The sequence below is a fragment of the Eutrema salsugineum genome, unplaced genomic scaffold (genome assembly GCF_000478725.1).
Source record: "Eutrema salsugineum unplaced genomic scaffold, Eutsalg1_0 scaffold_7, whole genome shotgun sequence".
NCBI lineage: Eukaryota > Viridiplantae > Streptophyta > Magnoliopsida > Brassicales > Brassicaceae > Eutrema > Eutrema salsugineum.
In genome coordinates this window covers 6,642,265-6,702,663 of record NW_006256486.1, presented here as the reverse complement: position 1 = coordinate 6,702,663, position 60,399 = coordinate 6,642,265, and the positions used below count along the sequence as shown (strand labels likewise).

The window sequence follows — 60,399 nt, the reverse complement described above, 5'->3', positions numbered from 1 at the left end:
TTCTCTAACCTTGGCTTTCTTCATTTCTGAAATTTCTTGGTCCACAACTACTTTCTTGTTCAAAGAGGCTCCATGAATCAACATGAACTCTGATATTTTGTTAGACTTCTCAAGATAACAGAAGATCATTTTCAAGCAATTTGTATTTCTTTTGTATTTCTTTTGTTTGAAAGTAATTTGAGTTTTTAGAAAAATTAACAACATCAAACTTGATTTATTTTACCATGTTCTTGCCAACGTTTTTTCTTACATCTTTATAGAGAAAGTGGTGCAACTACTCTTCGATTGTACTAATTCCTACAGCAACAAACACTAGCCTTAGCTCTAGTTTTACAAACTACTAACAATCACTTCTTCACTGTTACAACAACTCCATTTGATAAAGGCAATAGTTTAGTTTTATAGATTTCTTTAGTTTGGTTTGAGAACCAAAATAGGTATTACTCAACACAAACAATCCATGGTATTTCGATATAAATAAAAAAAAAAAAAAAGCAAGAATTCATTGCAGGAAAAAGACTAGTACATTGGCAAATATGTACGAAGACATTAGGTATTATTGAATTTGAAAAGAATCACAGATTGAGAATCCTCAAATGCTAAAAATTTTGGGGGTATTATGGTAAAGTACTAAAAATTCAGGTGTTTTTGCAAATACTAACATAAGTATCTCTTTTTTTTTTGGACTGCAACATTCCTAAGTATCTCTATTTGCAAATACTAACATATATTCCTAGGGTAACTCTATAATTAACATGAATATTTGGGTGTATCTGTACAAAAATTTATTGAGTGTTCCGATAAATAGCGAAGATTATGGGTCTTTTTGATAATACCTAACGCGACGAGTATTTCATTAGAAATATCGTAGATCTTAGTTACTCGATCCAACCAAAGAAAAACAAGGTCAAAAACAAGAGGCTTCTTGAAAAACTTGCCTACGTGAGATTCATACCCTTTTTTTTTTTTTTTTGCCTGCTTTATCTCCCTGTAAAAATAAAGTACAAACAAAAATTTAAACCAATTTCTAATGACTTGAAACTACAGAGCAAGGATGCACACAGAAAGAACAAGTCATTAGATTATATGAAGGCTTTCATTAAAAACTAGCTAAGAAGACACATTGATAAACGGAAAAAAATTGACTGCTCTATTCTTTTCCCACAACTTCTGCCATAATATTTTAATTTCAAATGCTCATCAATTAACACAAACAAGCTTCATTCATGATATAGGAATTCTATGTTACCTTGGAACATTTTACTACATATTAGAAATTTGAAAGATTTTGATTCTTGAATAGTCTAAATATTTATTACAGCTTTTATTAAATTAATACGACAATTGTTTTTGTTTAATTGACTATAAACCCCAAAAACCTAATTAAGAACTACAAAGGAAATTAAAACCCCAACTAAAACTAAACCTCATTCCCAACAATACCATTACTTAACCAAATAAGACTTGGCAATTTCTCCATCAGCTCCTTTAGGATAAAATCCACCGGGAACACTTTCATTTCCACTTCCATACACAATCCGTAGAATCTCCTCCGGAGTTCGATCAAAAGCAAGCGACAACTTATCACCAACCAATACATTCCCGGCCACTTGTCCTTCCGCACCCATGGCTCTAGGCACGACCAACCCTTCATCTTTCACACCTGCTTTCCCCAACTTGTTCCTTAGATCTGAGATCCTATCTGTGAAAGCCGCAACTGTGACACCATAAGGATGGACTATGTGTGTTGCTCTCGCATATAGCATTGTTCTTATCACCGCGTCCTGACCCGATTCTACTCCCAAAAGTCCTGCTACTAACTGGAGAACGTTTGCGTAAGTTAACATCATGTATGCATGATGTGGAAATTTACAAAATCTCATTTCATAACCTATGTATAGTTATATTTACTCCGTTTTGTTCAATAGAAGATTCTGAATATATCAAAGATTTCTTTGTCCTTTGACGAAACTTTAGACATAGTTCGAAAAGAAAAATATCAAATTTTATGATATTCATTTATCTCAAAATCAATAAAATTTCATCAAAAAAACAAAAAAAAAAACGTATTGATGTGATGAAACGTATATTCTTGATTTTATAAAAGCTTAATGACACTATATTTTTTCGATATGGATTTCTTATAATATAAAATACGTAGAGCCTAGGTTTCTAGTTATAAAATGAGATTATATACCAAATCGAAGGCAAGAGAGCATTTTAGATTTGTTACCTTCCTTGATTCGGGACACTGGAGTTTAGGGTTAGCGCCAACGTAGCCGGTAAGACCAACATAAGGGACCAAGTATGAAGCAATGAGGTAATTGAAAGAATTGGCATATGGGTTAAACGGAGGTACAAATTTTCTTCCAAATGCATCATCCATCACTTTCGCAAATGCTTTTTTACTCAAATCAAGTTGTGGCCTTGCAAATCCTTTCACCGTTTTCTTGATTGCCCTGTGATTATAACGTCAATTATGCGATTTGGCAGCAAGGAATCACAAAAATACTAAATTGAAAGCGGTAACTGAGGTATCAATACCATTGAATAGCGATCTACTTAAGGAACAAATCATAGATGGTTTACCTATAAAACATTTTCTAGATTCACACACACATCAAATAGATCATTCACTTATTGTTCTTTTATTGGGTTTATGAAAATTCAAAATTTCCACAATCCGTGACAAATTTCCTTAAAGTTTTGCGGTTATAAAAATGTGTTAGGATATTTTTAAAACATGAATATATTCTAGTAAAAATTAAAAACAAAAAAAAAATAAAAAAGAATAAATTCTAGTAAAAATTACTTCTTCAAGCCAACCATAAAAGCAATTCCCCTAGTCTAGTTATATAAATAAGGAGATAAAGAATTGCGTAAAATTTTAATATAAAATAATAAGTCCCTGACTCTCTAGACAGATAAAACTAGGAATTAAAAACAAAAAACAATTTTACCTTAAGTGGCCAACCTCTTGCCAAGCAAATTGCAAAACAATATCTCTTGTCAAAGGATCAAGTTTAGCTTTCTGAGCTCCAATAGGACTTGGCCCTCCCATTGTTAAATTTGGTTCGACTTTATCAAGACCAAACCCTAATGCTCCAAACAAGAAAAACTCAGCTTCAAGATACTCCAAATTCAATGGAAACTCCAATAGTTTCCTGTCTTGATCCGTGCAGTTCGACGCCGTTGGCTCGGGGCAACTCATAACCTGACGAAGATGGTGGATGTTGAAGAAGAACAACATCATCACTGTCGAGACCAACAAGCTTCTTTTCTCTCTGGAGATTCCCATTTCTGAAAAAAAATGTTTTTGTTAATTTCTTTATTTGTTTCTGATTTTATTTGATTTTGGGTTTGATTGGTGATTTATTTATATAGGGTTTTAGGACTTGAGTGAAGAAGAGCAGAAGAAGTCTCCGGATTATTTACTCCGGAGAGGATTTCGCGGATACTGCCACGTGGATTTTAACTGCTGGAAGAGTTCCACGTGGATATTTGACATTTTCAGTTTCTATATTTAGGACACATCTTTGGACTTTGAGAAATGTACGGAGAAGTCTTTTTGTCGTTTTGAGTTTAGTTGATAAGGGTTAGGTTGAATTTTGTTTTTAGTTGGAAGAGATATGTTGATCCCTTGTCGCAACATGTAAAAGAACATGAGCTTTTTGCTCTTTTTTTCGATTTTTCATTCGGTAGTTTCTTATTAGATCAAGGTTTTTACGCAACTGGAAATTACTGTTAACCATTTATCTTTTAATTCTTAATTCTCTTAATATTATGTCCAAATGATAAAATCTTGTAGAATGTAAATCAAATTTAAAAAATGAAAAATACTGTACACTCTTTTGATTTTACCTAAAAATTATTTATCAACCTATTTTTGGTGAAACATGTACCATAAATTTGATACATTTCGTTTTTTGTTTTGAATATTCTCTTAATTAGCAGCGCGCAAAAATAAAGCAATAGCTGTTTTTAATTGATAAAACTGAGAAACCCCTAAAAACAGCAACAACGATCGATCAAGGAGGAGAACTATATACTTAAAACACCTAAATGGTTTTATCCTATTGTTTCTTTTGGGGGTTTCTTTTGTCCAAAGAGTTTTGAGATTTTAATTTTGAATGGATATAAAACCTTTGTAAAAATTAATAAAATAACCATATTTGTTTAATTGATCCAAATATATTTGCTTAAAATGATGAGATTAAAATTGAATGATTGCAGATCTGCAAGAAAATAAATCTTAACAAATAAGTATTCATTAACTAGCTGGTAAGTAAAACTTGTTAAAATGTTGCAAAATGCAATAATTAAAACCAATCTAAAAATTTAAATTAATATTCTCCTGTTTTTTTCTTTAATGAGGAAGCAATCTTTATCTGATGTAGAGGATTTCTCAAATGGCAAATTTGGGTTTCTTTGCGTGTTTCATTATCTAGTTGCATTGGCCGTAAATATCTGTTCCATGCGATCCATTCTCGCTCTTTTTATTCACATGACCATTATTTGGATTCATAGGACTTCGGCTAGGTAGAGTAGTCTCGGAAATTTATGAATGGGCTAATAATGGGCCTGATAAACACTTTCGGTTTTAAGGGCACATTGTATTCACCAGCCCAATAATTCAAAATCAACTCTGGAAGCCACACTTCTTTCTCTAAATCACTTACAAATTCATTTGGTGTGAATCAAGCTAAAAAAAGCAATTATTTAAAAAAAAAGAAAATCGCAAATTGAAGTAAACATCCGTTTAGAATTTTCTTATTATTTGTGTGAATAAAATAATTACAAATTCTAAGCCTTGTATTTATAGCCTCTAAAATCCGACTCTCAAACTTACTAGATGAAGGAAAACCTAAATCTATCCCAATAAAGAAATCGTACCTTTCGCCTCCAACACCCTTCAAGTGAATCCGTGTTTTCCTTTGACCCAATGAAGCCCACTCTAGCAGAACCTCTTTAAAATACTTTGTCACTTAGAAACAACATCACTAAATAGTAAATTGTACTTTCGATGATCTATTGACCATGCCCAAAACTAAACTCCCATTTCTTTTCCAATGAAATCGATTCCCCGACCAGACATTGTCATTTTTTAAATTTGAGCATGAGATAATCTTCGGGAAAAAGAAACATATCTTGTATTCTTGTACTTAAACTATTTTAGGTGTTTAAGTACATTACTCTTAATTTGGACACTATTGTGAGTTGGTGTTGTTTTTGCCCTGGTCTACTATGGTATAATGCATGAGACAACACTAACTGCAATGGGTTCCGATTTCGGATCATCCGATTATAAAGAAGACATGCTGATTATTTACTTTATTTTAAACTATATAAATAATTTAATTGTTACGGTCTTTGTAATGATTGACTCGATTCTTCTCTTGTTTTCATTCCAATTATACCCTATTGGAATTATATAATAGTTCTTGGTAGTTTGTATAGATGTTTCAATGTAAAATAATTAAATTAATAGCTTTTGTTACTGCATAAACCAATTTTGATATTCAAGATTTGTGGGATTATCAAAATAAACGGTCGATGTCTTGATAAGCATTGCTTCTAGGTAGGTGCGCCATATTTTTTAAAGAGATCATCCATCACCACGTAGTTGTTAGTTGTTCTGATTATTGTAACTTATGCTATATCATAGTAAAATATGGCTAAAGTAAATACTTTCAACCCCCTCCTTAATTTTATTCTTCCTAAGTAAGACCCCTATGTGATAAGGTAATGACTGTTAATTTTTATTTAACCCATAAAGCTGTTTACAGTTATGATACAATCAACTATTCAGTTTCTTTGACTGGTCAAAATCTCATTTTTACTACAAATATACTATTGCAACTCCATCTGCAACTACCACGTGTGACGTCTCTACATGTTCTTCTGTAAATGATTTGTGGATTTGACGTGAGAGTGATTCGCATTATTGTAGGGAAAGTGAAGTGTAATTGTGATTACAACACCTAATATCTTGACCTATGCCCTAAAGAGACTCTCAGGCTTCATTCTTTGTTTATAAGCATTTTCCTTTTGTAGTATAGATATTTAGGTGCTCCTAATTATATATTTATAATAATTTGCTTAACTTTTGGTACAAATGTTCTAGAAACCCTATAATTTAGTATACAGATGCATAAATATGGGAGGTTCTCAATTTTATTATTATTATAAGCTATGAGCCTACGAATCAACTGGCTCAGTCCTCTGACTTACAACACATTCAATATCTACATTCATAGAATTTGAACAAAATAAAAAGGTAGGATTATTGGATACATTTTTGCAGGATCGATCTACAATCCGTCTATATGTTAACTGTAGTCACGTGCAATATTTAAATTCGGATCCTCATGATATTCTGCTTTTTGGGATGGATGATTAAATTGCAATTACCGACTGAAATTTGATATCCTCAAAATAATATTTACATTAGTATCATATTGAATATTTTCTATAAAAAAAAAGAAAATTAAATGGTTTCCACTGTGTTATTTTGAATTTACACCATTTAGTGTGTTTGCTTTCTACTTATATATTTTCTGTTAAAACGTTTTAGTTTCAACTGTTTTTATTTTATGATATCATAAATAAATAAATAAATGAATTATTCTTCTAAATTAGGCTTCTTAAATTTAATTATTAACGGATGACACTTCAACAATTAAATAAACCTTCTTTTGATCAAAAGTTGGAATATCAGTGAAAACATTTTTAACAACAAAAATTAATATCAATAAAATCGTAGTATATATATAGTTTAGAAAATATGACCAAAAAATATATAACATTTAATGATCGAACCATCTAATATATACAGAATAAGGTTAATGTCCCACATATATTGATTTCCTTCCTTTTTCTTCGAGAAACTCCCTTTTCTTTTTTCTTCCTTCCTTTTTTCTTCATCATATATCTATATGGAGCTTCCAGAAGAAAAAAGTAAAAGAAAAAAAAAATCACTCTTCTATTTAATTTTATTTCAAAACTTTAAACCATCTCCAATACATATGTTTACTTTTTCCTCTAAAATAAAAAAAACTCTGAAATAAAAGTGTATTTATCTCTAATGCTTACTTTTATTTTTTCTTCTAAAAATAAATATTTTCAATATATTCTTTTTATTATTTATTTTTAACATTTTTAATTTATAAAATTCATAAATTAACTCCACTAATTTTATATTTTACAAAACATTTTATAAATTTATATACTTATTTTTGTAGTGAAAAACTGATGTGTTGGCTGCACATTCACAGAACTTTGATTACGTGTCAGTTCTACAATAATTTTTGGCTGCAAAAAATCATTATTACTTAATTTTTTTAATTAAGTATAATTTTTTATTGATTCTTAATTGATGATGTGTACATTCCACTTAAAACATACTGCTGCAGAAAATATCAAAAACCAATTCTATTAATTTTGATTTTAGATGATTTATAATATAATAAATCGATAGAGTTTTTAATAAATTATCTAAACACCTATTAAAACATTATCGTATTTTTTTAGGGTATAAAATTCACAATCGCCCAAACATGTAAGTTAGATAGTGCAGCAACGATGAACTATTTTCCATAATTAACTTCAAAAAATTTGTTAAACATATCAAAACTCTAGCATAGACGTAGACATTAATATATATATACCCCCTCTTATAACTATTGTTCTGTTTCAGTTTTCTCTAGCTTTAGAACTATCTCCTTTTAAATTTTCTTTTTTGTTATTTGTTCATAGATTTGTGTATCATTTGGCACTAGCGTTTGTGCATCTCCATGAAAATCTATGGTTTATGACTATATATAAACACACCATAACGAATGCCTTCAGTATATACTATTTGGAATTATACAAAAAAATCATTCATTCAACATTGTTTATTGTAGGAGTTATGTCAAGAAACGATAATTGGTAAAAAAATTATTGTGTCTCATAATGTAAAGGCTTTAGCCTTATATACAAAGTGTCAAATATTAACCTAATACATATCGGTATTTACAAACTAAACAGATGTAATTACTTGATTACATATCAGTACATATTTATTCTAATACCTCCCTCTCTCCCCCTCAAGTTGGAGTATAGAGGTCACAAATATCTGCCATCACTCTATATTCAGCCTCAGTGAACGACCGCGAGACCACTTTCTGTTTACGTGACTTCCATGAGATTGGAGAGCCACCAAACTGGATGAACCACCCCATTAAAGATCGACGAGTCAGAGGGCAACCAGCATAATCATCATCACACCAGGCAATCAAACTCAGATCAGACTCGGCCTTTTACAAAATGCATTGGCCAGGATTACCTTTTAAATACCGCACCACCCTAAGCGCTGCTGCCAAATGTTCGGTCATTGGTTCATGCATAAACTGAGACAGCACATGAGTCGGATACGCAAGATCCGGTGGAGTCACACCAAGATAGATAAGACGATCAAGTAACTGACGATATCATGTAGGATCGACGAGTTTATCACCAGTTACCGTCGCCGACGTGTGGTTCTGCTCGATCGGATGAGTAGATGGTTTTTCACCAAGAAGACCTGTGTCAGAGATAATATTAAGACAACACTTCTTTTGACACAAATACATATCCGACGGTCTATGCGCCACTTCGATGCCCAAAAAAACTTGAGAGGGCCAAGATCCTTCATGTGAAAACATGAGCTCAGATATGTATTAAACTCGTGAAGAATCTCATAAGAACTCCCGAAAACAATGAGATCGTCAACGTAGACCAAGACGTTAAGTGACGTAGCACCATCGTGAAGAGTAAACAAGGAATAATCGGTAACATTTTTTGTAAATCCATATTTTGTTTAGAGCATTAGTCAACTTGGCAAACCAACACCTCAGAGCTTGATTTAGACCATATAGAGATTTATGTAAGTGATATACTCGAGATTTATCACCCGTCTGAAACCCCGGAGGCAAACACATAAAAACCTCTTCATCCAAATCACCATGGAGAAAGGCATTGTGAACGTCCATATGATGAACATCCCAATTCCGAGACACAGCAACTTCTAAGAATGAGCGAACACTGACCATTTTACAAACCGGAGAAAATGTTTCCTTATAATACAATTCCTTGGTTTGGTGATTCCCAATAACCACTAGTCTTGCCTTGTATCGCTCAATTGTGCCATCAGATTGATATTTGATTGTAAACACTCATTTACAACCAAGAGCTTTTTTGTCCAGCGGTAATGTCTCCACTGTCTAAGTGCAGTTCTCGTCAAGAGCCCCCATTTCACCACGAACAGCATCAAACCAAGAGCTTTTTTGGCTTGAAATTCTCACGGCATCCCCTACCCATGGAAATTTACTAAATAGGTGAATCTGGAGATTCAGAGGAGGATGACGATGGTGACACAACAAGTGTCTCGGTCGGAGTTGGTTACACAAGAGATGGAGACAAGGGTGATGGTGGAGGAACAGGCGTAGATATAGATTCTTCCAACAATGGTATATGGTCCAAAACAGGTGGAGATAGCTCTACTGGTGTAAACGAATCGGATACTGGAGTTAGAAGTTCCGGAATCTGATCCAAGGAACTGTCATCCTCATCAAGTATTGGTGAGGATCCGAACCTCTGCTGCAATGGTAGGGAAGTTTACGACGAAGCAGATGCAAATGAAAATTCATGTTCACAGAAAAGAACATCACGAAAGACTGAAATAATGCCAGTATCAAGGTTATAGACCTTCCAATCCTTCTTGCCAAAAAGGTAGCCTACAAAAACAGAGCAATTACTTCACAATGCAAATTTGTCACCACCATATATCTGATTGTGGACATAGCATAGAGAACTAAAGATATGCAAGTGATTCATCGGAGGAGGTCGCTTGTAAAGATATTCAAATGGAGATTTCCCATTAAAAAACGCTGTTGGTGTTCGATTTATTAAATACCCAGCTGTGAGGACACAAAAACTCCAAAACTCCTCCGGAAGATGTGACTGAAATCGAAATGGTCTTGCCACGTTGAGTATGTGTCGATGCTTACACTCGACCCGGCCGTTATGTTACAGCGCTCCTACACAAGAAGTCTCATGTACTATTCTCTTCTCGCGAAAAAATTCAGTAAGACACATAAATTCAGACCCGTTATCACTGTGAATGGTCCAAACTTTTGTATCAAACTGACGCTCAACGATGCTATGTAATTTCAAAGTGTAGAGGCTGTTTCTACTTTACTTGGCAATAAGTAAATCTACAAAGCTCGTGAATAATCATCCAGAATTGTCAATAAATAACGAGAGCCACAAATCGATGTTGTTCGATAAAGACCCCATAAATCACAATGTATAAGCTCTTAAACCTCAGAACTTTTAATAATGCTTAATGGAAATGAATCTCTTTTCTGCTTAGAACGAATACAAACGTCACATGACTGAAAATCAAACTGATCACTACTCCTACTAAAACTAGATAGCTTCAACATCTCTATCACTTTAGAGGCAGGTTGGCCCAAACGCCTGTGCCAAAGGTCCGGTGTATGGGTCTTCATAGCATGTATTGTGACAGCAACATCGACTCATCTAAAGAAATAGATACCATTGAGTTATTCACCTGCTTCAATCACCTTCTGTGTGACTCAGTCCTGGACAACACAAAGTTTTTCAGATATCTGAAAGATGCATCCTCCCTAGTCAAATTGCAATCCATCAACGAATAACACATTACGTAACCGAAGCTGAGTTCCTAAACAAATTGCTCCTTGTTTCGTTGACGTTGTTAACCGACCATCTGGTAGTTTAATAAACACAGGAGACATATCACAAACATCAACAAGAAACTCACTACTACCAGTCATGTGATTCGAGGCCCCTGTATCAATGATCCAAGAGAAAAAACATACCAGAAAGATTATGCTGAGCACTTGAGTTAAGCTAATTGAGCATACGAACCATGGTCTCCCACTGTTGATCATTGAGCCCGCTGAAACCAACTCGATTTGAGTCTGTTATAGCTGAATTTGCTGTGTAAACTGGTGCTGAAGAAATAACCTGATTCACGCGAGCAGCTTCAACACGACGTGGTGGTACAGACGAAACTGGAGCAACCTGTGATGGATTTTGAACCTTGGACCGTGGTCGCTCTCCCCACCACGGAAGATAACCTATTGTCCTGAAGCAGTTCGCTGCTAGATGTCCCGTTTCCACCACAAAATGTGCATACAGCAGTAGGATCCTTCAGCGGTGGTGTTTGTTGCTTGGTACGAGACACAGCTTGTACTTCAAAGCTCATATGAGTAACCTTTTTTTATTCCTTATCTTGATTAACCACTTGATATGCCTCATCGAGCGATGGAAAAGGATCTCAGGACAACAGCGATGACTTTACCGCCCCAAAAACAGATTCATCAAGTCCCATCAAGAATTGATGGAGCTTATCTTCCTCTCGCTCTTTTGCAATTTCTGCAGCCATTTTGGCTCGTTGAAAATCGGCTAAGCTTGTCCACAGCTTTGTCAATTTTCCGTAATATACTTCTACAGTTGTACCTCGTTGCATACAATTCGCCAACTCTGTTTTGAGTCGTTGAGCTCTCTGCCCATTCTCCACGGAGGACTTTTATATATGCGTCCATAACTCATGAGCAATCTCATGGTGAGATAACGAGCTGCTCAGATCAGGTGCGATGGTGACCTTAATCCAAGACACCACCATAGCATTATTTGCCCACCAATCTTCAATATCGGCATGATCATCAGGAAGACGAAGGATCGACCCATCAACGAAACCAAACTTTTTACGTGCACGCAAAGCAAGCCTGAGATTCAGCGACCAATCATCGTAGTTAGGACCTCAAAGTTGCGGCTGAGAAATGATCGATCCAGGGTTGTCACCTGATGACAGATCATAAGGATCGATTCTTTGACATGTTGTATCTGGTTTGTCCTTTTGTACTATTTCTAGAGCCGATGTAGAGTTGTCGCTAGCCATTAAAAGAGTGTTTCAATAAAGTAAACGAAAACACTAAGGTCAAAAATAGATTAAAATCGAAAACAGAGTTTAACAGAGAGGAGGCAGAGATCGATACTCTAAAATTTTAGGTTTTGCTCTGATACCATGTCAAGAAACGATAATTGGTAAAAAGGGTTTTTGTGTTTCATTATGTGAAGGCTTAAGCCTTATATACAAAGTGTCAAATATTAACCTAATACCTATCGGTATTTAAAAACTAAGCATATGTAATTACTTAATTACATATCAGTACATATTTATCCCAATAAGTTAATACATACAAAAGCAAAATCTATAAAAATATTATATATGCCTTACATATCATATTGTATATTTTTATTTTATTTTTATTTTTAACTAATGCCTTTAAGTTAGCTGCAAAACCGTTTAACCTTAAAACAGGGGATAACTACATTTCAGGCTTGGTTATCCTGATTGGATTCCCTATGAATGTACATCAATTGGAACATTCTAGATCGAGATTATATATGTCACACCATACAAATATAAGACATTAAAAGTTTTGTCATCTTTCAAGACATTGGACCATACAAGAAGCACTACAAGAAAAACATCATTTTACAACGGCCGAAATGGTCGTTAATTCGTCGTAATAGGGCCATTACGACGGACTACCGACGATTTTGAAATCGTCGTAAAGTCATCGTCGTAATAGACAAATCGTCGTAAAATCGTCGTATAATATATGACGGTTTTGTTTCGTCGTAACGTCGAGGGAAACAAAATCGTCGTAAATGCGTCGTACAATTTACGACGAGTTTACATTGAATTGCGTCGACTTGGTCTTCGCCTAGACCGTCGTTAAGTGGTCGTTAATGGTCGACGTAAGATCGTCGTAAATCAATCGTAAAGTATTTCTTTATTTTGTCGTAAAATCGTTGTAACTCTCGGACGTATAATCGTCGTATTTGTCGTCGTACATTGTAGTCATAAATTCGTCGTAATATTTACGACGAATGTACGACGGTTTGAATAAATTTATTACGACGATTATACGACGTTTAATATAATTGAAAATTAAAAAAAAAATAATTCGAATTAAAATTTAAATAAAAAAAATAATTTACAATTTAAAATTTATGAAAATTTGAAATTAAAATTAATTGTAATTTACAAAAAAACCCTACAGATCTAAATCTAAATCTAAATCTAAATCGATCTCGTCGATCCCGTCACCGGCCTCCTCCACATCGTCCTGGACGTGTTCCTTGCCGGGTCTTCGGTTTGATGCTTCCGCCGGCGCCTGATCTCCGGCTCTAGGAGGCTCAACCCCGAGATATCGGAACATCTCCTCGTCCGTCTGCACCGGCGGTTGCGTCCTAGTGGATGACCCGGCGGCAGACGATCCGACAACCCCATCAGCCCGCAGCTTGTCCAACTGCGCCATGAGTACCGGGTTGTCGGCTCCCATGATCTCGAATAGACCGTAGAGCTGGTCGATCCTCGTCTCGTACCGGGTCCGCATCTGATCGATCTCCTGGCGGATAACCGGATCTGGGACCCGGACGTGACCAGTCGCCGTAGCTCTCGGGGTATCACGGATGGACCCCATCCCTAATACCCGCCCCTTTTTCTTTGGGGCAACCTACAAATATTTAAAAACATTATGGTTAGAAATATAATTTAAAACTAAAGTTACATTAATTAAAAATAGTAATTAAAATTACCTCTTCGAAGATCTGGTCCATCTCCGCCACTGTCAGCGCCAGGGTCGATTGGACCGAGCTACCTCTGGGAGACGTTTGACGCGCCTGCTGAGTCAGCTGCGTCTGTTGCTCCTCGATCGCCGCACAGGCGGCGTTGTAGATCTCCTCCGCCCGAGGATCCGTGAATTCGCCGTTACGCTTTTTTTGCGTCTCGGCGAAAATCTTCGTCATCGAAGGAAGTTCTCCTCCGTTATCTTCGACCTACAAAATCAAAATGAAAAAATTAATTAGTATCAAGAAATAAGAGTTAATTATTTGAAAACAAAAAAAATTAATGATTTTAATTTACTTACCATCATGAGCCGTCTTCCGGCAAAAGGAATCTGGCCAGAAGTGTGCGGGACGTTCTTCCGATTTCCTGCATCGTCAGTAGCGTTCCTGAAAAATATTTTGATTAGAATCTATTATAAGAAAAAAAATAATGTAAATATTATTGAAATTAACTACGACTTACCTAGATCCGGAACACTTGGCGGCCGTAATCTGGTTGTGCGGATCCAACCAGTACTGGACAAGGCCCCGCCAGACGGTATTGGACATAGGTGCCGGCTTGGCCTTGTCGCCGTCGACCTCCCACTTCCGTTTCCAGTCGGAAACGGTGTTGTTGAGGCGGAATTTGACCTTCTCCTTGAAGGCCGTCTCCACACGTCCGTGTGCGGATGTTTCCCAATGCCAGTTTTACTAGGAAAAAAAAAAAGAAGTTAGTAATTATTGTAAAAAGTTAAAATCTAAAATTAAAATTAAAGGAAATGGTTAATTACTTACCGCAAAACACTTGAACCAAGTGTCAAGTGTGGCCTGATCCAGCTTCTTCCAGCTGGTATGGGGTTGTACGAAAAACCCCTTGATGATATCCGCAACGTTACGACCGACTGCATTGTCGGTCGTAAACCTAGTCAAATGGAAAGAGCAAAAGTTAATTAATATCAAATATATAAGAATAAATATTAATTAATTTAAAAATATTATAGGCAAAAAATAACGTACCAAAAGATGTCGGGGGCTCGATCCGGGTCGAGTTTGTTCATGGTCTCACGACCTGGTTGCACCAGAAGATCCTGTACCGTAAACTGGGCATACGGTACAGGCGGGATCGGATCAGCCTCAGGCTCGGCCTGTGCAGGAGCCGCTGGTTCGGCTGGTGGTGGTGAAGGCGGTGCCGGCTGCGGAACAACGACCGGTTGGGAAACCGTCCGTTGTGTTCCCGAGGACTCCGGGATGGCTGATCCGGTCGCCAAGGTAGACGGGGCCGTACCATCAGAATCGACGAGCTGTTGGTAGTGAAATCTCTTAGCCCGAGGAGCCATCGAGACAGAATCTACAAAATTTTAAAAAATTTGTTACTAATTTTTCAAATATTTATTAAAATTTACAAAATTCGGGCCTATCTAAATTCCGAAACCTAAATTTAAATTCCGAACCTAAATCTAAATTCCGAACCTAAATCTAAAATAATATGTAATGAAATTATTTTAAAAAAAAAACTTACAATTAATTGGTCGGGAGAATAGGGAGTGAGGGAGAGATTTAGTTTTTTAGAGAGAGAGAGATTTATAGAGAGAGAGGGGGAAGAGAGGAATGAGCGACGAAAGGGAAAAACTCGCGTCCCTTATATAGATTTTGTGATCGTCGTAAAATCGTCGTAACTTTACGACGGTTTTACGACGATTTGGTTGTATAACAGTCGGTCCACTGCATGACACGACACGTGTCGTGATGTGATCGTCGTAAAATCGTCGTAACTTTACGACGGTTTTACGACGATTAAACCCAAAACCGTCGTAAAATCGTCGTAACGTCTAAACATTTATAACCTCGTACCTCGGATCAAGAGCCTATCCGGTGCAAACGGTACGATGGTTTTACGACGGTTTTGGGTATAATCGTCGTAAAACCATCGTAAATTTACGATTATATTACGACGGTTTTACAATGTTTTTTAAAAAAGTGAGTAAACCCTAAATCTTATAAATGGGGTATTGCATAAATAACAATGCAAAGGTTATTGTATCCTAACATATAATAAAAGGTTTACAACTTTGCATGTATGATGGATTTATGACATGAGATAGTAAAAATGAAATTCCGTAATCTAATATATAACCTTTCACTTAACATTTTCGAAAACATGCATGAACTTGTAAATATGTATGTTTTTTTTCAAATTTTTGATTTTGATCAAATTGATAGCATTTTATATAAAATAAGATAACCAATCAAAAACAATTGTGAAATACCTTACAACCAATAAGATATAAAAGATTCAAATTCTTGGATTTCAACATTACGACGCTTTTACGACGAAATAGTGTATTCGTCGTAAAACCGTCGTAACTTTACGACGATTTTACGATGGTTCGTCGTAAAGACGTCGTAATGTTGAAACCCTATTCATTCAGGGCTAAAAACCTAGACTTAGGGTTTAGGGTTTAGAAAAACCATCGTAAAACCGTCGTAAAATCGAATTTTATGGTTTTTAAAAAATTTAAACAATCAAAATTACAAATTACATAATAACAAACATTCACTAAATACAATGCATGAAACTCAATCAGATTCATCTTCCTCTATTACTTCATCACCATCGCCGTCTTCTTCCGCCAAATCATCATCATCGGTTTCAGCAAACTCATCATCACCTTCTTCTTCTGTATCATCGAGAAGATCTTCAAGTTGCCTGTTCCGAGGGTCTATTAAGAAAATCTCCTCATCAACATCTGGTTCAGACAGATCTACGCAAGTGTCCTGTTGAAGTGGAACATCCTCAACCCCTACAATCTTGCCCCTCGGAGCCACTTTAACTACAGCTAACCATGAAATTCCTGTTGATCGAACTCGAGGGTATGGCAGAAACGTTACCTGTTCTGCTTGAGAAGCTAATATAAATGGCTCAAACCTGTTGTACCGTCGTGATTTGTTCACGTCAACAACTCCAAACTTGTTTAGACGTACCCCTCGTCCAACAGTTGGATCAAACCAATCACATTTGAAGAGAACAGTTTTCAGCCTTAACAATCCAGGATACTCTACTTCAATTATTTCTTGCACAACTCCATAAAAATCGATTTCACCCCTCACACAAACTCCATAGTTTGTTGTCGCCCGCTTTGCACCGTGACGGTATGTGTGAAAAACATAGCCCCGAGTGAAATACATTGAGGCTGTAGTTATTTTGCCATCGGACCTAGTAGTAACTCATGGAACCATGTTGGAAATTCATCCGGATCATTCGGGTCCACCTAATAAGAAAAAAATTCCGCTTTGATTTCTTGATTTCGATATATAGCAAATTAAAGTAGTACTCTTTTAATTAAAATTTTATACGTACTTGTCCTTTTAACCACTGGGCATAGTGTTGATCTTTACGATCATTGATTTCAGTTTCAGAAACCCCAGATATGCATTCTTTAACCTCATCAACAAATGTGCTGAGAAAAACAACAAATAGTTATTAATACTGACAACTCATATAAAGATATTATTAATTAAAAAGGTACATTTCATACGATGACAACTCTTCACAATTTAACAGGATATACGTATGTGCACTGTGATAATTTTTTTCATTGGACCACCAAACATCTTTTAGTTTTCCACTAAGACGTCCGATCGGCGAGAATATGTCAGGTACACCTTCAACGGCATAAGTATGGCCAACTCCTCCATCATCATATCGACGAGTAGCTCTTTTGCGTGTTCGTACTTTCGGTGCAAAATAGTATGAAGTGAAGTGTGAAGTCTCTTGCGTTAAGCTTCCCGCCACAATTGAGCCTTCCACTTTAGCTAGGTTTTTGGCTTTACCATTAAGATGCTTCATGAAACGCTCGAACGGATACATCCACCTGTACTGAACGAGTCCACCAAGCTCTGCTTCGTATGGGAGATGAGGAAGATGTTCCATAACATCAAAAAATGATGGTGGGAAGATCTTTTCCAAATTGCACAACAAGATTGGAATATTCAATGCCAGTTGTGATATTACATCAACTGATAATGTTCGTGTACTAAGATCCCGAAAAAAGCACCAATGCCTCCAATAGCTTCATGGACGTTTTTGGGCAAGAGTTCAACAAATGCAAATGGAAATAATCGTTGCATAAAGACATGGCAGTCATGGCTTTTCATCCCAGCAAACTTTACCCCCTTCTCAACAGATTTGGAAAGATTAGAGACATACCCATCAGGAAATTTAACGTCAGAAGAAACCCATTTGAACAATGCTGACTTTTGATCTGCACTCAACCGAAATACAGGAACTGGTGCTTTCCCGTTTCTCAGTAGATGCAACTCACTTCTGTTGCATAAATCAGGCAAGTCCAATCTTGATTTACCATTGTCTTTTGTTCTTCCCACTACGTTCATAACTGTATGCATGATGTTATCAAAAAAGTTTTTTTCAATGTGCATGACATCAAGATTGTGTCTGAGCAGATGATCTTTCCAATAAGGTAGTTGCCAGAAGATACTTTTCTTGTGCCAATTATGATGAACTCCATAACCTTCAGGCATATTTGCAGGAGTGTGCCAGTTTCCCCCACGAGTTACTGTTTCTTCTGCCCTCCAATGATCTATTTGCGCCTGTATATCAGCTCCTGTTAAATTAACGGGTGGAGGGACACGTACAGTTTTGTTCTTCAAAAATAACCTCTTGTTCCTCCGATATGGATGGTTATCCGGTAAAAACCTCCGGTGACAATCAAACCAACAAGTTTTTCTACCATGTTTTAGCTGAAACGCATCAGTTCGATGAAGACAATAAGGACAAGATAGCCTCCCATGTGTAGTCCATCCTGATAGCATACCGTAAGCGGGGAAATCGCTTATTGTCCACATAAGCACAGCCCACATAGTAAAATTTTTCCTCGTAGAACAGTCATATGTACGAACGCCAGTATACCATAACTGATTCAACTCATGTATGAGTGGCTGAAGAAATACATCGAGAGCTCGCTTCGGATGATTTGGACCTGGAACCAAAATACTTAGGAAAAGAAATTCCCTTTGCATGCACAAATCTGGAGGAAGGTTATAAGGAGTTAGGATTACTGGCCATAATGAATATTGTCTACCAGACATACCAAATGGACTAAAACCATCAGTGCACACACCAAGATAGACATTCCGTTTGAACTTAGCAAAATCTGGGTATACCATATTGAAGTGTTTCCATGCCTTTGCATCTGATGGATGAACAACTTCTCCATCTACTTGTGTATGTTCTGCATGCCATCTCATTGATGCAGCTGTCCTTTCAGATTGATAAAGCCGTTTTACCCTATCAGTTATAGGGAGATACCACATACGTTGGTACGGTATCCTTTTATGCCCACCAGTTTGAGGCCTGTATCTTGGTTTATGGCAAAATCGACATTCCTCCAGCGGATCATCGTCTTTCCAAAAAATCATACAATTGTCAACACATACATCTATCATCTCAGAAGGTAGACCAAGACTAAAAATCAACTTCTGAATTTCGTAGTATGTTCCCGCTGCCAAGTTATCCTCCGGTAGATACTCCTTCAGAAGATCAGCCCAATCATCCATGCAAACCTCAGCCAGGTTATGATATGTTTTAATTGACATCATCCTAGCTGCCAACGATAATTTAGACAAGCCTTCTCTACATCCTTCGTAGATTGGCTGATTAGCATTGTCTAACAAATCATAAAATCGTTTGGCATCTACATTAGGTTCCTCAACAGCATTACCCGTATGCGTTTCATGAAATGCATCAGTCACCATTTCGTGCATCCTATCATGATCTACACTTTGGTCATACTGATACTGATTAGGCTGATGACCATAATTTGATTCATCAATATCAACATGACTTTGATAATTACTACTACTACCAGCATTCCCATGAGTATTACTGCCATATCCTTCTCCATGTAGATACCAAACAAAATATTGCGGCATAAACCCTCTATTTAATAAATGCGTCCACACGGTTTTGGTTAGTGTATACCTCGTATTCTTGCATTTCAAACAAGGACAAAACATCTTCCCACTATCTTTCGTTCTCTCCATATTTGTAGCCTGATACATAAATATTTCTAACCCGTTCTTGAACTCTTCTGTCAACGCCCCATCTGAATCTTTACGCATATACATCCAACTTCTTAGCTCGTATATAGACATCTTGAAAATAAACTCAAAATACTATCTCTTTTATTGATTAGACAATAAAGGAGGTGGTCTCTTGTGTCACGTCTAGCCACGTGAATGAAGTAAATTAACCTTATAATATTATTACTTCTTTGATTCAAAGTAATATAACTCTTAATTCGGGTTTTCAGCAATGGACAACCCAATATATAAGGATTTACAACACTATACTAAAATTTAAGAGACCTACAATGGGTCTCCAAGATGAAGATGCTCTTATGTTTGAATGATGATGTGTTGTGATTGAATGAAGGAATGAAGATCTATTTATAGGAAAATTTCGGGCTTTACAACGCTTTTACGACGACTTTTTACGACGGTTCTACATTTAACAATAATATTACGACGAGTTTACGACGATTTTGCGATAAAATTTTTCATCTACAATTGTTAGGTAAACATGTTTTAAATGTTTTTCACCTAACTCCTTTTTCGACGTACAATCGTCGTAATATGTACATCGAAATGTAGTCGTCGTATATTCATCGTAATTTTGCTACGAATTTACGACGATTTTACATTTACTAGCAAATCTCTCGTTATCGATGTATAATCGTCGTAATTCGTCGCAAATTGTACGTCGAGTTTACGACAATTTTTATATACGACGGTTTTTAAATTAGACGTAAGATCGTCGTAAAGTCGTTGTAAATTTGCGACGATTTAAAAACCGTCGTAATGGACCGTTGGAAAACGATTGTTTTCTTGTAGTGAAGGGATGCATCGATACCATAGGTTTGAATTCGAGACTGCGAGATTTAACCTAGAACGATTTCTTTATAAAAACATAATCCTTAACATGAGAATGAACTACGTTACGTTCTGTTGTGGTTTGCTTTGATGGTTATGGCGAGAACCCTGTCTTCAAAATGTTGTTGTTTGATGGTTCTCACTAGAACTCTTTATTCAAAATATCGTCTTTAATGATTTTGGAGTGTAATAGATCAATTTTCTTGATAGATTCTCTCTATTTGCCTCTCAAATGATTTACAAGCATAAGTTTGGGAGGTTTTCTTTGTCAACTATGTTCTCTATAATCTGATATTACGTATATATGAATATTTTTCCTTTTTATATCTTTCTAGGATGCAAGGTCACTCATTGTATATTGAGGGATATGCAGTAGCGTTTATAGTCATGGGAGATGTGGCGTCAAGTGATAAGTCTTCCAAGAGAATAAAAAGAAGAAGTCAAAGCTAAATGATTCTGCCAATCGATCCATGATGATTTTATCAAAAAAATATGTAGAAGAAGTCATTGGCTCATTGGAGAAACGACATAAATCCACTTCACACCGTTGAAAGAAACACAAAAGTTACAGTGACAATGATGATTCATGTAGTAAGGAAACTAAAGGAAATGATAGATTGGATGCCTTCCAAAGATTCAGGTCAAGAAGAAACACTTGTAATAGTCTTACTAACATAAATAAAATTACAACAACTTTATTTTAGAATAAAAATCTTTAAAAAAAACATACCTTCATTCTTAAAAAACGTAAAAATACATCAACTTTATACTAACAACAACAAATAATCGAAAGACAAATATAAAAAAACATACAATAACATACACAACCATATTAATTAATATGTAATAAAATGCAATAAATATCCAAAAAAATAAATGTAATACATAAAACAAATGGTGCACAAAGATAAATGCAAATGTTTGTAAGAATTACATAGTGAAACGTCCGTAATCCGTATCAGGACCAGACAAGTTCACTAGTTATAATTATTAATATAAATATTTTGTGATTCTTTTTTTCTAAATCAATTTACAGTGCTCGAGAAGTTTCATATTTGATAATATTATATGTTTCTAAAATTTTTCCAAACTATAATCAAAGTTTACAAACTTATATTCAATTTATTTTTCATAATTATTGCATAAATAAAAAATATAAACTTAAAAGATTACTTTACAAATAGAAAAAAATCATTTCTGTTATAGAGGAAAAAAAAACCTTCTATATTTGAAATAAATAATAACAATCTCTTATTTAGAGGTGAAAATAGAGGTGAGTTGGAGCATATTTTTCTCTAAACTCTATTTTCACCTCTAAAATAGAGGTGGATTGGAGATGTCCTTATCAATAATCTCAAATTAAACACTAATTTATAAATTTTGAACAATAGTACCTAAAACTGAACACTAAACCCTGAAAACTAAACTCCATATTCAAAATCTTAATCCATAAAAATCATTTTATACATCCTGAAAGATAAACTGTAAATCCAAAATACAGTAAAACTTCTATAAATTAGTAATGTTGGGATAATAAAAATTTATTAATTTATCGTGATATTAAGTTATCTATAAATTAATAATTATTAATTATTGAGATAATCTGGTTTTCGTATATAATCTGGTTTTTGTAAACATTGACGTGTAAGAAAACCAATTATTACATCAAAAAAATTTCATAAATTTGAATGTATATCAAAAAACAACAATAAGAGATAGAGATGTAATAAGTAAAAATATGAACACCAATAAAATTTCAACTTTAAGTAAAAACAAACTAGAGGTTGATACATATGCTATATATATATATATATATATATATATATAATAATTTAATTTGTAGTGAAGATTGTGTTATTGATTTCTTTGGAGAAAACAGTGAACATTTTTTAAACTATAGAATCAATTTATTCTCAATTTAATGTTGATATTAAAGTAGAAAAATGACAAAAACTCCATTAATTTATTTGGTATGAATAAAGAAAAAAAGAGTCAATAGAGTTAAAGTTGTTGGATCCATTTCTTTTGTTTTAACTGATATTTGAGATAAGAGTAGATACACAGTATTAACAATTTACACACTAGTTAATTTGTTCACGCCTCGCGTGGGCTATATATGTCTACCAAGTGTAATTTTATAAATAAATTATTTTAAGAATATTAAATTTTTTATCTCTGTTCTAAGTTAGACGAATCCGAAACTCACAAGTAAGCTTTTTATTTTAACAAAAGGGTTAAAAAATCTTTCTAAAGTATATAGATAAGAAATCGAAAATCTTATTCTAGATATCATAATTATCGACATTTCATTAGACATATAGATTTCATTTATTGTTTTTTATTATTTTTTCTTAGATTTTTACTAAATTTTAGTTTTATAAAATTATAGAAATCGAAAACCCTATAAACATAAGAAATCGTAAACACTATAATAATTATAAAATTCTAGCATAAATATCGTTTTTTGTTTTAAAACGACATCCTAAATTTTATTCCAATTTTTGTTTCTTTTAACAATGTTATTTAGATTTTTTTTTTAATTTCGGAAACATAGAAAATGGTAAATTTCTAGGTTTTTGTGTTTTTTTTTAAAACGTTTTTGTCTAATTTTTTTCTAAATTTTGGTTTAATAGAAATTTAAAAACAATTTGATTGACTATGAAATTAAGCATTAACCCATTAATAATTTAGACCGGTTTGTTTTAAGTTTTTTTACACATTATCAGATAAGAACCAATAAAAAATGACATATAATTGTAAAATAGGGCTAAATGGTCTTTTTGCAGCCGAAACTCATTCTGGAGTTGACACGTAAGCAAAAAAACTGTGAAACTCGCTGTGAACACGACACATCAGCAAATCACTACACAAATAAGTATGTAGATACATTAATCATATTTTAGTATAGTATATTACATATATTTGCATAAATTTATGCAATTATTTATGTTTTCGTTGGGACCATATATTTATATAAGAGTTTCAAAAAAATTATTATATTATAATCTTATCAAATTTGATGGATTTTTACATTGGCCCGACTTGGTACTGGCGAAATTTATTATTTCATAGTGATTATTAATTTATAGAATATTAATTTATAAATGTTTTACTGTACTAGAAGTAGTTTATTATATGTATTATATGTATAATAATTAAAATGTTCTATTGGCCAATAGAACAACAATAACGTTCTGTGTATTTATGGTGTATAACTAATTTTGTGGGTGATAGTTTATGGTTTCAGGTTTAGAGTTTAGTTTTTTATTTTTTGGATTTAGAGTTCAAATGGTAGGGGCTAGAGTTCATATAATATACAAATTTTTAAGTTAAAGAAATCTTATTAGTAAATAAAACAAGTAGCATACTTCTATTGTGAATAGAATGATATTATGTCATTTTAAATCATATTTCTATTATACAAATAAATTGTGTTCGTTTTTGAAAATTCAGTTATGGCATATGGGAAATTGATTATATTTTTTCTAGTATGATTGCAAAATGGCAGTGAAAAAAATGTTCATTTTGATGGAGTGTTCTCTGTCCGAATAGGCAAGAAAAAAAAATGTTTGAGAAAGAATAGAAGTTAGTTAATTTCGTTCATTTTTTGCATTAATGGTCATTACAGTTGTGTTAATTTTTTAATTTGTTAATTATATACATGTGTTAATTTGTTAATATTAACCTTCACAATATCACCACACAAATTAACACTACAATTTAGTGCGTTGTTTTCTTAGGAAAAAAAAATTGGAGAGCAAAGTGTCATTAAAAAGGAGCGTGAACATGTAGGGCCGTAAGGATGATATATGAAAGCTTGGATTCTGATTGAAGAGAGATAGAGATATTACGCAGGATTTTAATGATATTGGTGTTCCTTTTGTTTTTACTTTCTTCTGAATGATATCGGTGTTCCTCGAACGACATTGCTATATATGTAAGCAATTAGTATTTTTAAGATTACTATTTTTTTTCTTCTTAGGTAAAAGAAAGATTTTTTTTATATTCTAATTGAAGAGAGATACAAATATCACGCAGGATGTGAATGATATTGGTATTCCTTTTGTTTTCACTTTATATAACCAAGAATGTTGAATTGATTGTTGGAATTGTAAGAAACCAATGATCAAGATTCAAAACTAGGTATTCATTTCTATGATAATTTTTGTTTTTGTTTTTATTTATCATTCTATAGTTTGATTGATTTAACCAAATATCGATCACATTATCTCATCGTTAAATTCATAACATACATTCGAACTATATATATGTAACAAGTGGGCTATATATCGGAATTAATATAATACGAGTCAGTGAAGCTATCCATAAAAGTCTGGCTACAAAGCTGAACCAATATATAAATATAAATGTGGCAGTTGGTGATCAATAAATTTGAATAAATATAAGAACCTTGTTCCATATATGATATATGTGAAGGTACCACTGGTTCCCATTAACTTGATCCGACCAAATTCAAACCCAACTATTTTTTATCTGATTTATCTTTGACTTTTGAAAGTTCTGGATTCTTGAAAGACAGAAAGAGTAACCAAGATCTTTGTAGTTTCAAGAACCCCACATAATATAAAAATTATCAATCGAATAAACTTTTTATGATATCACCGCCAATGTTCACTTTTTTAAGTTGTAAATCATTCAAGTATTTTGTTGGGAATTTTGTAGAGAATATTAAACAGGTCGGTTATTAGATTATCTCCAATCGGTTATCTGTTATCTATTCAACTAAAGGAAAGTAATATTCCGGAAAGGAAAGTAATAAAATTGTTTTATGAATATTGTCATATTGAATAGTAAAGAGGTCAACTTCTTTTGCAAATTGGGAATTCGCGGTTCTACTTTTGCGTAGAAGTCTTCGATCAGCTGAATATCCCGAGGAATACAAATTAATATATGTGAAAGAGGTTTACGACGAATATTTGGAGAATAGAAATATTCACATTTAAATTAATTTAAGGAAAATGGTGTGGGAAAGGTTTTATATGTTGAGTTGATCTGACATGAAACTGAATTGTGAATTAGAGCTTAGTTTAGAGATTCATATTATGCATTACATACGAGAAAAGAAATTGAATTTTACTAATTATATATATACACTTTTTTAAACACGTTCATGGTATAAATACACATACATGCAAGCACAATAAAATCTAACAAATTCAGGATTATTAAGATATGAAATTTTCTATATTAGTTAGTAAATCGTGTCTGGTTATAAATTTATAAAACATGTAAGATGATTATAAGAAAAATTTAAAGAAAATAGAAACACTTTTTTTTTTAAATGAGGTTGAAAAAAACACTTAAAAACTAAAGATCATTTGAAAAAATAACCAAAAAGCCAAATTAAGTCTAAAATTCTGATGTGTTAACAAGTATGAACGATGCATTAAAACGTTGAACTTTAACAAGGCATCAGCATTTCTCCTTTTTCTTTAATTTTATACCTTATATATTTGTAATATTCTACCAATAATAGTATTAACCCGTTGGTGCCTAATACATGCACGTGATAACAAATGTTGGTCGCCAGATTCTCTCTCTTGTGTGTGTATATAAATATATCCACACATACATTCACTAACTCTTCGTTATCAATATCTTCTCTCATAAAATCTCTCTCTCTCTCTCTCTCAAAATGGTGAAAGGGTCCCAGAAAATCGTGGCCGTAGATCAAGACATACCAATAATAGACATGTCGCAGGAGAGATCACGAGTGTCGATGCAGATAGTCAAAGCCTGCGAGACTCTCGGCTTCTTCAAGCTGGTCAACCACGGCGTTGACCAAACTACCATCTCAAGGATGGACCAAGAGTCCATTAACTTCTTTGCTAAACCCGTTCACGAGAAGAAATCGGTTAAACCGGCTAATCAGCCATTCCGGTACGGGTTTAGGGACATCGGGCTCAACGGTGACTCTGGTGAGGTCGAGTACTTGCTGTTTCACACTAACGACCCTGCCTTTCTCTCTCAGCTCTCCGTCAGGTACGTATTTAAATAATACGTATATTGTAACCACCATATTTGTCAGTTATACTTGTTCGAGTTTGTTCTCGCACGTAAACCTAAATCATACATATACATCATTAATATGGTATCATAGTTGATAATCTTCATGTAAATGCATGTACAGTATACCTATGAAGAACCTTTGAGAATATTAATTTATAAATGCACATGTTTATATTGAGTTTCTTATATAATGTGGCAACCCTTATATTAAAAGCCAAAAAAATATAGGCAAAATGCATGTTTGTGCTAACTATTTTTGAATGCATGTTATATATGTATAAGCTTATGTATATAATTTAATTTACTAGTACATTTATATAAAAGGAGGCAGTTACCTCATACCAGCTTTATTGATACTATAAACTATAAACAAAACAGGTCATCCTTTTTTTTCTATTAAATTAGGAATAGATTTTTTTTTTCATTTATTTTGGGGATTTTTCTCAATACTGGCGTAAGCTTGAGTAACAGTCTCCGTCTATCTCAATAACAGTGTATGGATAATAATTGTGTATCTAGTACTAATATAATATATATATATATATATATATAATGAAACTATTAGAAAATGCATACATGTAATTTTACCATATTTGAAATAGCCTAAGAATTTTCACATAGTTGTGAATTTGTTTGTACTTATTTTTCAACAGTTTTTCGTACTTAACTCATCAATGGTTCATTTTTGTGTATTAAATTTCTGTTATTTTGTACAAATAGAAAAAAAAACTTCTTTCTGAAAGTAGATATATTAAGGTTTCGTGGTTAATTTTCTTCTATTTCCATAATTAACAAAAAAAGAAAAAATGAATCTAGTGCTGATGTGTGACATATGTTTTGACAGCTCGGCAGTGAATTGTTACATAGAAGCAGTTAAGCAGTTGGCTCGTGAGATCTTAGATCTGACGGCTGAGGGACTTGGGGTCCCACCTCACACCTTCAGTAGGTTAATCAGCTCCGTCGATAGTGACTCCGTTCTGAGGGTGAATCATTATCCACCGTCCGATCAGTTTTTCGGTGGAGCCACACTCTCTGATAAATCTGTGTCACTGACAAGAGTTGGCTTCGGAGAACACACCGACCCTCAGATCTTAACAGTTCTAAGATCTAACGGTGTAGGAGGACTCCAAGTGTCAAATTCAGACGGCCTGTGGGTCCCTGTCTCCCCTGACCCCTCAGCTTTCTGCGTCAATGTAGGAGACTTGTTACAGGTCGGTGTCTAGTGTTTTTTATTTATTTATATATTTACATTATTTTGTTATTATTATTCTTTTTAATTTCTAAATAACAGAAAATCCAAAAGTAATTTCATCATATCAAACAAACCGAAACAAAGTTAATTTTTTTTTTTTTAAACAAAGTTAAATTGCATTTAGTTTTATTTGGTTTCATTTTTTACAGAATTGATAAACCAGAAAGTGTCCAAAAGAAACCATAAACCAGCTTGTCTAAATTTTAATTTTATTTTTATTTTCTTCCACCACTTTTTTATTAACTTCTTTATATTGTTCGTGGGATTTTATAGGTGATGACGAACGGAAGATTTATAAGCATAAGACATAGAGCATTGACATACGGAAAAGAAAGCCGGCTCTCAACGGCGTACTTTGCTGGACCGCCCCTTCAAGCGATGATCGGACCTTTACCAGTGATGGTTAAGACGGTGAATCAGCCGCGGCTATACCAAACATTTACGTGGAGTGAATACAAAAAGCTTGCGTATTCACTACGACTTGAAGATAGTCGTTTGGACATGTTCCGTACATGTAAAAAATAAGATGATAAAAAGCTTTTTAGTGATGATAATGTTTTGTGTTGACTGTTAAGGGTATTTTTGTCTAACTATGTTCTATTTTCCCTCAAAGTTTAAGATAAAGATTAGGCATACTAGATTTGTTTAACTACAACCAGAGGTTGAAAAAGTCTTATATATATGGTTTGTAATCTCTGAGTTATGTTGACTGTAAGGAAGTACTAATACTTTATTCTATTATATATTAAGTGTTTTTGTTGTGAAATAAGTTTACAATACTTCTATACTTCTTCAACAATTCAAGTAGAAGTGAGCATGAGTAAACATTTATTGTTCTTTTTTCTTTACCTACAAAACATTGAACCCCCTATAACTACCATGTAATCATTTTCAAATTATTTATGAGATAAATATTTTAATTTTAGCTTTCTCATTGTCGACAGTTTAGTTGAAAGTTTATTTTGCAAATTAATTTGGTTTAAGAGTTTGAAAGTTTATAGGCATTTACATATGCAAAATAATTTATGAAACAATTTAAAATCCACTGGTCAATACTTTAATAGCCGTTGTGATAGTAAAAATAACCATTGTTTGCTTTTTTGGATAAGATTCGATGAGACCATTTAAAATGGTCTATAACCGTATAAAATTGCCTATAATAACAAAAACCCATGATTTTCACACAAAAAAACCATGGTTTGTAGTGCCCAATATCATTCAGTAGTCGATACAGCATTATCTACATACTGGTCTCGAGTTCTACTTGATTTTATTTGGATCATGGACATATCAATCGCTTAGTTTTGGGCTGTGATTCCTTTTCAACCTCTTGGGCCTATAGTACTCTAGAAATGTTCAGTTGTTGACAATTTGACATTCACCAGTTTGTGGTTCATTATTTTATTAAAAAAATGGTTCATACTTCAGTTCAGTGTTACAGTGTGTTTGAAATCCAGTTCAAGACTTCAACCGATTTTCTGATTAATATAGCTAATATTGCTATTTTGACACTATTATGTCTCTCATCTCTATGGCTCTTTCATATAGATTATGTCTCTAATTCAACATTTCCAGGACAGAATTTTGAGAAAATACTATTAATTAAAAATCCACAATTTCCACGGATGATCTAATTTTTGAAGTTGCTTAGACTCTTCTCATATTTTAATGCAGCTTTTGAAATTTTTGTCTAAATTACTTGTAAAGTCTTAACTTCATTTAATTAACCTTGTGTAGCCTTTAATTGGAGAGAATAAATTAACTGATTAATTTCTTGTCACCATAATTGATTTTATTAAATTCCATTACTCGTGCACGTATAGGGTTCCCTACTTCCCTTTAGTGACCTGTTCTACTTTATATTAGAACAAGTTCCTAAGCAAAGACTTTCGTTTTGTTTCCTACTTTCTATTTCAACTTTTTCTTTTTAATTACATTTGAGATCGATTGGTTTCTGGACTAATAATGCAATGTTTGGTCCCAAAGATGCAATTATGTCTCCAAAATAGGGATTATGAGGATGAATACTTTATAAGAAAAAATCAATTTGTTCACCCACCATGGAGTGATTACTTTATTTGTGTTTAACGATATATCACTTTACCATGCATGGAATATAATATTAATTAAAGTAGATATAGTATAATGTTCCTACTGCTATAATTTCCAGTTTCATTTTTCTAATATCCGGGGATCTCGTATTCGATATCCAGATCAAATTATAATAGTTCCATTTTAAAAGAATTGAAATTGATGTTGTAAAATAATTTTGTTACGTTATTTTAAAATAAGTGTCGTTATACAATTAATGTTAATTAATATGAATGCATTTAAAAAAAAAAGGTTTATTAACAAGAAACCAATATACAAGAACTTTAGCCGTCAAATAAGAGAGAGAAAAAAAGACTTTATAACTCCGACACTGGTTTGGTTAATTTCTTTTGCTATTTTTTATTTGTTTAGTTGTTTTCAATTATTTTAGATTTGCCAAATTTTTGATTATTTTTCGTGAATTTTTTCAATAAATTTGAAAAGACAAAAGTTCTGGTTTAGAGCATTTTCAATGTATTCCTCCATTTTTATTTTCAAAATGGAAAAACTGCAAAATGGAGTTGAATTTTTCTCCAATGTATTTTTTATTTTCAATTTCAAAAAATATTCTAAATATATTTTTTCTTTTTATTTTATTATTAATTACTAATAATACAAATGAATCCATTTATTTTTTTCTGTTAGAACTTTTATAAATTATAATATTATTTTAAATTCAACTATTATAATATAAAAATAATATTACACACCATTTAAAATAATAAAAAAGTATATTTTAATTTTATGTATTTTGATGTATTTTTAATTTTATGTTATTTCTAGTTTCAGTTAATCTTCTTATATTTTTTATTTTATATCTCAAATTTTAAATCTATCTATCTTTTATTTTAAATTAAATATATATATATATATAATATGAAAGATTAAATTATAATTAATGATTAATGAAAAATAATAATTATTTTATAAATAAAAAAATTCTCCTGTAAAATAGAGTTGAAAATTGGGTTACTCCATATTTGGAGAAAAAAAATAGTATTCTTTTATTTTGGAGATAAAAATGGAGTAGGATTGGAAAATTTTTTTTCCAAAATAGCATTTAGAGGAAAAAATGAGATAGGATTAGAGATATCCTTAGTTGAACCATTTCAAAAAAGTAACAATAAAAGCCGATGATGGCAATGGTTCTTCTCGACTTTAACTGCTGATGGTTACTCATTCTGTGTTGATGGGTTTTCATCATAAGTTCAATCATATATTCACAAAAAATATCATTATTTACTTCAGATCCCTATTGGTGAATTTATTTATTTCTAATTGTTGTAAATCTTTTGATATTTTGATTTTTTAATAAAGTATCATTCAGTTTTTTTTTTAAAAAAAGAGTTTATCAACATGAATACTTTGTCCCTAATAAAATACTCCACTAGTATTGTTCAAGAGGCAACTATTTTGTAGGAGTTTAAACAACATGTAACTCATTTCTTAATTCATGGAATTAAAACGACATTAATTTATAATGAACCAGAATTTTAGTAAAACTTGTCCTCTGGAAATGAAATATAAAAAACTTTACCCGAAAAGACATAATATTGACTCGACATGCATACATATATAATTTGTTTATGTATGCTCGAGATCTCAAAAATAAATGAAATAAAGTTTAAAGAAACCAAATTATTGGTTTTCGTTTTATAAGGAATCTCTCTAGAAGCTATAAGAAATATTGAGCATATATCTGCCAGTGGCTTAAGAAAGCCATCAAATTGTTTTTTTTTTCTATCTATTTTATATACTAGAAAAAAGGAAAGACTTCTACAATTTTATAAAACAGATGCGGGTTGCAATTTTTCATATATTTTATTTTGTTGTTAATTGCACTTTTGTTGATATTTTCAAAGTTTATATTCTCGATGGTAAATAATGTTAAATAACACTTATATCTAGGCATAAACACGCAAAAGTACATCACATAGTATGTAATTTAACATTACCAGAGTATTATTATTTTAAAAAATTAGCAGGTTTAATTACACATAATATGCATATACATATTTTTTATAGAGTAATTTGAGAGACCTGACTTAAAACGATAAATGAATGAATGGTTATTCTTGTTTTCCCATGTTTTGAAAAATCAAAGGTTGAAGTCATTGACTAACTATTGGAATCGTAAAAATTTATATAAATGCATGGAATGTGCAAAAGTGCGACAAGCATTAATTTTTTTTTTCTTGTAAAGACAAGCATTAATTTTAGGGTATTCAATATCAATAGATCCAATTTTAAGAAAATATATTACATGGAAATCTAAAATAGAAGACGACTTAATGTTTTTCGATGCAAAACATATTTGTATAGTATTTGATTTATATGCAAAATTTCATTTTTGTTAAAAGACCATAGTAAGGTGGACGTCTTTTTGTCTAGTAATATTCAAAGGTTTAAAAATTTCTATACCACGACAAAAAGAAAAAAAAATCTAAACCCAATTTTAGGTTTTGAGTTTCAATGAGGGCAGTTTCTGTAAATTAATAAAAGTAAAGTTTCTTAAAAGTGTAAAATATTATAAATAAAATTATTTATTGTAGTATTCTATTATATGAAAACTGTCTATTTTAGATATATTGCATGTAGGTAGAATTGTCTGTTGTAAATTTGTGTGTTGTAAAATAGTAAGAGAATTATGTCACAAAATTATTTTTTTTGGGTAAAAATGTTAATATTTTATTACCATTTTTGAGTTTTTGATAAATAAACAGAGATTATAAAAAAGCATAATAACTGAAAAAAACTACAAACAATAAAATCACAATCAAAATACAGCAAACACGAAAGTTAAGAAAACAGCCAGTGAAGAAAAAACAAAAACCGAGAGAAAATCCAAACAAGAAAGCAGCAATCACACGCTGAAACGTAGACCATCCCGTTTTGCCATAGTTATAAATAACTAGAATTCTCATCTTTGTTGCCACGAGCATCACATCCGTAGGCCAGTGCTCAAATCTCTAGAGAAAATACCTACAGCTTCTCCGAGAACAAACATGATCTCCAGAATCCGTAACAGACTAACATACATCTATCAACAAGGAAGTCCGAGCGGGCGATCAAAGAGTCACCTCCAAATGCCATTCCCGAAAAATGAGTCTACTTAAGAACCAACCCCCACAATTACACGCTAGCCACAACAACAAACCGGTGCCTCAACATCTCATATCCGGAGTCGCTCCACGATCTACACCACGCCGGAGCCAACATAAGCTGAGACCTTAAACACAAACGCGAAGCTACCACACTTTGGTCAGGAACACACACCGCCAGAGAACCCAGGCAACACCGATGGAAGATGGCACAGGAGCTTCACCGCCAAAAGAGCCGCAAGAAGCTTCCGCCGAGCCACCCGACTTGAGCCATCGCAGGAAGACACCGAAGGTGGAGCCACGCATGATGGGAGAGACGCGAGCCACCACAAGACAAAAGCCACCGTCAACACCCTTTGCTGGATTTAGGACCCGTCCTCAATTTGCCGCCGCTGGAGACGAAGATGACCTATGTAATGGAGCCACCACTCTGCTGCCAAGGGGACACTGATTTACAATCCAAGGCAGGGAGGGACCAAAATGGGAGGAGAGGAAACACCACCACACCACACTAAAGACAGCAAGCACGCCACCACCAGCAGAGAAGCTCATTGAGGAAACCGCCAAAAAAAAGAAACACGTTGGCAAAAAATAGAGAAAAGCAGATTAAGGCAGCAGGACGAGGCAGAAGAGGCAAAGAACAGCAGCCACAGAAGAAGCGCCCCTCCTACACCACAGACACCACAACGTCGTGGAGCCTGCACTGCCGTCTCACAAGGACCACCGCCAAGACCCTCTCCATCACTCAACCAGTTCCAAGAACCATAGAAAGAAAAAGAGAGGCAAGGAAATAAGAAATAAAGAAGGATGAAGGTCCGGTGTCGGTGCTAAGGGAGCCACCGGCGCCGGAAGAAAAAACAGATCGAAATCTATTTTTGCTTTTAGGGAGAAGGGAGAATATAAGGAAAAAAAAAGAAAATCGGACCTTTTATTTAACCGAGTCTGAAAGTAGTCATAAAATTGTTGTTCATGAAACTTTTTTATCATAATTGCATATACTGTAAGTATTTTTTTTTTGTAAAAGGATAAATACTGCAAGTAGTTGAATTTGATAATTATTTATAATAAGATTAGGTTAATATTTCTGATGATAATTTAGCAAGGCAGAAAAAAAGAACAATTCTTGGCTTCACCCATAAGGATGAATCCCTTTATTCATCATCTTTTATTTTAATTAATAAAAATATGACATCTAATATTATATTTAAATATAGGGAAAAACTAAAGCCTAAATTAGAAATAGTGGACCAAAACATATTAGTTTTTAATTTTATTTTAAATTTATTATGGACAAGTAATTATTTTTACATAATTATTTGTACTATTTTCAGAATTTTACATTTAAAAAGTTTGAAAGAAAAAATATTATTTGAAAATATTCATCAATTAAAACTTTAAAGTAAATAAATAAAATAAATTAAGAATATATAGTTATTAAACTTTTTTGTTTTATTTGTTAATAATTTTATATTTCTATTTTTTTAGTTTAATTTAAAATTTATATTTTATATTTTTATTTAAATATAATATTAGATGTCATATTCTTATTGGTTAAAATAAGAGGAGGTCAATAAAGTGGTTCAGTTGTAAGGGTGAACCCAATTTTTTTTAAAGAAAAAAGGAACGGAATGACAGAAGTACAACATGAGGAAATTTCTCTAGATAAATACAATAATATTTTTTTTGGGCAATGAGTATTGTGATAAAATATGTTGGGAAAAAGATAAGAGCACCTCCATTGAGAAGTTCTCTAATAATAATTGTTGGATGAAATAAAATCAACTATAGAACCTATCAGGTAGGTTCGACCCGTGAAAGGTTCATCCCACGTAAGATCCGAATATGTTGTAAAGTCGGACCGATATAAGATCCAAATAATAGAAAAGGTTCGATTAACAGAAAGTTCGAATAAAGAAAAGTTTTAACCGACAAAATGTCCAAGTCTTCTAGAGATAACGACTAATAACTTACACGTCATCCTAATTCGAGAAGGCTTAGGATTTGGGAGATGCTTATAAAAGGAGGAGCTCCCGAAAGACAAAGGTTACGAAGCAATAAGAACAAAAAAATCCTAAAGAGCATATTTTGGCAATAGCTTAGCACCTGCGATATACTTGTAGTTCGGAGCTTTGTTATTGGAATAAAGATCTATTTTTCTCCTATCGATCCATAGAACTGTCTTTCATTCGAACCTATTGAAATTTCCCCAAACAGTTTGGCGCTAGAAAGAAGGGTCTTACAGTTTTAACTACGTGGGACATGTCGAACGGAGAAGATAACAATGACGTCCCTGGGAACACCAATGTTCCAACTGATCATGCTGTTCAATTGGAGGCACTTACAGCCCAGATGAAGCAGAATGAAAAAAAGACTTGCACAACTTGAAGCAGAAAACGCTTTCTTAAAGGAGGCGAACGCTGCTCTAACTGGTGATGGAAACACAGATGTCGATCCTCGTGCCAGGTTTCGAACACGGGTCCCCCAATGTTACCATTGGATGATACTGTTCGAATAACGGGTAACTGGTCCACACAACAGCGTGAGAACAACATACAAGAAGCTGATGGAACACATGATACCCAAACTTTACATGCACCTATTGGTCCGACAACTTATCCAACAGAAGACGTCCAACTGAATCATATGATTTCGAAGCGATTGGAAGCTATGGAAGCCTTGATTGGGAGACTTCCAGGAGTAGTTCCTCCAATCACAAAAAGTGCACCTAATTTTTATGCTGATACCCCGTTCACAAACGCAATTGCGCTGGTGGAAATACCAAGGAAGTTTACACTTCCTTCAATGAAGATGTACGACGGAACGACGGACCCAAATAACCACATAGCAAAATACAAGAAGAGAATATTTACGACGACAGTTGCAAAAGAACTTCGTGAAGCTACCTTGTGTAAAGGATTCAGTTTGAGTCTTACGAGACCAGCCCTTCAATGGTTTACAAATTTGCCAAATGCTTTGATCGACTCCTTTGCATCACTAACAGATCGCTTCGTTGAACAATTTGCAAGTAGCAGGAATTTGGAGAAGACAACTGACGATCTTTATGAGGTCGTGCAGAAGAAAGGTGAATCTTTGCGAAGTTATGTGGGACGATTCATCAAGGAAAAAGTGTCTATACAAGCATGTGTCATGTATACTGTGATTTCAGCTTTCAAAAGAGGTTTGCTCCAAAACGGTGACCTATAAAAGGAATGACAAAGTATCAAATGCAGAACGATGGAAGACGTGCTATCTAGAGCATGGGCACAAATCAAGTGGGAAAAAGATCCAGCCTATGAACATTGACACTCCCCACGCTTTGATTCACGTGTGGTATGGAACAAAAGATCAACTAGAGATGACATGCCATATCAAAGACCTTGCAGTGAGAATGCCAGCCGGAAAAGCGACAACAGAGACGCTCATCGACCAATCAACAAGATCGAAAGCGAGATGCGACCACCATCAACCTGGCTTGACATGAGTAACCTTTCACTTTCTCCTGTAGAACTGGTTGCTGTGTTGAACCGAATGAGTGGAATGGTGAGATGGCCACCAAAAATCAAGGCACCTGCAAAAAGGCGTGACACTTCAAAATGGTGCGATTTTCACATGATCACGGTCACCGGACAAAAGATTGTGTTTATGAGAATGAAAGTGAAAAAATTATTGAAGAAATGCCACTTGAGGGAATATCTATCCAATAGAGCTTGAAATCGTTTTAATGAAAGAACTGACGATAGAACGTTGAAGAAATCTACTCTCAGATCACCTCCAAAGCATGAACGTATCATTCATGTCATCTCTCTAGGTTCGGAAATCAGTGGAATATCATATTCAGCTGCCAAAAGGAGCACTAGAGTTGCTAAGAATCACCATGGAGATACCCGAGTAAGGTGTGAAGTTATGCCAACATGCGTCATAAGCTTCACATCCGAGAAGTTGGAGAGATATTAGCTCCACATCATGATGCACTGGTCATATCCTTAACAGTTGCTAACAATTTGATGAAAATAACGTTGATTGACAATGGGAGCTCAGCAAACATACTCTTCATGAAAGCTTTCAGAGGATTAGGCCTAGATGAGTCTGCACTAATGCGAAAATCAACTCTGTTGGTCGGTTTCAGTGGTGAGGTTAAACAATCTGTTGGAGAAGTGACGCTGCCTATGTATGCGGGAGGAATCAACAAACAAACAAAGTTCTTGATACTTGACTGTGCCTCAGCTTACAACGCGATTATGGGACGTCCTTGGATTCATGATATGAGAGCGGTGCCCTCAACTTTCCATCAAGTCATCAAGTTTCCCCCTCATTTGGGGGGGGGGGGTTAAAGAGATAAAATGAGAGCAATAAAATTTGCGTTCATGCTATCAGACAGCGATGAAGGGAAAATGTCAGCTATTGTATCAACTGCAGAGTCCACAGCCGATCCCGCATAATGAAGAACTAGAAGTGGAACAACTCGATGAAATACTATTAGTGGATGATAAACTTGATAAGAAGGTGAATGTTGGTTCAAAACTACCAATCGACATAAGGAAGAGACTCATCGACTTTCTTAAGTCTAATGCAGACTATTTTGTATGGTCACACGCTGACATGCCTGGGATTGATCCTAAGATAATTATGCACAAGCTCCAAGTAGATCCAGACCATCCCCCTCTAAAGCGTAAACAAAGGAAGTTTGCTCCCGAGCGCGGCCTAATCATAAACAACGAAGTTCAGAATCTGCTAGATGCATGTTTCATCGGTGAGGTTCGTTACCCAAATTGGTTAGCTAATGTGGTGGTCTTTTGCAAAATAAAAAAACAGGAAGCAGAGAGTGTGTGTAGACTTCACCAACCTCAATAAAGTATGTCCAAAAGATCATTTCCCACTGTCACACAATGACAAACTTGTGAACACAACGGCATGTCACTAGTTGATGAATTTTATGGATGCTTTCAGTGGATACAATCAAATACTCATGCACCCAGACGACCAAGAGAAGACTTCATTCATGACCTTACGAGGTATATACTGCTACAAAGTGATGCCTTTTGGGTTAAAGAATGCGGGTTCCACCTATCAGAGGCTAGTGAACATGATGTCTGCTGACCAAATCGATCACACCATGGAGGTTTATATAGATGACATGCTTGTGAAGTCCCTAGTAGTAGAAGATCACATTGTGCACCTACAACAAGCTCCAGAAAATCTACTGAAGTATGATATGAAACTAAATCCGACAAAATGTTCTGTTGGAGTAAGCTCCAGAATTTTTTTGGGATACATCGTCACACATCGCAGAATAGAAGCTAACCCGGATTAGATTAGAGCGATTCAAGTGATTCCTTCACCAAGGAATGTTAAAGAACTTCAAAAGCTAATAGGAAGAATGGCCGCTTTGAGCAGGTTCATCTCGAGATCCTCGGACAAGTCTCACGCTTTTTTTGCAGCTCTAAGGAAGCCAAAAGACTTCATATGGGACAAGTGTGAAAAAGCGTTGAAAGATATGAAAGATTACCTAGCGTCACCTCCTTTACTTTCAAAACCAAAGAACGAGGAGGTGCTCTTGTTGTATTTGGCTGTATCGGAACATGCAGTCAGTACCGTGCTTGTTCGAGAAGAAGGAAACAAACAGCATCCGGTCTACTATGTGAGCAAGTCACTTTTGGATGCAGAACGAAGGTACACTCACTTGGAGAAGCTTGCATTAGCATTGATAACTGCAGCTTGAAAGTTGCGACCTTACTTCCAGGCGCATCCTATTGTTCTAGTTAACTCAGCTCCCATCAAAGTTATCTTGCACAAACCGGAGGTGTCAGGAAGGTTGGCAAAATGGGCAGTCGAACTTGGAAAATACGATGTGATCTACAGACTAACCACCGCCATTAAATCCCAAGTACTTGCGGATTTTGTGGTGGAATTTGCTCCAAATATGATCTCCGAAGTGAAAAAAGAAGTTTAAAACCTACAAGAAGGAAATTTAGAAGGAAGTTGGAAGCTATACGTCGATGAATCTAGCAATATGAGAGGAATTGGCTAAGCTATGGCCCTTACCTCTCCCACAGAAGAAATATCTTCAAGGGCTGTCAGGTGCAACTTCCGAGCTACAAACAATGAAGCAGAGTATGAGGAACTAATAGCAGGGCTTACATTAGCACATGACCTTGGAGCTCAAAAATTTGGAGGTTTTTAGTGATTTTCAACTCATAGTTAACCAAACAGTGGGAGACTACCAAGCACATGATTCAAAGATGACCTGATACTTGTACACGGAAAATAAATTGTTAGAAAAGTTCACCAATTGCACGGTGTCACAGATTCCAAGAGAGGATACTAGTCATGCAGATGTTTTAGCTAACCTTGCTTCAGTTCTCAAAACCGAATCAACTGTAAACATTCCATTGCTAGTGCTGCAGTGGCCAGCTACAGACAGTGACTTACCAAATCAAGAAGTTGCAACAGTTGAAACAACACCAAATTAGATGACACCTATTATCAGTTACCTACGGTATAACCTACTGCCAATGAATCGCGGTGAGTGCAGAAAAAATTAAGCAACAAGCAGTACGTTACTCCATGCATGAGAATAAACAGTATCACATGTCTTTCTCTGGACCTTACTTGAAGTGCTTAGCTTCAGGAGAAGCTAAACAATTTCTAATGGAGCTGCATGAGGGAGAATGTGGATCTCATTCAGGAGGAAGAAGCCTCGTATTGAGAGTAATGAGATCTGGATACTATTGGCCGACCATGTCGAATGATGCAGCTCGGTTTGCTCGACATTGCGACAAGTACCAAAGGCATGCACAGATTTCAAGATTACCTCCAGAAAACCTGAAAACCATCACCTCGCCATGGCGATTCATGAAATAGGGCATGGGTATAGTTGGGAAGCTGCCAACAGCACCTTCTCAAAAGGTTTTTCTATTAGTCGTAACCGAATACTTCTCCAAATGAGTGGAAGCGGAGGCACTTAGGCGGATTACTGATAAAGAAGTCAAAAGCTTTATCTGGAAAAACGTCATATGCAAGTTTGGGGTCCTCGAAAAAATTGTCACTGACAACGGACAACAATTCACAAGTAACAATTTCAAAGAGTTTTGCACCACATGGAGGATAAAACTTAGCTTCGCAACACCAAGGCATCCTCAATCCAACGGACAAGCAGAATCTTCAAACAAAACAATCGTGAAGATGTTGAAGAAATGGCTTGAAAAAGCTAAAGGCTTATGGGTGGAAGAGCTCCCTGGACTGCTATGGGCTTACCGCACCACAACCAAATATGCAACGGGTGAGACACCATTCTCACTTGTGTATGGGATGTAAGCAGTGATTCCTGTTGAAATAAGCGTGAAAACTGTTCGAACATGACACCTTCAGTACACAGATAACGAAGAGCTTCTGAATATGAGTCTCGATTTGTTAGATGAAAAAAGGAAGTTGGTAGAATTTGGAATTGGTGTTACCAGCAAGATGTTGCAAGAAGTTACAACAGAAGAGTACAAACTAGGACATTTAAAACGGGAGAATGGGTGCTTCGACGTACTTTTCAGAATACAATAGAACAGGGTGCAAGAAAATTAGGACCAACTTGGGAAGATCCCTGTAAAATCATAGAGGTCAGTGGGTCAGGAGCATACAAACTACAAGATAAAGAAGATAAAATCCAACCTAATAGTTGAACGCTCTACATCTAAAGACCTACTATTTTTAGATCTATTCGAATTTTTTATGGCTTTTGATTCAGTTTAGGGCTTTCTAGATTTTTCGTTGCTTTATGTCTCAGCTTTAAATTCATTCATGTCTACGTACAATCATCTTAATAAAGGAGCTTTTCATATTAGAGCTACAGAGAGATTTCTAAGGTCGGGTTAACGACTACGGTCGCTACCAGAAACAAAGTTTCTACAAAACAAATAGGTAACCATTGCCACATTATCAGAAGGCAAAGCGTCGACCAAATAGCATATCCCTATGACTAGCATTATGGTTGCTTCTTCTCTTAATTCGTGGTTTCATGTGTGATTAGGCAATGGTTGCTTGCTATTACGGAAAGACTGATCTTCTAAAGGCAGAGGCGGACATCCAGCGCCTTAATGATGAACTCGCATAGGAAAATAATGACTTTGAATTGGAAAAGAAAATGTTGGTATCTCTCATTGAAAGCAAAGTTCGGACATTGACCTTTTGGAAGAACAAGGCAGGGGTTTTTGAAGGTGAGGTAGCTTCTTTGGTAGCTAATGACCAAGATAACAAGCAAAATATAGATTATCTTGAGCAGAAGCTAGAGTTGGAGGCGTCCGGAGTGATCATCATCAACACTTGGAAGATGATTAAAGAGTTCCAAGATGACAAGGCAAAGGAGTGGAATACGAGAGAAGCTGAAGCAGCTTATAGGGAGGTACTAGTGGCAAATGCGAACATGGAAGGTAAGACCCCACCAACGTTTCCCGAGCCTTTTCCAGATCCTGAAGTCGTTGTACCTGCCCCATCTGCCACCTGAGGATGGTATCATCTTCTTTTGTTTAACGTCCACTTTGGGAGTCGTTTCTTTTTTCTTATTAAACTTTTAGACTTGGAATTTTGACTTTCTCTCTTTTTTGGTAACATTTTATTTTCTCGGAACTTCATATGCGACGTTATTATCTATGTTGTCATGTGCCTCTATACTCTGTCGTTTCAATATAATGATATTATATTTTGGACTTGCAGCGATCTTATTTCTTATTTGCTTGTTACTATTGCTCTGTGAATTGTTTTTTTCCACGTGGCAACTTTTACTTGATGTTTGGCATAGCTGACACATTCTTTTTACTTCGAAGCTTACTCCCTGCATAGCATTTGTTTGGAGCTTCCAGGGGTACAGCAGCTATCGCTGCATCATTCTTTGGACCTTACACAATTTTTTTTTAGAACATTCGTTCGCTTTTGGTGTTGAAGTTAAAAAAAAAAGAGCGTTATTATCGCTTTTGGTGGTAATAACGCTCCCTTTTGAGAGGTTGCACCATCTATAGCGATAATAATGCTCCTTTTGGGAGCTTATACCACTTTTTTTTAGAACATTGGTTCGCTTTTTTTTTAGAACAATCATTCGTTCGACGTTCTAGAATCCGGCTCACCACCATTGGAAGCTGCTGCTGAGCGCTTTGAAGAGGATCTCAAAGTTGTTTGCTTATCCTTCGAAGGTGGTTTCGAAACAGTAGCCAGCGATCCCTGACTAGTGCGTCGGAACTTCTCGAGAGTACTGCCAATCGTTCCATCACAACCAGACATGGTATGACCTGAGACGTAGAGACATGATTTAGTGAAATCATGGAAGCACGAACACATCAAGATTGATTAGTGAGCTTACCCCAGATGGTGCTCTTTTCTTCAGAGAAAAAGGTTTGATGAGTAGCTCAACCGAACGGTATACTTCGGAATAGCTGACTGCTTGAGCGACACCAACACCACCCTCTTTACAATGGTCTCGTTTAAAACCTGCAACAAAAACAGAAACAAGAATAAAGTCAGCCAGAAATAATGAAACAGCAACATCTAGAAAATATATGCTGCTACCTCCATAAGACTAAGCAACTGGAAAGCCAGGATTACATCCCACTTTCATGAAAAAATTTTTTTTTCGTCCACTCCTTCTCATAAGGAGCGTTGCCTCTCAAAGGTCTCTTCAGGTCACGTACTAAATGCGGAACGGGAAGATTGCTTTTGTGAATCAACAACCTGTTTTGATTTTGCTGTGGAGTTTGAAGTAATAGGCATATATAACTTCTTTCACCCCAAGTTTAATAAAAAATAACTCTCCAAAGACTTGGATAGCTGTCAAAACCCTCCAAGAGGTCGGAGTGAATTGGCCCGGAGACACGTTCAACTCTGTGGTAACTTCAGCGATTATGGAAGGAATTCTATCTCGTAGACATAAAGCAAAAAAGACTTCATAGATGACTAATTTGTCAGGTGCGGAATGGCAAGCATGCTAGTTTCCAATGGAACTCTGAGAGCCACAGACGGAGGAATTTTGTAGATGTTTTGAAGCTCAAAATATCATTAAGTTACAGAGTAGAGCTCGGATTGTTCTCAAATAGAGTATAACTACGGGGTTTGCGCGTTGTTAACACCTGAACGTTGCTACTAGCAGAATTTCGACATGAGTGGACTGTGGAATCGCAGCTGAGCTCAGTTTGGAGGTAACTTCAACTAGATCTAAGGGGATCGAGCTCACACTCTCACTATCAGACATTATATGTTCCTAACATGAAAGTTCCCTAATTTAGAAGATGGAAGGAGCTTGATACTAAGTTGAAAGCTACAAACGAGCTTACAAAGAATCAAAATAATGATGCAAAAGGAGAGAGACTCTACCCGTAACGCTTCGAATGGAGCTGAGAATTGTTATTGAAATGGCAAGTCTGGAACAAAAAAAACGACAGCACAAAGTATCAGAAACGAAGGTGCAAAAATAGATGAGGAAGAAAGTGCGAAAAATGAAGATAAATAAAGCTTGAAGAGACACATAAAAATTACCAGCGAAATTCTCCATAACACTGAAATTGGGAATCGAAATGGAGGCAGGAAGCTAGTGAAAATCAACGACACAAAATTACTTCATTTTGACCTAAATGACTAGGTTTTTGGGCTGATTCTTTAAAAGTCCATTAGACTAATAGTTGGTGGCAATTATATAATGCCCATCACGTGGCTGCTAAAGGAAATATGAAACCCATTTAAATAAAACGTGGGTGAATAATAAAGCCCATTACATGGGATAAGTGTGTGTTTCAAAGATGACATATTAGTTCACGTAGAAATGAAATTAAAAGCGTCCTACTTAATAATTTTAAGCACATTACTATGGTAATGGTATGCTACTGGCATTCAACTCAAAACGTCCGTATATTTAAGGCAACGTAAATGTTTCTCAAAGTGAAATTATTTGTCTCGAGGTAATGTAAGATCTACTACTCTCTAAATCCTAAATTAGAAATTAGAGAAAGGGGAGCACGTTGTTAGGTAAAATGAAATCAATTATAAGATCTATCAGATAGGTTTGATCCATAAAAGATTCGGTCCAAATAAAATTCGAATAAATAGTAAGGTCGGATCGATATAAATGCAAATAATAGAAAAAAATTCAATTAACAAAAAGTTCAAAAAAAGAAAAATTTTAACTGACAAAATGTCCGAATTTTTAAAGATAACGACTAATAACCTACACGAACTATTCTAATCCAAAAAAACTTAAGATTTGGGAGTCATTTATAAAAGAAAAAGCTCCTAAAAAATAAAAGTTACGAAGCAATAAAAGCCAAAAAAATCCTAAAAAACATATTTTGACAATAGCTTAATATCTATAATATACTTATAATTCAGAACTTTGTTTTTGAAATAAAAATCTTTTTTTCTCTTATTGATCTATAGAACTATCTTTCATTCAAATCTGTAGAAATTTCCCCAAACAATAATAACAAAAATTTCCATCAATTCAATTCCAATCCAGTTTCACTCGAACCAATGATCGAAGAAACAATAGCCACTCGAACTCATTACAAACTAAAATGCTATATTTAATATCGTATTAAGATTCTAATTAAAGTTAAAAGACACGTGACAGATGAAGAACACATGTGTCGACTTGGGACCACTTTTGGGTTGCTTGTCATGTCCGCACGCGCCTCCTTTCTTTTGGATTCCCACCAGCCGCCATTACCACTTCTTTATTTTTCTAATTAAAAGGAACAGCTCGCACGTTCTACTCGTTCACACGTGTCTATATACTTTTCCACAAAATTTATTATTATCGAAATAATCGTCAATATGCAGCAGGGTTACTTATGAAGGCGAGACCAATGATTCTATATTAACCCAAGAAGGCAACTTATTATTCTAATGTAAAAAGGCCAATATTCCATTTTACAAAAATGGTACTGCCAATATTCCAAAGGAAAATATATTGTTCTTTTTTCTTCTTTAATTGAGGAAAATATCGAAAAAGTAACTTGAAACTGTATAATAAAAATCGATCTTGCTCCATAATTCCAAGTCACTTGTCCGTATGATTATATTCTATCGAATAGAATAATTAATATTTTTAATTCTAAAACTAGTGGTTTTAAGTGGAAAATAAATACTGAGAAAATTTTGATCAACGTTCTTTATTTCAAGTTTTAATTAGACAAATTTTAGATGGGTTCATCCCATCTGGACCGCTGGACGTATATGGTCTTGCTAAAGTGTCACATGAGTTGAACTATATTCTAATATTTAATATTCCAAATTTCTAAATTTCTAATCATGATTCGGAAATAGAGAGATATCACTCGCATACGTCCCTTTCTTGTAAGTTAGATTATTAGAAGTTCCCTAGCTCTAATTCCATTAATGATTATACTAAGAGAACTTAATTAATATAGTATGGTTTGGGCCTTTGGGGTATAACTAATTGGCTGTTCACTTAAGATACACATCATACATCTTATTGGGTATGACTTATTAACTGATTGTCAACTGTAAATCTTGATCTGTTTTTTTTGTTTGGTCAAGAATTTTGATCTGTTTTATGAACCAAATTAAGCTGCAGAAGATTTCGAAAAATTTATCACAAAAAATATGTTTTTTTTTGTTTGGTCAAGAATTTTGATCTGTTTTATGAACCAAATTAAGCTGCAGAAGATTTCGAAAAATTTATCACAAAAAAATATCTAAGACCATAAAAAACCAATAAAACCATAAAGAGATATAAATTCCGAAGTGTATTATGAAACTATATATATTATTCAATTTATCAAATAAATTACTGCTGTAAGAGCCAATTGTTGAGCTCATCAACACTCCACAAGTTTTCCAACGCATCTTCGCCGTTGAACCAAGTACTACAATTATTTCTCATCTGATCCAACGTCCCATATTCCATCTGATCACCATCGAAGAAATTCGATCCCATATATTCCGACGAGGTCGACGATGACATGGCAGTGGCCACGCTCGAGTTCTCGGGCGAGTAGTGGTTAGAGGTAAACTCGACATTTTGAGTGGAGGCGATTCTCTCGACGAGTCGAGGCATCCAAAGATGTTTGATTGTGTCTTTGAATTGCTTGCTGTTCACGTCACATTTCAGAAGTTTGGCATGTTTTTGAACACGTGTTCTCCAATAATTCTTTATCTCGTTATCTGTTCTTCCAGGTAATTGTTGAGCAATCTTTGACCACCTTCAAAAAAAAAAAAACAAAACAAAAAATATTTAGATTACTAAATCGGCAATAATATTGAAGCTATTATTCTTATGTTAGTACTTATACGTACATTGAAAGAATTTGAATCAAACGGTACGGTTTTTCTGATTGTTAATTACCTTGGTAAAAACTAAAAAGACTTGATTTGTGTCATTTATCAAATTTGTTTTCATATTTTTTAATATCATAATTTAGCCAAAATACGCGTTAAATTCAGTTGCAATTCTCTATCTCTATTACATTGAATATTGAGTAAATCAATTCATAGAGACGTTCGAAATTTGCTCTCTTCCAAGTATTTTCATCCCCTTTTCCTCTTTCTTTCAAACAATGTATTTAGAATGTATATTACTCCATTAGTTTTTATAAATATCGTTAAAACCAATAGGTTTCATACCGATTTCCCCAACGAGAATGGAGTTCAAGAATGATGAATTGTTCTTGGAGGGATATGTCTCCACGGCGGATGTCTGGTCGGAGATAATTCAGCCACCGCAATCTACAACTTTTCCCCGTTCTATTAAGTCCTGTCTCAATAGTAATTTATTTCAATATAAGAATACAATTCATAGAGTTACTAAGTCCATCTTACATGGACAGTGGACACTATAATTTCCCTAGTCAATAAATAAATTAAATGAGGCTTTATCGTATTGGATGGTTGTGAAAGCCTGAAAGATGTTTGAGTTCCACACTCAAAAGGCAAAATGAAAAGAACCCCAAAGGAAAAAAAAACGATTTGATTTCAAAAGACCGGCCAATCTTTTTTATCTAGAAAGTACACTTTGAATGATAATAGTGAACTAAGTTGTCAACTTGTTCTGTTTATAAGAATTTAAATTTTGCCGACATGGAGAAGCCAAAATGATTTCAATCAGTTGTAATCAAAAACGATCTTTGTTATAATCTACCCCATTTGATTTTAATTATTCATAATGAAAAACAATTGTTTTTTGGTTGTTTGTTAATAATCAAAAACGAATTTCGGATTTAAAAAAAAATATTTAGATACAGCCCAAAATTTTGTGAGAAAAGAAAACTACTTGTTTGAAGAGTATATTTTAATGAGTCCTTTAATAGCAAGGTTAAAGCATGCAAAGCAATGAAGCGCAATTGGGACATTATCTCTCTGGATATGATAAGGTCATACAACGATTTCTTAAGATAATTTCGATTGATCTATATCGATTTACGCAATATATCTTATATATATATATATACACACGCACACACTACATATATATATATATATATATATATCATGCATGATCATCTACTATAATTATTCTATATCATGTATGTAAAAGGGTTACGAAGTTACCAGCAGAACGAGGGAGAGAGTTCCATCTTCCTTCACCGTGAAGAGCAATGTAATTGATGAGCTTCATGTCTTCCTCCACAGTCCATGGACCTCTTCTTATTTCCATTTCCATCTTCTTCTCTTCTTTTACTTCTTCCACTTCTTCTTTCTGCCTTAGGGTTTTACAGTTTGCAAATTTTGTTTTGTTTATATTCATGCTTTGATATTTTTAGAGATTAGAAAGGAGAGATTGATCTAATAAGGATTTTGATGAATGTTGAGGGAGAGAGAGAGAGAGATAGCGCTTTCTAATGGACATAAAGTGATGGAGTTTTCAGGGTGGGTTTTATAGATATATTTTGTTTAGCATATATTATAAAATAAATACCAAGCATTTGGAATCGGCATGATTGTTAATAATTGAATTATAAACACAAGTTAGTATATTGGATTAAAAAAGAAAATTACAGTACTTTGAATCTGTATAATATTAATCGTATAGAGTACTAGATTCTCCTAAAACGACTGGCTATATATAGGTAAGAGTGGGAAGCAATCTGGTTTGGTTTAGTTTTGGTTCGGTTTGATGTAATTTTGGCAAAGTTTGATTTAAGGTTCGGGTAAGATTTTTTTCATTCTAACCAAGTGGAAGTGCTTGTAGTGGGGTGGTTTCCGGAAAGAGTTGTCATGTTGATTTAAACCAAGAATCGACTCTCTCTAAATACAGAATTATATCACATTAAAGCTTGGCCACGTAGAGTATAACTGGGCGTCCTCACGCTCTACCTAGGAGATTAGTTGGGTGTTTTGAGGTCTCAAATACCTTGGATGCTAATAAAAAAAGATTTGTTTTAATTTTTTTTTATCATCTGAAATATTATCTATAACGAATTAGAAAAACAATTATATAAATGATTTTAAAACAAACAATTTTACCTACTTATAAAGATCTACGATAAACAATTGTAATTGCACCATAGTGCTAGAAAGTGAATTGTTTATGACTGAGTTTTTAACGTCTTTCTCTTATTGTTTTTTTTTTTTTGGGCAACTACCTCTTTCTCTTAATTAGTTTGTACTAAATGTGATACAACTCTTGACTATCATCATGTAGTAGCACTTAAGCTTGATAAAGATCATAATCCATTTTTTGAACTAGCTTATGCAGTTTTGATCTTCTATACTTTATGTCAAGATATTCTTTAGAATCCTTTTAGTTCCTACTAACTAAAAGAGTTACTAAAATGAAAATAAAAGAACAATCTTTAAATGAGTTTCTAAAACTGAGCCTAAACCAAAACAGTCACCAATTTCTCCTACGTCTGTAATTAGTGACTGTTTTGGTTTGGGCTCAGTTTTAGAAGCTATCAGAAGCTTGCCTTATTCATCTAACGTTTCAGGGTTTTAAGGTATAAAACTGATAAATGAACATGTCTTTAGCTATCAGTATAAATGATTTTACTGTCTGGTCGTTACATCTTTGAAAATATCTCAAATTCAAAATGTATAAAAATAGCTATGCACCGATATGAGAACGATTAATCATCTATAAAAGAAAAACTCATGTAGCATCTTTGCTTTGTCAAATACGTTTAGGCCTATATTTGACAAGAATAGAATTTTCTACTTTAATTTCATTTGTTTTTTTCTTCCTTTTCATTGGTTTCAAAATGACTTTTTGTTCCAAGGAAATCTGTAGTGTATTTCTGATTGCAGTCTTCGTCAACGTGTACTTTAACAAATTTGTTTTTCAGCTACAAATAATTGTATTCGTAACTTGAACACTCGCGGAGAATGGTGCTTATATATGAAAAGCTTCTGAATTATCCTATGTGCTGCCTTGTGTTCTTACCATTACAATAACCTGAGATTCGTTTCTTGTAAGTGCTTATATATCAAAAGCTTGTGAATTATCCTAAATTCATACACAAAAATGCAACTATACGTGGTTGCTAATTTACAACCATTTTCTTTAAGCTATCAATAGCTTTGCCTCCTACGTCTTTAAACCCTGAATCATTAGATGAATAAGGCAAGAGAACCACTATCACGTTCCTCAACATCTCCCTCAGTGGATAAAACCTTAACTTACTTTGAACATGGATCCAAAGATGCAAGTCGCATCTCGCCATTCTCCATACATTCCAAATGAGGTTTGTCATTACAGAAAATGCTGTTGGTGCTTAAATCATCTGCTTGGAGACATGGCTTCCTCAATCCTTCTGATCACAATACTAAGAGGGCTTCCCACTTGAAGAGCTTCAACAGCTGCACGATGTGCTGCCTTGTGCCACTTGAGCAGATTGTAAGATTGTAGAACAGACCACCTGGCTTGATTCGACATCTGTATAATCAAACGATACGGATTAACAATCTTTACACTTTGACACGTTGTGCAAGAAAACTAGTCACCATCAGATATATATGATTTTTTTTTTAACTAGACCTGAGCCACGGATAAAGGTGGTTCGAGAAGTACTGAGATGCTCCTGAACAGATTTTCATCATTCTCGCCACCCTCGGCCTCACCATAAACTAGTGCTTCTGCTGCAATACCAGCGAAAAGAACCATGCTATACCTACGAGAAACTGAACCACATCAGGGTTTGTGAATGAGACAAAGTTCACAGGGAAAAAACAACACTTCTTACCTATCAAATGAGCTACCGCTAAGTCTCCCCTCAGCAATCTCATTCTCCATCTTTTGATCCCAGAATTGGGTTCCAGCCTACAAGAAACACATGAAAATCCAATCCAGTTGTGTACTCGGTTCCATTTTTTAACTAAATAGCAAAATACAACAGTGCATCAGGATACTAACCTGGCCTTGAACACCCATTTGCATGGCAACAATCGGATCCAATATCACACCACGGATTGGGCAGCCCATGAGGTATGCTACACAACAGAGAAAGCAAGAAAACTTATAAAAAAGTTTTACAATTACGAGATGGACACAAGTTTCTTACCGACAAGAAGATGACCAGCTTCATGAACAATGATTCGACGCTTATGTGGAGGCCAGTAGCATGATATTTGAGCTAAACCTGTACCACCAAGTAGAAGGGAATCCATGAAAGCCAGACCCAAAACGGCAGCAAGATTTGGCCGCAGATCAATCTCCTGAGAAAGAAGATAGGAGATTCCACCAAGAAAAGCAGCCAGAGCAACGCTAGAGCCACCAGAGAGACCCCATTTCTTTGGTGCAAGTTTAGTCACTAATCAACAAACAAAAACCTCAAAATCAGTTTGCAAATACCACAACTGAGTAATCAAAACGATGACTGACCCTAAACAGACCTTCCAAGCCAGTTGCAGACTTGAGGACAGTAGGTGTGACCTCTCTTGTGCCCTCCAAAACTGCACAAAATGAGCATTGATCAAATGATCAAATGAGCATACACCATTGAAGAAAGAAACCTCTGAAAACGAATTGAAATTGATTTAGTCATACCAATATTGGTGAACTTGCCAAAATTGGGTAGTAGACCTCTGTCTTTGAGAAACCTAAATGCACTCCCAACAAGTCTCATATCATCTGCATTCAAACACGCATCTAAGACCTGCCAATCTCTCTCCAATTCAAGAGCTCCCAAACCGGTTATCGGAGCGGAGACCATGGATTCTTCAAGCTGTTCATCGGTTTCGATTGATTTGAGGAATCTGAGAGCTCCGGCGAGATCTTTTCTCTTGACGGCGTCTTCGTACTCCCGCCATTCCCTGAGAGCGCGAGGAACGAGGAAATCGCACCGGCGAGGAGAAGACGATATCATCAGATTTCTGAGACATGGAGGAGACGACAAGGAAACGCCTAATCGCCGATTGATTCCGCCGCCGAGCAATCGAACTCTCGACGCGTTATCTACAATCGACACGAAGAACGAAAGTTAGGTTAACCAAATCATCCGCTCAGGAGCTTTAATAGGCGATTTAGGTTCAGTAACTGTAGAATCCCAATGGAGGAGGAAAGGTACTGTTGTTATTGAGCGGAGAAGCTTGGAGAAGAGACGCCGCCATAGCTATGGCTTGACGGGAGAGGAAGCTGATGATAGATGTAGATTGTCTCTACTTGGATCCCATCGCGAGACGCCACGTGGAAACATTTCCATCTTATTTCGTTTCGGGTCTTCGTTTTATTGTAAACTAGAAAAGGACCTGCGCATATGCGCGGATCTTATTTTAGTTTATATTTTAAATAATATATTTTAAGAATTTGTATTGAATTTTATGTTTACTATCAATGTTTTTGCGTTTAAAATATTTATATTTTCGTCGATTTAAGTCAAATAGTTTTTCCTAAGATAATCAGAAACTAAAATCTATTATTTAATTTTTTGTATGAAAACGTAATAATTTATTTAAAAATATATGTTAAATATCAAAGAGAAATATATATTTTAATTTTTTGGTTAAATATATTTGATTGATTCCATCTTTTTTTTCTTTTTTAAAAAAAAAAAACCATGTATAATATTTTTGTGTTGACACCCTTTTTTTATTATTATTTTTAAATAACTTTTATTCGTTTATTAAATATTCTTTATGTTTTATAATTTTATTAGTTGGAGTTTTATATAAGATTATTTTAAACTTTTTAACTTATTCAGTCACAATTTTTTTTCACTTGAATTAAATTTTCGTTATATTTTAGTTTAAAAATTAAGTTTAAATCACTGCAAAAAAGAAAATAGAATGATGCATTTAAAAGTTTTGTATTATATAGTATTTAAAAATTTTTATATACTCCCTCTGTTCAGAATTATTTGATGTTTTAGAAGGTTTTTTTTGTTCAGAATTATTTGATGTTCTCACTTTTCAATGCAAAATTTAATGAATTTTTATAGTTTTTGACCTTTTATATTCTGCAGATTGTCTTCTTATTGGCTGGATGATATTTAAATGGATTATAAATAATATTTTTAGTATAGAAAAAATAAAAATTAAATAAATCCTTAAACTGTGTGCAAAAACCTTAAACATCAAATAATTCTGAACAGAGGGAGTATTAAAAAAATTTTGTTCTAATATATATATATATATTAATATTTATTTATGTTTTTTAATGTGTTTGCTTGAAATTTCATTAATTATTTATTTTATTAAAAATAAGATAGGTGTCATTCTCTCCACTGCTAAGGTGTCATTCAGCTGGAGAGAGTTGATTGTCTTTTATATATAAGACGTTTGTTTTTAGAAAATTGATTTGATTGATTTTCACAAATAAATAAGGCATACTTTTATAGAGATAACCTGAAACATTCCTCTAAAAACTTATTTATTTTTTCGTCTCATCTTTCATTTTAGCATCTTTCTTGTGGGTCTTTCACCTTTTAATGAGCTTTGAAATCTTCAATTTATCCTTGTAATTTTGTAAGAAGTAAATTATAAATTGAAAATCAACCCAATCATAAAATAAGCAAAGATAAAACCAATCAAGACCGGCGAAATAAAAATCCGTCCAATGAAATATAAGCATGAGTAGCCAATCAGAAACGAGCTTCTCAAAATTTAACCAATCAGGAGCGTGTCAACATTTTTTAAGCGCCAAAAATTTAGCCAATCAGAACAGGCTTTGTCTTCTTGTCGGGGACAGGGTTGAAAGAAAAACCATATTTGACCAGCTCGCTCGCTTCACCCTAGCGATTGCTAGAGAACGAATTCTCAGAACTCGAATCCTTCTTGACATTTTGCTGCACTCATCCCACATTAACACTTAATCGAGGTAATTGACATTTCGTTGGATATTCTTCTTCATTTCGTTATTAGAAAGTCGTTGCCCTAGAACCACAATTGGGATTAAATTCGATTATTGAATAGGCAATGGTATACTATGGAAATGGTAATTGGTTGCTAATCGAATGAGTATTTATTAGATTGAAGGTTTAGATGCGGTAAATCGAGTTAGATTAGAGTTTCTCTACGAGTTGACAATTAGATCTAATTAAATGAGAGAGATAGAGTAACAATTGGTATTACCTGTGTATAACTGGAAACAACTGGAAACATTTTTTATGCGGTTGAGTATGGTCTATGTGTTATTTTTTCAGGTGATAATGATAACAAACCTATTTTTTGATTATGGGGGATATTATTAAACTTCGGAGGATAAATGGATTTCAGCCCCAACGTCCATGTATGGTATAATGTTTAAGTCATCAAGTTTGGAGGAGATTACTTATTCTGATTTAGTGGAAAAGATATGCACGAAGGTTGGGATTGTTGAATCTTCGAGTAAGTTCATACTGAGTTACATTCTGGTACTAGTGCAAACTCAAAAACAATTTTATATATCGAATGATGATGATCTAGCCGTGTTCCTGACCTCACTAGATAAAGAGGAGACACAGAAGTATTATTAATGTAGAGGTCATCAAAGGTGTTGAAGTTGGAGAGGAATTTTTCCAGAGTTGAGAGGGTAAGTTCAGTTGGTATAAATTATGGGGGATTGCGTTTAGGTAATGATGGATCAAATAATGGTGTACTTGCTATTTACACAGGCAACTTTTCAGCAGGACAACATCACGAGAATGTCCCATTGATAGAGGAAGCTGACGATGATGAGGGAAAAGATGGTGATGATGTTACACGTGATGGAGAAGATGGTGATGATGTTACACGTGACAATGGAAAAGATGGTGATGATGTTTCCCGTAAAAATGCTGATGGAGTAGATGATGATGCTAAAGCCAAGTTTGATAACGAGGAGGAGGAATACAGAGGGTTTAATTTTGATTATGGTCCCCCTCCTGAAGTTGTAGAAACACAACATTTTGAATGGGAAGATGGTATGAATCTGAGAATGGGGCAACAATTTGCATGTAAACAAAATTTGATAGATTTAGTGTATAGAGCTTCACATCAATATTGTTTTGGTCTCACTATAAAGAATTCAGATAAGAGGCGATGTGTCGTGAAATGCGGTGAAACAAGTTGTAATTAGTATTTACGAGCTTGGAAGGATGCGAATACACCCTGTTTTTCTATAACAGTATACCGGAAGATGCATACTTGTTCTCGGGCCGGTGCGAGTACAAACAAAAAACAAAGGAAAGGAACACCAAGATTAGTTGCATCTGATTTAAACCTCTCCTTACAGTCGAGTTATTCCTGTTGTTAAAGAGTTGTATCCAGGTCGATTAGATACACCAACTCCTCATGATGTCATGCTTTTGGCTAAACAAAATGCTTCTGTGAGTGTATCATACTCTACCGCATGGAGAGGAATACAACAAGCTAAATCTCTGGTTCGTGGTTATCCTGCAGACATCTATAGAGATATGTACTCGTATTTGTACATGCTAGAGAAGGTGAATCCAGGTACAAAACACAAGGTGTTACTGTACGAACAAGGAAGATTCAAGTACTTATTTGTCGCTTTGGGAGCTTGCCTTGAGGGGTTTGTAGCTATGAGAAAAGTGGTAGTTGTTGATGCAACTTTCTTGAAACCCGGAAAGGATTGCCAGCTAGTCTTTGCTGCTTGTCAGGATGGTAATCGTCACCATTATCCGATTGTTTTTGGAGTTATTGATGCAGAAAAAAATGACAGATGGGAGTGGTTTTTCAGGCAGTTAAAAACGGTTATACCCGATAGTCCTGAGTTGGTTATTGTTTCTGTCAGAAATTCAGGCCTCATTAATGCAGTAGCTGAGGTGTACACTGAAGCTAAACATGGGTATTGCACCTGGCATCTTTCACAGAATGTGAAAATGCAAGTTTCAAGGTATAGAGAAATAGTTGCAGAAACATTCATGGAGTGCGCAAGATGATAACAACGTATTTTGACCACTTTTATGGATCCTTTTGAAATACTTTTTCTATGTTTTCAATTGCTTTTTAGTACTTTTATTACGTTTTTCTAGTATTTGTAGTTCCAAGACTCTTTTCAGGTAATTTAGGGAAAAGCTTAACAAAATGGATAGAAAACCAGATTTCAGCTCAAAGTCAAACCGTCAGAAGTTCACCCTTGATTGAAGGCCTTCTCACCGTCAGATCCAGCTCAAATTTGGAGACATTAAAGATGGAAGTATCAGCTTTCCAGTGCACTTTACAGCTTGGCAATCCAACGGTTCAATCAAAAGATACGCGAAGAGCAAGATGTCCCGTAAACCAGCCGGCAAGCACTTCCACCCGCGGCCAAACACTCACTCCCCACGGTCAGGAGCATCCCGACCGCGGCAAACCACTCATTCCCTACGGTCAGAGCCCTCCCGACCGCGGCCATCAACCTCCGAGCCCAAAAAGCCCATTTCTGAAGCCCACATTTGGAGGAACCCTAAGTGACGTCCAGAGAGGTCTTGAGCACTATAAATACATGTCTTAAGAACCCTAAACGAGGGGACATCATCACCACCGAATTATTACTTCATACTTTTATTGTTTTTGCTTTAGCTTTTAGTGAGAGAGAGATTTGTTCTCTTGAACCCTTGTTCTTACTTTTTCAATTTCGGTTTCTATTCTACTTCTTAATACTATGTTTTTGATTTCGTTCATCATGTCTGAGTAGTTTTATTGTTGGGATTTAGGGATTTTCGATGGGGATTTATATGTTCGATGAGGATTCCATGAGCTTTTGAGCCGAATCTTAGAACTTTTTCTTCTGAATTCGTTTTTACTGCATGAGAGTAGCGTCATGAACTACAATCTGATCCAGATGCTTGGTGACACGAAAGTGTTCATCCGGTGTCATATCTAGTTTGGGAGAGCAAAACAAACATAGGAGTGGAAACCTACCTATGGGCGATTTGTGAATTAGGACGAGTCTTAAACATAATGCATCTCTTCTCTTCCAGGGCCAGAGTGGAAACCTACTGGTCAGGGTTGAGAGAGATAGTTATCTATGATCACGACAGTGGCGTATTCATACGTCCGTGACTCCAGTTCGAAAAGTTTAAGCTAAGATCTTATCAAATTTACTCTCTAGCAATGTTTTGAATCGTTCGTACCCCTGAGAAAACTTCCCTGAAACCCAACGCCTTCTTTCCCATTGATTTACACCGATTTTCTTTCAAGCTTTGGTTCAATATTGTCTTTCCTTTTTAGTTCATTTTCATTTAAGCAATTAGATATCCGTTTTTTACATTTTTAGTCATTTTCGTTAAGTTTAGTTATTACGTCTTTTAGTTCCCGTATTCTCTTTTAATATTTCGTTTTTACATTTTAAACATATTACCAAACCCCCGCAAAACCGTTTTGGTTCTAGACTTCCTTACTTTATACTTATTTTAAAGGTTTTTTGCAGGAAAAGATCCTCCTTCCCTGTGGATTCGATCCCTAAGTACTACAATCGATCAGATGTGCACGTGCGGCTATTGATTTCATTTAGGGTAAAACTTGACAACCCTCGACACACACCGACACCACAATCAAGTTTTTGGCGCCGTTGCCGGGGAAGGCACTCATTTTCTTTTCTGCAAAACCCCAAAAAAGGTTAGTAAATCGACTCTAGAACCCCCTTTTCTGCAACTTTCCATTTTTCGGTTATTTTGTTTCCATTTCAGAAGATATAGATCCTATAATTCGAAATATACACTATGAGGAAGGTTTCTATAACACTCCTCAAGCCACCAGACGCAGAGCAGAACACCAAGCCCGAAATTTTAGCTACATGGATCGATACAGCCAGCCAAACCACCCTTACCACCGGCGCAGAGAGACTGTTCGACGCCGGGAAGATCCTTATGGCCCTCCTCCAACCTACTTCGAGCCACACGCCTATAATCCTCCACTGCAGAACCCTAGTCAGCAAGAGGACAACTTGAGGATCAGCAGACGTTTGGGACGCCTCGAAGGGATGATAAACCAATTCCTTGATCAGCAGATTCTCACCGAAAACACCCTGCTCAAGAAAATTGATTCAATCTCTGAAGAGTTCAACAAAAAATTCGATGATATGGCCAATCATGTTCGAGTTTTGGAAGAGCAAACCCACAAAGACTCACAAACACTAGCAGAAATGATCCACCAAGTCGCAACAGAGCAGACAAGACAAGGGTATGACATCATACAAAACTCAAGTGATATTGTTGAATCAAAACAGGAGATTAAAGAAGTCAGAGAATCCGCCTCCTGGTATAGAGAGAAGACAGACGAAGAGTTGCAAGAGATCGAGCACATGCTGAACAAACTCGAGCTCAAAGCACGGGAGATTGATGCAAGAATGGAGCAGATGCCCAACATTGAGAAAATTGAGAGGTTTTCTAAGAAATCTCCCAAAAATCCTAATGAAGATGCACAACAACGCCCTGGTATGAGTTCATACGATGCTAATCTACCAAATAAAGATGCAGGAGAAGTTCGTGTCAAGTACAAGAAGGAAGAAATAGACTTTGAGCAAGTCATATCCGGAGCCGCGGGTCCAAGCAACCTGACCGCGGCCAAGACCCTTTTTCCCGCGGTCGCGACACCTCTGACCGCGGGAGTTGGTCGCTCAGATGCTTCTCCGGGTTTTGAGAAGAAAATAATACATCTTCTGTCCCAACTTCAGCCTCCAGCACCTAAAAAAGCAACTCAGGAAGAAGAAAACCAAGTTTCAGATGAAGAAACAGATTGGCAGGAATCATTACCTTGTATGATGGCAAAGGAATGTGTTGAAGCTTCAGCTGACTCTTCAATCCAAGAAGACCAGACATGCAGCGAGATAAATATGCCATACATCGATTCAATCATTGAATATGACGCTGCATCTTTCTTTTGTGAATCCTATTCTGCGTTTGAGACACCAGCCAACACCTACAGAGAAAGGCAAGTTCGAATTCTCCATAAGGTCAAAACTACAAGTCAGTTTCTTATCTCTTGTTCTATCAGAGGAGAAATGTTTAAAAACGTGCTATGTGATTCTGGAGCTTGTCTTAACATGATGTCCAACAATTGCTTTGAGACTTGGTATTAGACACCTGCGCAGGACTAGAGCAAAGATTAGTCTAGCTGATGATTCCAATGCAACACCTCAAGGAATAGCTCATGAAATTCCTTTGAGAATAGGAGATTGCATAGTGCCTGTCGACTTCTACATTGTCGAAACGAGAGATGCAACATATCCAGTGATTCTCGGATGGTCTTTTCTAGCAACTTCTAGAGCTATAATGGACTGGCCAAACCGGAGGATTTCATTTGCTAATATCGACAAAGATGTCTTCACAGAAGCTGTTCCATAAAACAGCAAAGCAGGAAAACGTTCTGCAGCAGAAGAGTTTCAGGAAGAACTTTGGAGTGACGAAGAACCTGCTAGGCAAAGCAAGGAGATGTCGAAAAAGACTTGTCTCAGGACAAGGTCTTCTTCATTGGAATAAGTCACGTCCAACACCAAAAGTCGAACTAAACGACTTTAAAACAAAAGCGCTTAATGGGAGGCAACCCATTTTTAGGTATTGTTTTCTTTAGAATTTTTCTTTCTTTTTCTTTTGATCTTTTTCTTTTTCTTAGTTTCAGGTGTTTCTTATAAAACAAAAAAGCCAAAAAAATCAAAAAACCAGAAAAAACCAAAAAGAAGGATGGTACCTGACTGCTCGGCCCAGCAGGAACCAAGGAGAAGCAGGAAAAGGCCGCGAAATAAGCTCCCGCGGTCGCAGGTGTTCTGACCGCGGGAAACTACTCATCGATCGCAGTCGCGTAGTCCTGACCACGGCCAAGCAATGGTTCGCCGCGTCGTGCAGCCCCTGACCGCGGCACTTGGTCGTTGAGATCCAAACCCGACCCAAACCACCCCTTTCACCTCATTTCACCTCACCAATCACCCTCCACCTCATTCATCACCTTCCACCACCTTCATCACCACCTTCATCACCTTCCCAAACCTATTCGAATGAATCCGGTTCATCTCCACCAGCATCCCGGATCCAGGTAAGTTCTCTTTGTCCTTACCAATTCGATTATCTATGCATTTTTCTCATCCAATCTCGACTTGTATCACACTGAGGACAGTGTGATTTAAGTCTAGGGGAGGATTTCATCCCTTTCTAACCACTTTTCTTTCATGAGTCTTGCATTATCTACACTCTTTGCATTTTCCTTAAAGTTTTTCAAAATCGGTTTTCAAAACAAAATACGTTTTAAAAGGGAATGGTGAACATGAATCAATGATAGTTGACTGTGTGCTTTTAGACTGTTCCTAGTGACATGCTCATTCATGATTTAGGACTAGACTAGGCGGTAGCTAAGCACATTTGAAACGAAGTACCCCAGAGGAATTTGAATGATTTCGATTTAGATGAAGGGATACACTAGCTCTGTTTTATTTGGACTTAATTTGGACTTAATTTTCTCATTGAAGCACTAGACCAGGGAAACGAATCATACATTCAGGACTCCTTTATCCTTTTACATTCTCTGTTGATCCTGAATGGCTAGTTCATCTTTAGTTAGTTCCCCACCTTAACCAATCTTCTTTCAAACCACATTCACTCTTGTTTTCTATTGTCTTATATGCAGATAAGTGCAAAAACGTTGGAGAAAAAGAGGAACGACGCAGTTTTCAGTCACCATGGACAGAGACCTGCGATTTGCCGGAAAAGTTCCCGGAAGGATTCAACACAAGAGGAAACTCAGGTTGCCTTAGAAAAATCTCAAATTTTGGTACAATCTCGTCCTCTAGTCTCTCTCTCTTTAAAAGGCATTTCCTTTCCAAAAAAAAAAAAAAATCCGAAAATAAGAAAAAAAAGGAAATAAAAGCCTTAGAGAGTCTAGACAGGTCGAATTTTAAGTCCCAAGGTAACTGGAGTTCAATTTTATGGAGTTTTGGAGATCATTTTCTGATTCCCGGAAAGAATCTAAGTCTGGGGG

General features: G+C 35.2%; 4 protein-coding genes across 7 annotated transcripts; 1 reads left to right on the top strand and 3 right to left on the bottom strand.

Annotated features, from left to right (window-relative positions):
• Positions 1 to 1,324: 1,324 nt before the first annotated feature.
• Positions 1,325 to 3,331, bottom strand: LOC18010543 (desiccation-related protein PCC13-62). The gene is made up of 3 exons (XM_006393441.2): positions 2,961 to 3,331; positions 2,234 to 2,459; positions 1,325 to 1,820 (listed from the first exon to the last, which is right to left on the bottom strand). Exons 1-3 carry the CDS (start codon positions 3,296 to 3,298, stop codon positions 1,446 to 1,448), a joined length of 939 nt encoding a protein of 312 aa, XP_006393503.1. The 5' UTR covers positions 3,299 to 3,331; the 3' UTR covers positions 1,325 to 1,445.
• A 22,959-nt stretch (positions 3,332 to 26,290) lies between these two features.
• LOC18010542 (gibberellin 2-beta-dioxygenase 4) lies at positions 26,291 to 28,441 on the top strand. The gene is made up of 3 exons (XM_006393440.1): positions 26,291 to 26,637; positions 27,509 to 27,875; positions 28,190 to 28,441. The coding sequence occupies exons 1-3, from the start codon at positions 26,291 to 26,293 to the stop codon at positions 28,439 to 28,441; spliced, it is 966 nt and encodes a 321-aa protein (XP_006393502.1).
• Positions 28,442 to 45,883: 17,442 nt separating this feature from the next.
• On the bottom strand, positions 45,884 to 47,863 carry LOC18010388 (transcription factor MYB78). Its single transcript, XM_006393439.2, has 3 exons — positions 47,644 to 47,863; positions 46,720 to 46,849; positions 45,884 to 46,298 (listed from the first exon to the last, which is right to left on the bottom strand). Exons 1-3 carry the CDS (start codon positions 47,837 to 47,839, stop codon positions 45,884 to 45,886), a joined length of 741 nt encoding a protein of 246 aa, XP_006393501.1. The 5' UTR covers positions 47,840 to 47,863.
• A 1,559-nt stretch (positions 47,864 to 49,422) lies between these two features.
• LOC18010387 lies at positions 49,423 to 51,696 on the bottom strand. 4 transcript variants are annotated; one of them, XM_024150579.1, is made up of 8 exons: positions 51,567 to 51,682; positions 51,077 to 51,484; positions 50,923 to 50,982; positions 50,592 to 50,840; positions 50,444 to 50,520; positions 50,274 to 50,350; positions 50,069 to 50,195; positions 49,423 to 49,966 (listed from the first exon to the last, which is right to left on the bottom strand). In XM_024150579.1, the coding sequence occupies exons 1-8, from the start codon at positions 51,637 to 51,639 to the stop codon at positions 49,811 to 49,813; spliced, it is 1,227 nt and encodes a 408-aa protein (XP_024006347.1). In that variant the 5' UTR covers positions 51,640 to 51,682; the 3' UTR covers positions 49,423 to 49,810. The 4 variants fall into 4 exon arrangements, 3 of the variants coding, with proteins under 3 accessions (XP_024006347.1, XP_024006348.1, XP_024006346.1); XM_024150580.1 differs by having other exon boundaries at positions 49,425 to 49,966; positions 50,069 to 50,201; positions 51,597 to 51,696; XM_024150578.1 differs by having other exon boundaries at positions 49,425 to 49,966; positions 50,069 to 50,201.
• Between the last annotated feature and the right edge of the window lie 8,703 nt (positions 51,697 to 60,399).

What these genes read in the sequence shown, in the direction of transcription:
- LOC18010543 (XM_006393441.2), bottom strand. Translation starts at nt 3,298, where the DNA reads ATGGGAATCTCCAGAGAGAAAAGAAGCTTGTTGGTCTCGACAGTGATG. An exon ending in CAAGAGGTTGGCCACTTAAG is followed by an intron (nt 2,460 to 2,960) that starts GTAAAATTGTTT and finishes TTATAATCACAG; the next exon opens with GGCAATCAAGAAAACGGTGA. An exon ending in AGTGTCCCGAATCAAGGAAG is followed by an intron (nt 1,821 to 2,233) that starts GTAACAAATCTA and finishes AACGTTCTCCAG; the next exon opens with TTAGTAGCAGGACTTTTGGG.
- LOC18010542 (XM_006393440.1), top strand. Translation starts at nt 26,291, where the DNA reads ATGGTGAAAGGGTCCCAGAAAATCGTGGCCGTAGATCAAGACATACCA. An exon ending in CTCTCTCAGCTCTCCGTCAG is followed by an intron (nt 26,638 to 27,508) that starts GTACGTATTTAA and finishes ATGTTTTGACAG; the next exon opens with CTCGGCAGTGAATTGTTACA. An exon ending in ATGTAGGAGACTTGTTACAG is followed by an intron (nt 27,876 to 28,189) that starts GTCGGTGTCTAG and finishes GGGATTTTATAG; the next exon opens with GTGATGACGAACGGAAGATT.
- LOC18010388 (XM_006393439.2), bottom strand. Translation starts at nt 47,839, where the DNA reads ATGAATATAAACAAAACAAAATTTGCAAACTGTAAAACCCTAAGGCAG. An exon ending in CTCTCTCCCTCGTTCTGCTG is followed by an intron (nt 46,850 to 47,643) that starts GTAACTTCGTAA and finishes CTATTGAGACAG; the next exon opens with GACTTAATAGAACGGGGAAA. An exon ending in CATTCTCGTTGGGGAAATCG is followed by an intron (nt 46,299 to 46,719) that starts GTATGAAACCTA and finishes TTTTTTTTGAAG; the next exon opens with GTGGTCAAAGATTGCTCAAC.
- LOC18010387 (XM_024150578.1), bottom strand. Translation starts at nt 51,639, where the DNA reads ATGGCGGCGTCTCTTCTCCAAGCTTCTCCGCTCAATAACAACAGTACC. An exon ending in AGCTGGTCATCTTCTTGTCG is followed by an intron (nt 50,521 to 50,591) that starts GTAAGAAACTTG and finishes TCTGTTGTGTAG; the next exon opens with CATACCTCATGGGCTGCCCA. An exon ending in AGCGGTAGCTCATTTGATAG is followed by an intron (nt 50,202 to 50,273) that starts GTAAGAAGTGTT and finishes AGTTTCTCGTAG; the next exon opens with GTATAGCATGGTTCTTTTCG.